The 72,089-nt window shown below is 38.6% G+C and overlaps 1 protein-coding gene across 5 annotated transcripts; it reads left to right on the top strand.

Moving 5' to 3' along the window:
* The first annotated feature begins 17,381 nt into the window (after positions 1–17,381).
* On the top strand, positions 17,382–40,865 carry SLC35B3 (solute carrier family 35 member B3). 5 transcript variants are annotated; one of them, XM_067751964.1, is made up of 10 exons: positions 17,382–17,513; positions 21,031–21,324; positions 24,310–24,431; positions 27,969–28,123; positions 29,408–29,515; positions 32,723–32,820; positions 34,850–34,942; positions 35,342–35,453; positions 38,371–38,440; positions 40,267–40,865. In XM_067751964.1, the coding sequence occupies exons 2-10, from the start codon at positions 21,124–21,126 to the stop codon at positions 40,415–40,417; spliced, it is 1,110 nt and encodes a 369-aa protein (XP_067608065.1). In that variant the 5' UTR covers positions 17,382–17,513; positions 21,031–21,123; the 3' UTR covers positions 40,418–40,865. The 5 variants fall into 5 exon arrangements, with proteins under 5 accessions (XP_067608065.1, XP_067608064.1, XP_067608063.1 ...); XM_067751963.1 differs by having other exon boundaries at positions 17,398–17,590; XM_067751961.1 differs by lacking the exon at positions 17,382–17,513 and adding an exon at positions 17,903–18,042.
* The last annotated feature ends 31,224 nt before the right edge of the window (positions 40,866–72,089 follow it).

Genomic DNA, 72,089 nt, shown 5'->3' with positions numbered 1-72,089 from the left:
GACGCGGGTTCGTGCCCCGGTCCGGGAAGATCCCACATGCCGCAGAGCGGCTGGGCCCTTGAGCCATGGCCGCTGAGCCTGCGTGTCCGGAGCCTGTGCTCCGCAACGGGAGAGGCCCCAACAGTGAGAGGCCCGCGTACCGCAAAAAAAAAAAAAAGTGAATTTGAAAAGCTCTGATCCTTTTTGCTTTTTCATTATCATTTCAGAAATGATTGACTGTATATCAAAACTGGACCTTCCAAGCTATTACATTTCACCATCTGGTTAACCTTGCCAGGAAAGCACTAGAAAACAAACCTCACACATCAGAATTTCATCCACTCTGCAGAGTTATCCTGATCATAAAGAGTTGCCCAAAACTGAGATGAATTATTATGGAGACTAGAAGAGGGCTACATTAACTGAATGTGATTGAATTCAGCTAGAACTGCACCTACAACAAACCCTAAGGTATAATACTGCTGGTACATGTGCAGAACAGAAGTGCTGGCTGTTCAGCTCATGTTCACCCAAACAGCATAATATTATATATCCAGACACAAGGACATTCAGAGTTTCTGAGTTTTTAACAATAATTGTGCTTGATTCACAAGGACATCTCAATGTTCTATAAGACCTTTCATATATTTCTCCAATGTTTCTGGACCAAATCAGATCTGATGCAAAAATTATCATGATCCTAAAATTATGACAAAATCATTGACCCATAAGTAACAGAAAAAACTCATGGAAATTGTAGAAGTGAACTGAGATTTAGGGCAAGAACCCAAAGGACTATGCAAACAACAGTCATAGGAAATATACAATCCAGACTGAGAATTTATAAAATGGTCCCAGAAGATGTTACTGGAATTAAGTGGAAGATAGTACCCACCATACCTATACCCTTTTCATCTTTGCCTGTATTACGTGCAGGAAAGAAGTGGTCTTACAAGTGAAAGGTGGCACAAAGAAATTATTTGTGGTCTAAAATATTTGGGGGTAAAACACAAAGAAGGTAAGGTGCAAATGTGATAATAAATACTGACGATGTTTACTTTGGAGAATGTAATTATCGTGGCTGTGGCTTCGACTTTTGGTAGTCCAGAAACTACCTTGTCATTTCCCTACACACAATATGAAATTAAGTTTGGTGCTCTGCCTACAAGAGTACTCCATGTCACTCCTATTACAGCTTTGCGTTTTATTCCCACAGAATGCCAAGAACTTCCAAAACGCATTACCATGCAAATGTCTTGGGTGACTTTACCACACATTTATATTGCAAGGTAATCAATAAATTATTATTTCAATATTTATTGGAATCTCAGAATAAGAAAGAAGATAGATTATACAAATCCATCTTCTGTGATTAATGGACGTTCCAGCAGAAGGCATACACTGATGGAGTAGGTCAGTATGCAGACTATATTACTGAATATTTCAACCTGGGTTGTAAATATAGTATCTGTTTCTCTTAGGGACTGTCACACTGAGTGCAGTATAAAAGGCAATAAATTTCAACAGATTAATTAACTCTTTGGTTACTGGGGCTGTGTGTCACCTATCCTGGCACCTAATAAAAATTCCTTTAATGCCAAGCCATAAAGAAGGGCCTCTTTGGAAATGAGTTATTAACAGCATTTCGTGAATAGATGGAGAAATTGTAGCCAAGCCATTTAAGTGTCATAAAGTACGGCAAAGGCTGCTGGAGGCCTCTGAGGGACGCCAGGCAATACCATAACAATCAAATCTGAGATGGAAGAGGGATTGAGCTGTCCGCTCAGAATTTTTATATTGTCAAAGAGCAGCGAGGAAATAATGTGATCAAGAAGTGAATTAACCTTGTGTGTGAAAGAAAGGGGATGATCTGATGGAAAAGGCAGTAAAGTAAAAATCACTCCATAATGCCCACATCGCAGGCGAGTCATGAGGGGCTCCTAATGTCTGCAGGCTGTCAGAGAGCTGATCCAGACCTCTAAGCACCATAAACCCATTCCCTGCATTAGCCTGTAATTGGAATACATTTATTCATGCTTTTTTAGTTCTTCGGGGTCCCCGTGTTGTATCCCCACCGAGCATTAATTCCCATAAATGTTCTATCTTTGCAGACTCCTGCAAGCCGCTAGACATTCTAGGGTGGGAATTAACATTCAGCAAGGGAGGAAGAAAGTGCTGTGCACGTAGTACAAGATTTGAATCCATCTCCCATTTTGTACTATGTTGTTTAATTTAGCACCTTGACTGCCTCCCCCCAAATATCCTTTGGATGCTTTTGATGAATGTCTAGTCATCATGTTTTGTCAAGTTTTATATTTCAAGGCAAGAGTTCCTACAAGAAGAAAATAATAAAGACTAACCAATTGATTTTAATGATGCTAGGATAACGATCTTTCAAAATGTAAATTTCACTTTTTTATTTGAGGTTGCATCTTAAAAATGATACTTTTCTATGCATAACCCCCATATCATGTAAAAATAATAAAATTTAAATCAATATTTTTTTCCTGATAACAGTACCTTTAGCCTAAATCACTTAGTAGAACCAAACCCAGCAAATACTATCAAGTAGGTGCCTAGCATACAGAGCATCTACCATAGACGAAGCACTGCTTTAAATGCTTTATGTACATTAACTAAGGTGACCTTGATGACAACCCTATGAGGTGGGTACTTTTACTACTATCTCCATTTTATAAAAATTAGGAAGGTGGAGCACAGAGAGGTTAAGTAAATTCCTCAAGGTCACACAGCTGATTTGAAACCACAGAAATCTGGCTCTAGCAGTCTGGATTTTTAGCCACTTTGCAAATTGTTTCTCCGAGAAATAGTTAATAGATCCAACATACTGCTTAAATTACTCTCCCTAAACAATGGATATTTTATTTGTACTCTAATAATTAAAGTTACATAGGAATGTGCATAAATGTGTGCACTGTTCTCGGGGATTTTACACCTTGGGCGGTCCCTCATTTCTCCTGTATTGTCAATCATCCTCTTCTTCTATGAGGGAAAGTTCCCATTAGCATAGAGATGTGCTCTGGTGTCTTCTGACTTTAGCCTCCATCTCCTGATCCTACATCCCCTTATAGCTACCCTTACCGCCTCAGGGCCAAACTCCAAGGAGTTGTATTTGCATGCTGTCTCTAATCACTCAGGCCCCATGAATCCTTTGTCCTCTTATGAATCCACCTCCTTCCTCAGCATCCTGTGCTAAACCCAAAGGTCACTTATACATCTTCATTTAGTTCAACCTTTTGGCAAAAAGGACACAGTTAACCACTCCCTCCTTGAAATGTGCTGCCTTTGCGGCTTCCAGGATGCCATCTTCTGCCTGCCCTCCTCTCCCCTACTTACCCGGGTTTCCCTTCACTGGCTCCTCTTGCACCCAGATCTGAGATGTTGAGGTTCTTCAGATTTGGCTGTGGCCCTGCTGTCACCTCTCATCCACTCCCCTGTGCTCAAGTCATCAACTACATGGATTCAAAAACCATCTTTCTGCTGATGACGCTTACATTTTTGTCTCTTTTTGCTCCAAATGTAAATAGCCAACTGCTCCCTGACGTCTCAGTGTGTATGTCTTAAAGACATCTCAGATTTAACATATACAGAATGGAACTCTTGATTTTCCCCACATGACCTAAAAAAGAAAAAACAAAAACAAAAAAAAAAACAGTACCGTCCAGCTAGTGGCTTAAGCCAGAAATCGAGGTGTCATCCAAAGCCCCTGCCATCTCATCTGCCAGATACTGGTTTATGTGTGATATTTTATTCAGTTCTGGCCACCAACTGTGAGGGAGAGATATTCCTTATCTGTAGAAACACACACAGGAGGAAATGCCTCTCTCGTCCGGGTAATGACTGAAAACTGCTGCCACAATTTTGTGGTTCTGTGAGGGGACATCGCCGACATGGTACAGAGGGCAGAACAGAAAGTGCCCAGCACCTGGGGATGTGACTGCACCACAGAACTGACCAAGCCCCACCTGTGCACTTCTTAGTAAGGGCGCCAATAAACTCTTCACTGTAAGATGCTTTTCACTGGGTCTTACGTTATTTGAAGCCAAAAGCAATCTGCCTGACACATCCCTTTCCTATCAGTTATCTGCACAACAAATTATCTCACACATCCCTTTTCTATCAGTTATCTGCACAACAAATTATCTCAAAACTTAGCGGTTCAGAACAGCAACAAATGTGGTATGTCTTAAAGTTTCTGGGGGTCACGAACTCCGAAGTGGATTAGCTGGGTGGTCCTGGTTTGGGGTCTCTCAGGAGGCGGTGGATACTATGTTGACTGCGGCTGAGTCAACTGGAGGCTTGACGGGGCAGGTGGACCCACTTCCAAAATGGCTCATTCTCATGGGTCCTTCACAGGCACAGCCTGGCGCTTGCTCGTGGGCAGGGGAGGGGGGGTCTCAGTTCCCTCCCACAAGGGATTCTCCACAGGCTGCTAGCTCATGACATGGCAGCTGACCTCTCTCCAAATGATCGATCCAAGGGAGAGCAAACCAAGTGGAAGCTATTTTTTTTTTTACGACCATGCCTCAGAAGTCACAGAGCATCACCTCTGCCACGTTCCATTCATTAGAAGAGAATCACGAAGTCCAGCCCAGATTTAAGGGACGGAAATTAGTCTCCATCTTAGGAAAAGATGCGCAGACATATTTTAAAACCATCACATGCATCTTTTCTCACTGCATTCTAATGCCAGTGATCTTTCAGCTTCTAGAATTTGAAGTCCTTTCCACCTCAGAGCTCTAGCACATATGACCACGATTACCTGGATCGTTCCTCCTTTGAATTTCTCTCCTTCAGGCTGGTCCTCCCTCAACACCTTTCTGAAGTTGCTTCCCCACCCCATCCATTTCTGTCTTGGCCCCTTGTTTCTTTCCTTCATCACAATTTATTGTTACTTGATTTTACTTTTTTGTTGGTCTATATTCACCCCTTGGAAATACGTTTCATCTTTTTTTTGTCCACGCAGCATGGGGGACCTTAGTTCCCTGACCAAGGATCAAACCCGTGCCCCCTTCAGTGGAAGCGTGAAGTCTTAACCACGGGACCGCCAGGGAAGTGGTTACCATTACATCCCCAGCATCTAACAAAGTCTGTCAGGTAGCAGGCACTCAAAAACAGAGCGAATGAATGAATGAGAAAAACTTGGGCATGCGTCCACAAAATGGTTTTGAACAGTGGCATCTGCACAACCATTCAGGGGAAGATATCTAAGATGATAAGGAGTTCAGGAAGTTCGATATGCAGAGAGATATTATAGCTATCTTTAGCTATAATAAAGCTAAAGATTATATTCTTTTGAATATTCAAAGGACTATCCTTGGGAAAAAAGATTAAATTTTTTCTTTCTGATTCATGGAGTAGAATTAGAATGAATAGGTATAAACTATGGGAAAACAGAGTTTAGTTCAATAAAAGGAAGACTTTTCTAATGATTAGAGTTACCTAAAAAAAAATGAAACCCATTGATCTGTAAGAGAGTAAGCTTCCTATCATTTAAACATATGCTCTAAGACCACCTGCCTTCAATGTCAGAGAAGAAATTCAGATATTGGCGACCAATTGGACCAGAGGACTCTAAGCTCCCTTTGTACATTCTAGGACTCTATAATATAAGCCTTAACAAAATATACATTAAAAACTTTCCTACTAAAAAAATTTTTGAGATGTAATAATGAGATAAACATCCATAAGAAAAGATTTCTCTCTACACTCTCATGCTCTTGGAGATTTTGATTACACAGAAAATGAAATTAAAAAATTCTTTTTTACGATTACAAAAGGAGTGTGTTTATTTTCAAAATCTAAATCCTGTCATATATTGATGAAATATTGATTTCAGAGCTAAAGAGGTTTTAATTGAATGTTTCACCATGAGGCATATTTTCTAATATCCTTTGTTTCTGGAAATAATAAACTATATTAGCTACAGTTTTTACTTCTGCATTTACTTAATCTTTTAAACATCACATAAGGGAAAAAAATATTCTTCAGAAAATAACATAAATAGCCTTCAAAATGTGAATGGATAAACAAGCTGTGGTACATTCATACACTAGAATATGATTCAGCAATAAAAAGAAATGAGTTATCAAGCCATGAAAAGATCTGAAAGAACTTTAAATGCATATTGCTAAAGACAATAAGTCAATCTGAAAAGGCTACATATTGTATGATTCCAACTATACAACTTCTGGAAAAAATAAAACAATGAAGACAGTAGAAGATCAGTGGTTGCCAGGGGTTCGTGGGGGAGAGAGGGAAGGATGAATAGATAGGTAGGTGGAGCACAGGGGATCTTTAGGGCAGTGAAACTGCTATGTTAGGCGCTTTAAATGGTGGATACAGGATATGTCTTTATACATTTGTCCAAGTCCACAGACACCAAGAGTGAATCCTAATGCAAACTATGGACTTTAGTTAATGATAATGTATCCATATTGGTTCATCAATTGTAATAACTATACCACTCTAATACAAATGTTAATATAGGGGAAACTGGGTGGGGCATATGGGAACTCTTTGTACATCTGCAAAAGTGGATAATAAGAGACTGTGATAATTTGGTGTAACCCATATGGTATTAAGCATTAAGGTATGTAAAGACAGAGAATGGGGAGGAGAATGAAAACAATAATGAGGTTAAAACGTATATCCAAAATTTGAAGGATTATAGAATTTGTAAAAAAAAAATTGTAGAAGAGGATACAATCCAGCCTAGTGAAACCAAATGACTGAAGGTTCAGAAAGAGAAACACTATTAGGGAGCGTATTGCCACTAATAATGAGTATTATAAATATTCATGTAAGATAGCCTTAGCTGAGCTTATGATTTACTGAAATATTCAACACATATTTGCTTGGGTAAAACACTGTGATAATTAGACATCAACCCTGCTCTCAAGAAGCTTGCTGGAAACTGAGAATTACATGATTTCATAAAATAAAAAACAGAATAGGAAACTGATCTGGAAATATATTAAGATACCGCTAACATTGGCTGTCTTAGGAGAGGGGAAACTAAACTAAATGAGACCAGGGGTATGTGATCAACTTTTCATCACATATGCATCTGCAACTTCTGAATTTTTAACTATGTGGATATATTTCATAATCATAAAGAAGATTAAAACTTAAAGAAGACAGTAAAATTAAAATTATATAAATATTAAAATAAAGAATCCCGAAATACCAGAATAAAACATGTCTGGGGCATTTTCTCTGACCAGTAGTCTGAAGCATAGCCTATTAATTAAGCACAAAAGAAAAGGAAACAATTCAAGTTGAGTTCAATCCTCAAATTGCTGACTTTCTTCCGAGGTTCAGATCCAGATGAAGACCCACCCCTACATTTACATGAAAGCGGAGGACTAAAATAATCCTTTTGTTTGAGTCTCAAAATCACATTCCTATATTAAATATCACTACCTCTAAATTTGCATACCTTTAGATATTTCAACCATCCAGAACTACATTGTGCATGTATGTTCTCATTGGAGCTTTCAAGAAAATTTAAAAGTATGGCATCGCTGCCCATTTTAGCAATATCAGTAACTAATGTGCTCCAAGATCTAAAGAGATTAATACTCAGAAATCCATTTTTAAAGGTAAGACAAAATAACCTTCAGACTGTACTCTTTTGTGAACAGCCATAAAAAATGTTTCTTCCGTTGTTGAGGTTCATAATGTGATTGAATGACTCTGAAATATTCCAATTATTCTTAATAAGTCACAAACCAATGAATAACACACCTCAGATGTTCAAGGCAAACCCAGTCAATCTGGGAACTTGTAATCTGGTATAATCCCAATGGTAGCTTTGGCAATCATTCACTCAACTAAATTTATTACAGACCATTTGTATTAAATAACTGTACCAACTATCAAGTTACAAACAGAATTGAGTTATTCAAGATACTCTATTCCAACTCCCTCACATACAAATCTGTTCGTTCAGCTCATATGCGTTAAGTGCCCCCTAAACAGAAAGTACTACATAAGACAGTAAAGATAAACAGAAAACATGGTCACTGCCTTCCTAGAGCTCACAGACCAGTAAAAGGAGAGAGAGAGAGAGAAGCATGGCAACTGGAAAACACTGTGATTAGTGTTCTAATAGAAGCAAACAGAAGTGAGTATAAAAACTGTGGTAGCACACGAGATGGGATTGTTAACCTACTCAGCAAGGGGACAATGGTGAGGGCTCTTGGGAAGGATGCTACTTCTCAGTTATAGAGCGTGACAGTGGCAGAGCCTTGCTAGAATTCAGATCTCTGGATTTCCAGGCAGTATTCATTTTGCTACCCTTGTTCCCTAACAACTTGATCAAAGGTCATCAATACTGTAGCTATAGCACACAAGTACATGAGGGAGTAATTTAAGCAATGTTTTAAAGCCGTGTCTTGCTAACAATCACCTACTACACAGAGTGAAAACGGATCTTTTAAACAACTCTAACCTTGTACCAAAAGCATTTAACACTCACACACAGGTAGAGCATGATATATATGTGTGTGTACATGTAGTTTCACATAGAAGTTAATAAAAACACACAGCTAGTAAGAAGTGTTATTTCCAAACCACAAGTCCAATTCAGTCTATTTACAATCACTTTGGTACTGAAAGTTTGTTAACTAACCAGCTGTCAGACTGTATTGCTACAAAACTCTTTATCCCAGCAGGACACTTAAATTAGAAGCGAGGATGAATCTTTTCCATATTGGCATCTCTTATTCAACAGAATGTGTTTCAGAGGGATTACCTGGCTTAATGCAGCTAATTCAATACAAAACTGAGTTTGCTACTCAGACTGTCCAAATACCCTAGCCTCCTCAAATGTGTGCAAAGCAGTTAAAACCTCTGATGTTATGTTTGATAAGAATTAAGGTACTCCAGCACACCAAATGTTAATTCCCAACGGGTAGCAAAAGACCAAATTTGGCAATGTAATAGATAACTCTCACTATTTCCGATAACTGGAAATTCTGTGTCAATCCACTGGCTTTTAAGGAATGACGACACTGTACTTCCCTCCCAGAACCAATAGCAATAATAATGGATAATAATCAGTGGGTATTACCCCCAAACCATTTTAATGAGAAGATGCAGCTTGCATACAACTCTTGGTATTCTCAAAACTCTTTTGAATAATGACCTTTAATATAATATGAGAATGCCACTTTATTTTTTTAAATGGCTTTAAGATAATTTGAGTCTTATTTGCAGGGTAATGTGCACTACATCTCCCCAGAATCGGGTGTTCTTCACCGAGGTTATATTCAGTAGCGTGCCCTTGGAAACAGAGCCTGTGTCTCATGTTTAAGTGCATGTGGTGTCAGCTATTCCCTGGTCCCTATATTGCCACACATGTGAATGGAATTTCTCCTGTTATCGCATAAGCCTGAAAAATACACTGTTTTTATTCCATTCTTCCTAGCAAACTTAAGACAAAAAATTAGGGGGGAAAGGTAAGGGAAAACACCATCTTCTACATGATAGCATGCCAAAGAGGAATAAATCAAAATGCTACAATTTTTCTCCAAGTAGTTGGTCCCCAGCCTTTTTCCCCTGATGAATCCAGTATACTATTGTTACAAGATGTTTTAAGTAATATTTCTCTTTCCATTTTAGTCCTATTGCAGATAATTTAAATGTCTAAGTGAATGAAAGCTAGCCATTCTACTTCAAAAAGAATTTACATTGCAGTTAAGACCTAAATCACATTAAAATAATCACACACAGTATAAACAGAGTAACAGAGCCTTTGTTTGAATTAGATAATCAAATAAATGGATATATATATCTCCAAAGAAATGAGAAGCTTATTTTATGAAAGGCTGTTGTGATGAAATTAAACTAAAGGCAGCTGAATCATGGTCACATATTATAGAGTTGTAATGAAAACTGATTAAGAGAATTTCAGAGGTGGGGAGGGATTTGCTAAGAGGGTATTGGGGAAAGAGACTTTCTAAATCCAACAGTTCTATTAGCAATTTATGGACTTGATTATACCTTCAAACTGAACACTAACCCAGTAAGAACTCCAGTAGAAAGACTCTAAAATTTTGTGATATGGGGTAATCAGGGTGGCAACCATCAGCATAATAGACATGATCCAAAGAACCAGCAATTCATGGTAAACATAGCTGAGTAACACATTTGTCATAAGAAAAGACAAAATCTCATTCTTAAGACTAATTCAAAGAACAGAGAAAATCCTTCACATTAAACCACATCCTTGATTTATTGGTCATTGATTACAATATTTCAGTTTCAGGGCTTTAGCTTTTAAGCTGAAAGAAGTAATTTCCTTAAAACTTATATACAATATCTTAAAAGATTAAAGAAAACAGCCATATCATTTACCTATCCAGGTTTTATTTAACTGTATTTATTCAACTGTAGAAACTTCTCTAGAGTACAGAGAAAACAGAAATAGGTAAAAACCTACCTTTCTGTCATGAATTGGTCCAATATTAGTTACAAAGAGAAATAGAACAGAACAAATTTCCTCCTGGTTCTTTAATTCTTTGTTTCTTTGAAATGCAAAAGTACAATGTATTTAGAAAGCAGTTTCTATGTCAAGTAATGAATATTATTTTACATATTAAGTATATCTATATATTATGCTATTAATTTCTTGGAAGAGTTTCATTATGCATTTTGCAAGTGATTTGAGATTTTTACCTACTTTCTAGTATTAAATATAACACATTGCCTCAACTGCAATTTTAACTAACCAAATATTAGAGTGACTTCCACAAATCAGGCTAATATTGTAATAAAAGCTTGCACCTTATCAGAAGTCAGTAAAAAAAAAATCTAAAAAACAAACAATAATGTATCTTATGGTCAAATGAAAGCTTCGATACTAACTATAAATTTTTAATTTATTTAATTGTATCAATGGATCAAAACTTATCATTTGCATAAAAGCATCTTGGGCAAAATTTCCTGACAGAGAATTCCTTTTAATATTTCTCCCCTTAGAATAGGTAAAAGACTGATTTGCCAGGCACTAGGTTCTGCTAAGTGGTGACTGTTTTATTCCAAAGATGCAGAGTAGCCATCTAACCACTGCTGCAAGGTTGTCTCCTAAGACATCAATGTGAGAGGTCCTGAAGATGTACAGTGTGGTGCCCTGGCTAAGGACACACCCAAAAGTATGTCTCTGGAGGGCCATTTCTATTGATTTCATTTGAAAATACAAGCAATCAATTTTATTGAGGAATTTAAGTTTAGCTTGCTTTAAAATAATATACTTGTAACTGTTAAATGGTCACAATCTATGTCCTGAAGACATATGAACAATAAGAACAAAACTCCACAAGAATAATGTTCACCTTTGGTAGGTCCTAAGCAGCAGACTTCTCATTGGAAACAATGCAAGCAGAAAGATCCTCTGCTGAAACATCTTTAAAGTATTGAATGGAAAACATCTATCATCCTAAAATTCAAAATCTAACAAAAATAACTTGCAAAAACAAAGGCGAACTAAAAATTTCATCAAAAAAGTAAAAATTAACTCAAAATGGGATCACAGATCTAAATGTAGAACCTAAACTATGAAACTTCTCAAGGAAAACAGAAGAAAAATCTTTGTGACTTCGGGTTAGGCAAAGATTAATCAGATATGACACAAAAAGCATATCTACCAAAAAAATTATAAATTGAACCACATTAAAATTAAGAACTTCTACTCTATAAAAGATGCTGTAAAGAAAATGATAAAGGAAACCTCAACATGGAACCTCAACATATGTTCAGGAACATATTTCAAAATCTCATTTCTGATCAAAGGATTTGCATGTATATATAGATATATATAACTGTAACTATATATAAATATAAAACTATATATATATATATATATATATATATATATATATATATATATAAAACTCCCAAAATGAATAGTAAGAAAACAAGCAAACCAATTTTTTTAATGGGCAAAATATTTGAGCAGACACTTCACCAAGAAATACAGAAGATATACAGGATGATATAGGATGCCAATAAGCATATGAAAAGATGTTTGATATCACTAATCATTAGGAAATTGCAAATTAAAACCACAGTGAGATAATACTACACACCTACTAAAATGGCTAAAATTCAAAAGAGTGACCACACCAAGTGTTCGCAAGGATGGGGAGCAACCAGAATTCTTACGTGTTGCTGGTGGGAACATGAGATGGGACAACTACTTTGCAACAGTTTAGCAGTTTCTTAAAAATTTAAATACACACCTACTATATGACCCAACCATTCCACTTCTAGATATTTAACCAAGAGAAATGAAACCTCTGTCTACACAAAGACTTGTACATGAAGGCTCAAAAGCAGCTTGATGAATAACAGCCAAACCTGGAAACAACCCGAACAGTCCACGAACAAGTGGAATGATAAAGTGTACACTGCATGCAACTGAATATTACTTAGCAGTAAAAAGGAATTAACTATTGATAAACACAACAACATGGGTGGACAGCAAAATAATTAATCTCAGTGGGAAAAGGCAGACAAAAAAAGCATATAAGATAGGTTTCCACTTATTTAAAATTCTTAAAATTTCAGACTAATGGATAGTGATATAAAGCAAATTAATGGTTGCTTGCAGAAAGGGTAGCAGCAGCGTTGGGTCTGGGGGACAGAATATAAACGGACAGGAGGAACCTTTGGAGGTACTAGGTATGCTCATTACCTTGATTTTGGAGATGTTTGTATGTATCTACATACATCAAAACATCAAATTGTGCACCTTAAGAACATGCAGATTGTCAATTATTCTTCAATAAAGTTGTCAAAAAGTATACCATCAATCAAATTGGTCATGGTTCTGAATGCTCGTATTCTTGCTTTATAACTGTAAATTATTTTGACTTTATTTGTCCTTATTGATTTCATTGCTGTGTGTCTATTTTAACCCTACTGCATGCAGTAATGGATATTTTTGCAACAGTATGTTTAGGCTAAATTTTAAAAACAGTAACATGAGTCTATGCATGCACTGCAATTCCAATATTAATCATTCATATCCACAGTTAAATATTGATATGGGGGTTTTCTAGCTCTCATGGTGAGCCCTGAGTTGACAGCTAGCTGACCATGAAAGTTTAAAAAAAAAAAAAGCCAGGAAAATCCCCCAGCCTTATAAGTACAATTGTCCCTTTCCCATTCAAGTGCCACAGCAACCACGAAGATGAATGATTCATCTTCATATTCAATCCACCACAGGTAGGAAGCGCCTTAGTAGCCCTGATGCCATAGCACACCAGGAGGTATCCCTGTCGCCACCTGACTGCTGAGCGACCCAGTTCCAGAGAACTGAGATGCTGCATTTGAGACTTTCTTCTTACACCAACCTTCGTAGCTTGGTTTTCCCCCAAAGCTTAACCTAAGACAACTACTTGTGTGCAGCCAGGTCATTTGGGAGGTGATCCTAGTAAGAAGCAGTAAGGGAATGGGGAGAAAGAGATAGAAGATGATACCAGAGTGTGTTATTGAAGTTGCTGCTGTGGGCAACCAGAACTCAGTTTCACCAGGACCTCTGAAGAAGCATGGAGAATGGTCTTACAAAACTATCTTGTTACAGGCTGAAAGACAAGAACCTTTACCCATTGGCTACTGTCTCCTGATTGAAAGCTGACCCAGGAGTGTTAACTCACCAACACTTCAAAGCTGTGCATGGTGTGAGCTGAGAGAGCTACTGCTGGCCTCGGGTAGGCAAAGTCAGAAGCGCCTCGGGGCAGAAAGCAGAGCAGCCTGGCAAAACGCAGAGGAGAGAAGCTGTCAGAGAGAAGAGTGGAAGCTTGCGTGAAACTGTCCCCCCAGTGAGTCAGAAACTAGAAAGGATGCTGAGCATATCAGTCAGGACACCAAAGGCTTTTGACACAACAGGACTATGAATTTCTTAGAAGTTATAACCAATTCATAGCTGCACATCTTTAATTTTGTTTGGCAACAAGGGTTATCACAGGGGGAAATGGGCAGCAATGTACCAGTATTGGTTAAATGCCTCCTCTATAACAAGTACTTCTCCAGATCATCTCTCATACAGCTCGTATGTGACCTGTAAAATAATGTCACTGACTGTATTACTTCGCCAGGACTGCCACAACAAAATACCAGATTGGGTGGCTTAAACAACAGAACTTATTTCCTCACAATTCCAGAGGCTAGAAGTTCGAGACCAAGGTGTTGGCTGTGTCTTCACATGGTCTCCCCTCTGTACATGTCTGTATCCACATTTCCTCTTTTTATGGGGCCACAAATCAGATTGGATTAGAGTCCACTCTCGTTATTTCATTTTAACTTAATTACCTCTTTAATGAGCCTATCTTCAAATACAGTCACATCCTAGGGCACTGGAGGCTAGAACTCAACATATGAATTTTGTGGGAGACACAACATTGTCCATTACATTGACCTTTATATTAAAAAATATTTATAATATTTAATTAAAGTACTACTCATTTGATTTAATACAAAGTTTACCCTGGATTACTAAAGAGCAATTCCCATAATAAATGAACTCTTTGAGTATCAAAAGACAATAGTCATGCTAATCTTTATGATTAGGTTTATGAAAATTACTGATGACTAGTACCCACTTATATATTTATATATATAATTTATTTTATTTCTTGTTTTATATATATATGTATATATGTAGTGGTTTAAAACATTATGGCAGGGCTTCCCTGGCGGCGCAGTGGTTGAGAGTCCGCCTGCCGATACAGGGGACACGGGTTCGTGCCCCAGTCCGGGAAGATCCCACATGCCGCAGAGCGGCTGGGCCCGTGAGCCATGGCCACTGAGCCTGCGCGTCCGGAGCCTGTGCTCCGCAAACGGGAGAGGCCACAACAGTGAGAGGCCCACATACCGCAAAAAAAAAAAAAAAAAAAAATTATGGCAAAGAATTAAATAAACATAACTTTATAATGAAGCACTGTCATAGTTGAAATTGGGATAGTTTTAGAAAGTGAAACTATTCGATTTTCTTCTTTCTTCATACATAATACCTTTGGACTTGCAACAGGAACTGCAGGGACATTTAATCCAGCTGGTTCTTTGTGCCCTATTATTTTCTTTGTCCTTCATGTATATGAGAAAACTTAAAATGCATGTGTCACTTGTGCTTTATTTAAACATTTAATTCTCTGCTATTTTCGATATTTTCTTTTTCATGGTTTAAAACAAATTCCAACTATTCTCTAAATATATTTCCCGGTCAGTCTGGAATTGACAGTATCTGATGGATACAATCTAAGAAGGATGGGATTTGCTGGTAAAGAGGGAAAGATAAACTAGCCTTGATGAGGCAAAGTGAATTTTCAGAGATGTGCTATTAGCAGTTTCCTATTTTGGTTATACTTTTAGAGGTCAGCATCTAGAACTACTGTAGATTTGATTACTGCCTTGTCTAGTGTCTCTGTTTACTTTGGTTGACTCTGCTCGGACTACCCTTCCCCCACACTTTCCCCCTTTCCAAACAGCCCCCACCCACCCAGTGTGAATCCTCATCATCACTTAAATTCCATCGTCTAAAGGAAGCTTTCACAGACCACTCCAGGCAACATGTGACTTCTTCTGAATTTCCTTATTACTATCCTAACACTCATTTGGCACTTATTCATTCACCAAGTATTTACTGAGTGCTGACTGTGTACTGGAGCGCTCTGTTCTAGATGACGGCAGTACCGCTGTGAATAAATGAGACAAAAGTCCTGCTCTCATGGGACATTCCAGTAGAGCCAAAGAGGTAAGGGAGACACAGATAACAAATGTGTGGAATGTGTGTGTGTGTGTGTGTGTGTCTGTGTGTGTCTGTGTGTGTGTGTGTGTGTCTGTGTGTGTGTGTAGGGTTAGCTCTCCTAGATGGACAGTCTGGGAAGAACTGTCAGGTCAAGTTACATTTGAGCAGCTACGGAGGAAAGTGACAGGGCACGTTCCGTGGGTACCTGGGAGGGCAGTGGTCCCCGCAGAAGGAACAGTAGGTCCTGAGTGTTCTGCTTGGTGTGCTTGGACAGGGTCTGATGAACTCTGAACAGCAGCTGTAGATGTGGTTTATCCAGACTGAGCTCTTTCTTAGAAGCCATGGTGAGGCTTTTGAATTGTAATCTGAGTAAAATGGTAAAGGGTTCTGAGCAGAGGAATGGTATGTACTGGCAGGTTCTAAAAGGATCATTCCAGCTGCTGAAAGGAATTGGAAAGTAGAGAAATAAAGGGGAAGTAGAAAGGCGGGCCAGAAGACTGCCGTAATTATCCAGGTACAAGGGGATGATACCTTAGAACTCCTCTTGTACTGTAAGTTGTTTTATGCTAACATTTACCTTTTCCTGTGTACCTGTAACTCCTTGAGGGCAGAGAGCTTCTATTTCTAATTTATGGATTACGGGCATGACCCATGTTGTATAAATGTCTAGCAGTAGCATTAAATCCACGTTACCCAGGTAACAGCATGGCATCATTGGAAGGCTACCATTTACTATTTCTTTAGGAAGTTTAAATTCTCTAAGCCGTAGTCAACATTTGAAAAATTCGACCTAACAAGGATTAAATGAAAATGCCCAACCAGACCCACCATTTACAATAGGAGATGCCTGGTGTGCTTCCAATTCATTCCTTTCCCAGGAATCCAAAGCATATGCTCTCAAAAAGCTTCCTTCCTTATAGTAATCTTTGTCTTCCATATCATTTTAGCGTTACCCCCAAATCAATTCATCACCGATCCCATCCCGGTTTGTACATCACTGCATCTCAGTGATTGTAGATGCAGCCCTAACTGTAGGGTAAATGTTTAGTTTGGGAGCTGGTAGAGCCGTGGGATTTACGTTCTGAGTAGTAAGTGGCACTGTCCAAACGTTCATGAAAAGGACCGGGGATGCTGTAGCCACAAGCTGAATTATTACGTCAGAAGCAACCCAAGCGTTACTTGGGTTCACCTTCCCCGGAAAGCAGGTAAAACATAGAAGCAGAGAAAAGTACTGTGACTTTACCCCATCTCATTTGGATCAAGCAGAGGGAACCCCAACGGTGTCTATACTCGGGTTCAACGTTCTCCACTGGGCCTCCTCAAATTCCAGCGCACGGCCACTGGACGGGAAGGCGCCACCTGCGTGGGCGCCCACGGGGACCGGGGGACCGGGCCCTGCAACCTGGGGGGCTGCACAGGCTCGAGGAGCACGCTTCGGAAGATGAGACCACTCCACCCGACAGGCGCTCACCGCCCCGACGCGGCGTTTAGCGCGCGTAGTAGCTCACTCCCGGCACCGCTGGCCCACCTCGTCGGCTCCTTTCCAGCGCCCCGGAGCTGAAGGCGCCTGCGCGAGACGTGACCGCGCCCCCTCCGCCAGAGGCCGGAGGCCGGCGAGGGGGCGGGGCCGCGCGAGTGCGCACGCGCCGACGGACACATAGGCGGAAGTGGCGCGCGGGCGCCGGGGTTACGAGCACCTGGCGAGGCCTCGGCGGCTGCGGTGGAACGTGCAGGAGTGGGCGAGGAGGAGAAGCAGGAGGTGATGGCGACGGACCTGGGGAGGGGGAGACGCTCCGTCTGGCTGAGGCGCCCCCTGGGCTGGGGTCCCCCTTTCAGGTGACACACTGGCTCGGGAGTGGACGTGCCCCCCCGGGCCTTTCGCCGTGTTTGTGACGCAGACCCCCCCCCCCGCCCCAGCCCCCGGAGAACCTTGATACCGCCCATCTTCATCCTAAGGAGAGAGCGGGAGAGGATGAGGTCGGGAGGCAGGGCGCGGGTGACTTCCTTTCACAAAGAACGGAAACCTGCTGGCACGGTTTCCAGGGAGGAGCATCTGCTTGTCCTCGCCCTTCCGCCCTGCGGCTGGCGAGAGCTCGCTCAGGCCGGTACTTGCAGGCTTGCAAGCCTGAGACCACCTCTGGGAGGGTCTGGTAGGCTATCCCCAGGGCCTCTGGACAACTGTCAGTCGCCTGGGTCCCCCACAACAGCGTTTTCAGTGAAGAACTACGTCTGGGATCTGCGTTCAGCTGGGTACTGTATGGTGCTCCGCTGTCCATTTGCAGTGCAAGGTGATTGTTATCATCGGGTTAAGTTCTTGTCGTGAACTTCCACTGGTAGTTCTTCAAATTCCTCCAGTCTTTGCAGCTTAACTCTCTTGCCCACCGTTTTATTTTCTTAAAGAAATGTTGGAAGAAGGTGGAAGGATTTGGCGTTCTAACATTTTTTTTTTTTAATGTTGGGCATATGCATTTCTTCTACAGTAGGATATCAGACGTCAAGAACTGTTTTGGGGATGAATGTTTTCTTACTGGGTTGGTTTGGGACTTGGAAGAGGGAGATGCAGCCTTTGAAAATAATTTAGATAGGTGTTATTTGTAATACTTAATTTCTTAATATACCTGTAAAGTCCTAATTTTAGTTTTCTCCCTTAGGAAAAAAAAAATGATCTTCAAAAATTAGCACACAGTTTCTTGAACTTTGTGCAATGAAGTGTGTTCAAAGAAATGGGAAGGAATCTTGTTTTTCTGTGTTTTATAATTATACGCCACTGGTCATGATTAATATTCAGATTCCAGTTAACCTAGCTATATTGGCAACATTCTTTTAATTGTAATGCGGAGTGTGGCAAAATACAGAACCGAGTTTTTTTTTTTCAAGGTGCTCACATCGTAGTGACATATTTTCCTTATGTTCTACCTTTTTGTAGTGGGAGACTTTTCTTCAAAAGGTTGGGAAAGAATAGGTTAAGAAATTAAATTTTACTTCAGTTGGTATTTTAAATCAACATTGTCACCAGTCATTTATTTTTAAATTTCAATATGTGCTAGAAATGCTACTTTGTTATTGCATTTTAGCAATTATCTGTAACTTCAAGTAATTAAACGTCTGTGTTGACTTTAGGAAGAGACCTTAGGCAGTGATTCACACCTGTGGGGTTTTTTTAAGTTTCAAGGGTTACATGAACTTGTAAATTAAAGCAAAATGTTAATCGTTTAATTTGAAAGCTAATTTTAATTCTGTGCTTGATTTCTTTTTATTTTTTCCTACATCACAAGGACATTAGACCAGTTTCTTTAGATGATGGTTGGTATCAGTCATTAATGCCTGAAATAGAAGGGATATGGCAGACATTCAGGATCACAGTTATTGGCTATCAGAGCTCAGAGTCTTTCTTCACCAGTCACATGATCTGACGAGTGATGTTCTGATTAATAAAACTTCATTCTAAATGCAGGGGAGGGAGAGGAAGCTTAAAAACCTACATGGGGCCAGATTTATTAGAATGTACACCCATTTGTACACCCATTTATTAGTACACCCACGCCTACACGTATGGAAAATAGTTGCTAACCTTTTTATTTCTTCTACATTCAAACAACATTTAGGTAAGGTCTTTTAAGGCATGCTTTATAAAGAAAGTCATATCCCAAGGGGATCCTACAGGGTGACTTAAAAAGTCTTAACGGAGATGACACTGATCAAACGTAGCATGGGCAACAAGAACAATGTGTAAAAGAAGAAATGGGCAAAGGAAAGGAAATACAGTAAAACTTCTTGAAATTACACGTTTTCTATTTAGAAATATGGCAGGTATCATGTACAACAAATGTTCTTTGATGCCTGTGTATTATTGTTAGTTACAAGTTGTAGGCAGAGCCTTGACCCCAATTTTAAATTACAGAAGGAGACCCACTTAATCTCTGTAAATCAGCAAACTAGAAGCGATCATGAAGAGGTGACTCTAATTCTTGCCATTTTAAATCACCATATGGCAGTTTTGGGGTTTTTTTTAAAGATTTTCAGAGAGTTCACTGTCAAAATTATTCTTATCCTCTTCTCTCAACTAGAGTGTAAATTTTAATTCCCACTGGGATTGTAACAGACATTCTTTTCTAGGAAGATAAGTTTTTCTTAATAAATTCTGTTTGTCATGATTCTGCACTTTCCTCAACTTTTACATGAATTTACTTTTCAGTTTCTATTAATCCAAAGAGAAATTGATAGTCATCTATGGAGTCTTCATGATTGTTTTTCACAGACTAACAAAAAATGATGTTTTTTTCAGCTTTTTACAAACCCAAGAGCTTTATTTCTTTTTTCTAAACAGCTTTATTGAGGTATAATTGATATATACAAAAAATGCACATGTTTAATAGATACAATTTGATGAGTCTGGGCATATACATACACCTGTGATACCATCTCCATAGACAAGGTAATAAACATCTGTCGTTAAACAAAAAAAAAAAAAAAAAAAATCTGTCACCACCAGGAGTGTCCTTGTGTCCCCTTTGTGTGTGTGTAGTTAAGAATGCTTTACATGAGATCTACCCTCTTAACAAATGTTTAAGTGCATAGCGCAGACACTGTGTCATAGGGCCTCTACAACAGATGGTCTCTAGAACTTATTCACCTGGTATAACTGAAACTTTATACCCATGGAACAACTACCAAAGACTTCTTTAAATTGCAGAGATTTTTCTCCAAAGGAAAAAAATGTTTTCTTTTAGCCTAAGAGATGCTGTTGCTAAAACATAGTATCCTTTCTATAATCTTGGTTAAATCTAGCTTTTTGCACAACTTACAGATGTTTGACTTTATTTTAAAATGTTATTAGCAAATAAATTTTACAATTGTCTTGGTAGCTGTAGGAGTTTGGGCTGTTCTTTACTCTTTTCTGCAATTAAAGATGGACTTTAATGTTGAAGACATTATGCGTAAACTATTGTGGGCTTTAAAAATTATATCCTCACTGCAAATGGAAACATAATAAAGGCACGTTTACTTTGATGAAATAAATACAAGGTTAGCTTTTAGTTTGTTGCTCTGGAAATAAGAATGGTGTATATTTAATTTAGTCGTGTTTGGAGACTAAGCATATTGTTTCGGTGGATGGGAAGCTTGAATAGGAGAATTAATATATTACTATCCAGAGTATTATATATTACTATCTTACCTGTGTAATTTTCCAATTGTGACTTGAGATATTATTTGGAGCATAGCACTTTACTTGATGGTCTAAATGTTTTGCTTTAATTGTTTATTTCCTTCTGTAGGGCTTGGCTCAGCAGGCAAAAGAAAGACTGAACAAAGGGGAGGAAACCAACAAAGATAACTTTGGAAGCACTGAATGCTGCAACATAAGAAAAATGGATCTCAAGTTCAACAGCTCCAGGAAATATATTTCTATCACTGTCCCGTCCAAAACCCAAGCAATGTCACCACACATCAAGTCGATAGATGATATTGTAGTGCTTGGCATAAATCTCAGCAGATTTAACAAACTTACTCAATTTTTCATATGTGTTGCTGGAGTTTTGGTATTTTACCTAATTTATGGATATATACAGGTAAAAAATTAGTCATTTGTTTATAATGTGTTAATTATTTATAACAAATGAGCTCAACTTGGGCACTACTAATAGTTTTGTCCAAGATACTTTCTTTTATAAGATAGCAAGTTTATTCACAAATTTGAGTTTCTTAGTATAGTAGTAGGAAAGAGCTACTTACTTACGATTAAATTGACTGAAAACAGGGATCCAAATTTTAGAGTGAAATATTTTACATGGGGGAAGGGAAGCAAGAGACAATCTTAAAAAATTAAAATTATGAAAAAATACGAAGTGTTATGTTTTGCAAAATGTAGGTAATTGCGACCATGTGGGGTTTTTTTAATATATAAATTTATTTTTGTTTATTTATTTATTTTTGGCCGCGTTGGGTCTTCATTGCTCCACATGGGCTTCCTCTAGTTGCAGCGAGCGGGGGCTACTCTTCGTTGCGGTGCGCAGTCTTCTCATTGTGGTGGCTTCTCTTGTGGCAGAGCATGAGCTCCAGGCGCACAGGCTTCAGTAGTTGCACACAGGCTCAGTAGCTGTGGCTCGTGGGCTCTAGAGCGCAGGCTCAGTTGTTGTGGCACATGGGCTTAGTTGCTCCGCAGCATGTGGGATCTTCCCAGACCAGGGCTCGAACCCGTGTCCCCTGCATTGGCAGGCGGATCCTCAACCACTGCGCCACCAGGGAAGCCCCACCGTGTGCTTTTTAAAAGAAAATGGTTGAAGTATTGATTGGTATTTTGGAACATAATTCTTACATGAAATTGAATGATAGCACAAAAGCCACATTCTAGTTCACTCTTGATTCCTGGAGCTCATTAAGAGGTCATTTTGCAAAAGTGTATCAGGATGTTTTCTATTTTTCCAAGGGTGTCTCTTCAATCCTATAATACTTGAATCATCCTTTTCTTGAAGCACCTGTTGTGTTCTCATTCTTGTTGGTTTCCTCTTCTAATTCAACTTTGCCAGAACCTTATTTTTCTGTGATTTTGCCTATGCAAAACATTTCTAACATTGCCAGTTTGTCTTGTATTTGCATTGTTTTATGGGATAGTTGTAAACACTTGACCAGGAAATTCCTGACCTTCAAAGACAAGAGCTGGATGGATGAGGACCCAAGCTAGTGTAAACAGAATGTGTGCATGGGGACCATTAATTACCAATTGTAAACTCATCAGTGGGTATTTTCAGCTGTTACCAACTTTGCTTTTCTATGCAACCCCCTAACATGAGAAAATCTTTATAGTTGAAGAAAAGGAAAGTGATGTGTTTTCTGAAAACATAGATAATATCTCTGATATTATTTATAATCAGAGTGATCTTAAAAATTGTTGAATGCTTTTCCTTTGTTTTATAGAGATGAAATATAAAACTAAGTATAAAGGAGAAGACAGAATTGTGACTATTCCTTAGCTTCTGAAAATGCTATAGGGTGCCTTAGTGTAAAACAACATGAATTTAAAAATCTTAATATTTATAATTGACTTTTGTACTAGAAGATGATATAAGAATTCAGATACTACAATGAAGAACAATACAAAATAGTAACTTTTATCAAATGTTAGGATCTCTTATTGAGAAATTTTTTCTTTTGTCCTTCGAAATACCATTGTTACCAAATAGCTTGGGAGCAAAGTTAGCCATTTTAATGGAATATGAATTAGAAATTTACAAATTTCATTAAATTTTTTCTATTTGATAAATGATCAGAGATTTTAATTTACAACTAATACGTGCAAAGTTTCTTTTAAAATAAGATAAACCGATTATAATTGTAACATCACTTTGGTGAGAACTGGCATTGCTACTAATTGGATATTAAAATAGTTTAAAGAAAATGGGGTTTTGTAGTAAATTTAGCAATATAGAAAGTGAAATATTTACCTGAATGCCAGGGTATTAATAAAGCTATTTTTATGTTTTATAGTTTATGAACCAGAAATGTCCTAAATAACTTACAGACTTACTTGAACGTGAAATCTAAATTTGTGGAATTACACAGCATCCTAAATGTACAAACTCAGTTCAGGATCTTTTTAGAGGCTGTGTTTAGTTTTTCTTCGAACATAAGTTTATCCATCAATTTTATCTTTTTAAAATTTATTTCAAATACAGCTGAAATATATCTATTTGGTGGATAGTTTGATGCATTCAGTTAAGCCAGATAGCTTTATTAGAATACTTCTTGATGAGATTAAGAATGGCTTTTTAGGGCTTCCCTGGTGGTGCAGTGGTTGAGAGTCCGCCTGCCGATGCAGGGGACACGGCTTCGTGTCCCGGTCCGGGAAGATCCCACGTGCCGCGGAGCGGCTGGGCCCGTGAGCCATGGCTGCTGAGCCTGCGCGTACGGAGCCTGCGCGTACGGAGCCTGTGCTCCGCAACGGGAGAGGCCGCAACACTGAGAGGCCCTCGTACCGCAAAAAAAAAAAAAAAAAAGAATGGCTTTTTAACAATTAACAAAAACTGTTTTCATGATATAACATTTTTAAGATGAGTAACCATTTCTCTATAAGGAGAAGTTTTATGTAGTCTGTGGCACAAGAATTCTAAAAAATAGCATTAATTATCGATTTGAACTGATTATCTTAATATTGGAAAACAGGCCTGAGATAATAGACTTCTAATGAAATATGCTTTTATAAGAGTCCATGAGTCCTTGGATCAGCTGCCTTCCTCATTGTTCTGGGCGACTCTTTTAATTTTGGTCTTTTTAAAAAAAGAAAAAAGCATAGGAGGGGGTTGCTTCCTAGTTCTTCCTCCCCTGCTTTCTGTTTTGCTGATTGTCACACCTGGATATCTACTGTCACTTCTTTGGAAAGGCCTCCTAACTTCTCTAATTTTACCTCTCAGAAGCCTTACAGTTTGGATGTTTTTTTGTGCATTTTGTTGTTGGGGGTGAAGCTTGGTTTCTATTAAAATGCTGTGCTTATAGGAATGTGCTGTGAGGTAATTGGTCTGCCCCTGGGACTTAAACAGTGTTCATGTCTCTCTTGACAGGAATTAATATTTTCAGTGGAGGGTTTTAAGCCCTATGGCTGGTACCTTACTTTAGTGCAGTTTGCACTTTACTCCATATTTGGCCTAATAGAGCTTCAGCTTATTCAGGACAAAAGGAGAAGGTATGTGGTTTATTTGTTTTTATTTTTTGGCGGTTAAGTACACGAGTAGTAGTTCATTTTTATTGTTTTATTTTTTGCGCACATGGAATATGTTATACATGAAATATACATTTCCCATTAATAAAACATTTAATACCCAAGAATTTTTATCAGTATTATCAACTTATTAAAAATATTAAATGTGGTATTTCCATTATACATTGAAAAAAGTGTAATGTTATCAGATTTTAAAATGTTTAGGGCATTTGTTGGCGGTCCAGTGGTTAGGACTCTGGACTTCCACTGTCAGGGGCCGGGTTCGATCCCTGGTGGGGGAACTAAGATCCCACATGCCACGCAGCGCAGCCAAAAAAAAAAAAATGTTGTTTAGACTCAGTAATAAGATAGATCTTCTTAAAATAGGAGAAAGTATTCAGTTGTACATATATGTTTTTATAATGGAAATAGGTGTGATTACTGAAAAATGTATGATGGTACTATATAAGAATGGTGATATGAAATATCAATACCTATTTTTATAGTGGCTTTTGAAATGCATAGTTAATGTTTTGTTTTGTGGGATATATTCCACTTAACATCCTCACGTTTGTAATGGCCAGCAGTAGGAATTGCATTCTTGACCATTAGAGAAATTTTATTATGTTCCTTTTTGTCAAAACTAAAAGAGTTTATATAGACAGTAGTTTTTAAATTAACAACCACCTAGGTTTGAGAAATATCTTGAAATATTGTTAATGGCATATTGAGCAATATGCAATTAAAACCTAGACTCATATCAGAAGGTGGTTGGCAATTTGAATATAACATTTTCTTGGTAAATTTAAGTGTGGTTATCCTGTCATATCAGACCCTAATATGTGAATATTTCATGTATATATTGAACAGTTTAAATGTAATAAGCTAAAATGTTGACATTCTTCATTGATATAAATGTTTAATCCTTCGGTGAAAATAAAAATTTTTCATAGCTACTTTTTTTTCTTAAATGTTTCTGATGTTTGTATGAAAATAACTATAAAATTTTAAATATTTAAATCAGTAACACCAGTATTTCTTCATGCATCTAATTTTACCTCTCAACCTCTCTATTGCCAATAAATTATTATAGCAGCAATGTTAAAAACGTTTGAATCTGAGGAGATCTTCTTTATTATTTTCATGTTCTGAAACTCTACAAGACTTAGCTTAGCCATAGGTGGTAGAATAGAAAGTAATTAAATGTGTCTGTCAGGACTAATATATATGGAAGCCTGACTTCCATATATATTCATTATGTATTGCAAACTGCTGGACCTCTGATTTGCTTCTAAAATAAAAGAACCCAATGCTGTATTTATTAAATGAAAAAAACACAAAGATGATGCATCTCCTGTTAAATTTTAAAAAGATACAACTCCCTCTCAACTACCAAAAGATGGGGAGTGAGCCTCCAGTCATGTTTTTCCCAACCACATAACCATAACATATTTAAAGTCATTTGTGTTTGATTGAAACATGAGTGAAGGAATTAGGTAGAAGAATTTATAGACCTATAATAAATGTAATTAGAAGTTGAAAACTTTTCATTCCAAGGCACATTAAAAACTTTTTTAGAAAAAGTATAAGTGTATTACAATGAAAATATGCCCAATCCCCTATTTCTGAATTTATTTGAGTGTATATATATCTGAATTTATTTAAGTGACACTGCTCTTTAGACCTTTAATAAGTCAAATTCTTTGCTTAGGTTTTTCTCTCTTCCTATATTTATATGAATATCCATGTACTTGAAGAGTACAGAATTTGGGGTCAGAAAACATGGATTTGAGTCATGTTACTGCCCCCTATTCTGTCAATACCTCAGGGAAGTTTCTTAAATTCTCTCTGTTTCATTTTGAGGATGAAATATGGTTATGTGTGATATAACCCATCATAGACTAGGATACCCTAAATATACTCCAAAGTATATATTTCACCAAAGATCATCTTGTAACTTCAGTGTTAATCACTGTATGTGAGTTTTTAATAAAGGAGATCTGTACCAAATTGAAAAGCTAAGGGGCTTATCAAAGTTACGACTTTCCCATCATATCTAAAGTAGTAAGCAATTGGGGTATTCAAATAGAAACAGTGAGAGTCCCAGAGGCAAGATGATGAAATCTAACCTCATTTCACCAGTGAGAAAGCAGACCTGGAGGAGAGCTGGGATTTCCATGAGCTCGTGCCCCAGGCTGCACTCAGAGTTGGAACCTTTTGAATTTAGGTTTCCTGAGTTCCAGGCTGGTTTTCTTTCTTCCTTTACTGTGTTGCTTTTTTAATCTTGTGATTCTTCTGACCCAAATTTTTATTTTCTGGCCACTGTTTGCAATTTATGGATGAGGAAATTTGCCTCTTCTGACTTTTATCATTACCTGGAGAAGTGGTGCTGTCCTCCTTCACTGATACCCCACTGAGAGTTAAACCCCACGGACAGCATAAAAACCAGTGTCTGTGTACACTGATGCATAACGGGCATGCCCAGTTATTTCCACATGGATTTTAAATGATGACCACTGTGTTAGTAAAGTGTAAGCAAAGGTCTCAAAATTGAAACGTAAGTGGAAATGATGCATTTTAATTGAACTTATCTAGTAAATTATTTTGCCTTATATCTAGCTGTATAAAAAATGTGGAATTTTGTCACCTTGATTTAAACATGAACACAAATCCCAAAATGGAAACTAGATCTAAAAATGCAACATAATTTAATTATATGAATAGTGCACCAATGTACAAGATTATTGTCTTAGACTATTAAGTATCTTGTGAGCATATGCTCACAAGACCAGCTCAGAATTATGAAGATACCAAATTAATCTCCTTTAGGAAATCCAGTTAGAGCCCAAGGTAGAAAAATTTGGGATCGTGAGGAGAGTCAGATTCCTCATCTGAAAGTTGATTGTTTTAACATTTTATAGAATTACAGCATTAGAGATGAATCATAAGACATTATGGTAATAAAAACCATGTCTGGAGTTTTAAACCACCTTGTTCTTTTTCTAGAGAAATTCTGCTCAGGTTATTCTAGCAGAATGGATAGATGTATTTTTCCTAATGCTAGATGGAATGTTAGGAAACAACAACAATTTAGAAGTTAATTAACTAAGGTGCCTTTTCCCATTATAGAAGCCAATTTTTTTTAAATCAATTCTTTTTTTCTAAATTTAGTCAAGATGGTTTTTATATGTAGCTATAACTACTGTTAAAAAACCCTAAATGTAATAGCATTTATACTTTAAGTAAGAATCTAAGTAACTCTCTAATGTACTACTTTTTCAGACAGTTGAGAGTTCTCACTTACAATTGATTAAATAAAGGTAAATTGTTACTTTCACCAACATTCTTTTATACAAGTTAACACTGTTGTAACTTTAAGAATAGTGATATTTTACCGATATTTATAGAAATATTAAACAGAAATTAGAAGGGTAATTAGAAATTTACACATTGTAAACACATTCTCTTACAGTAGTATGAATTGGGTCCCAAAATGAAGATTTTAAAAATTGTCTTTTACAGAATACCAGGAAAAACCTACATGATAATAGCTTTTCTAACTGTGGGTACTATGGGGTTATCAAACACTTCCTTGGGCTACCTGAATTATCCTACCCAAGTCATCTTCAAGTGCTGCAAATTGATTCCTGTTATGCTAGGAGGAGTTTTAATTCAAGGTATAGTAATGATATATTTTCATACTGTTTGAAATTAATAGGATATGTTATGGCATCTAGCATTAGGAAAAACATTAAACTTCAATTAATATCTTTAATGAACAGTCTAGATATTGTAACACTTCTGAGTGATATCTCATTAAAAAAAAAAGCTATTATAAAAACACCGATACTTCTGTGATATACCTCAGGATCTGAAATCAGTAATTTGGAGATGGGGAAAAATAAAAATAGTATTTTGTTTTATTCTTTTAATCTGGAACCTACTACATTTCCAGAAATATTGTATTTACATATTGAAGGCCTAGCTCAGAAGTACCTGGAAAGCTCTTTTTTTCAGTTCTTTTCATTTTTCTACTCTCCAGGGCTCTGCTCTCCACCTCCATTATACAAATGGAAGATTCCCATGTTGAAGTAAAGCTTAAGCTGAGCAAGTGTTTGTTAACCAGCTCTGCTGACTGTTGACTCCCTAGGATCCCAACTAAATTACAAGCTATGTGAAAATAGGAGTAAAAGGGGAGGCAGTGATAGCGACAAGCAGTGGAACAAGTTTTTGTTTTGTTCATCTGACTGTCATGAGGAATATTCATGTTTTGATAATCACCAAAGTTCTTATAAAGCCTGACTTCATTTTATGCATTATAAGCCTTCCCAAAAGAGCCTTTTAAAATGAAAATGTGTATGTCAACTACTTCACATATAATTTCAGGATAACTGTTCACACAGGAGAAAACAATGATCCTAATTTCCTATTAAAAATCACATTTCACGTCGTAACTGATTTGGCCTGTATAATATCTCCTTAACAGTCCTTCCAAAAAGTTACGCTATGTGATTTCATTATTTAAACTTGGATGTGCTAAAATAAGGTAATCCTCACCAACCTAGAAGTTATCTGACTATAGTATTTGCAAACATATACAGCCTGAATGACTACTCTGGTTTCTTGGTAAACTTACGAAGTATAAGAAAATTCATAGCCTTATGTTATACATAAAGTAAAAGAGGCACTAGTTTCCACAAACTTTTTAAATGTTCATATTTGCTCACTATCGTAAGAAGGATCTCGTATCTAACTTATAAGGACATTTTGGTGCTCACGGGGTAATTTTGATTTTCAAAGCCCTTCTGTGACTGTCTCATGCCTTGACCTAAGCGCTCGTGATCATTTTTGACATTGGATATAAAAGGCAGTCCCTGCTCTACTTGTTTAAACACATAGATCTAAAACTGTGCTGAGTGGGTAATTGCATAATCAGGTTGACTTACATTTATTTTGCACAGGAAAGCATTACAATGTTGCTGATGTGTCTGCTGCCTTATGCATGAGCCTCGGCCTGATATGGTTTACCCTGGCCGACAGCACGGTTGCACCAAATTTCAACCTGACAGGTAGGAATTTACTTGTATTCCTAGATTTTGTAGGTGTTTCGGTTTAGAGTAAGAATTTTTACAGTTTCATGAGGGTTTTAAATGATGGTGTGGCATCTGTGATTCTCATATCTAACATAAAGCTTTTGGACTTTCCATATAAGATGTAGTAAAAATATCACAACTCTGGAAACATAACAGTTGTTTTTAGTACTCTTGTATAGTATTTTGACATGACAAGAGGCTGTGTGCCTAGATAGAATCTCCCATTATCAAGTACATGACAGACCAATTTCTTATGAGCTGAATTGGAAATATACACATGAGTTATAGGAGGATCACAGTAGTTATTGTTATTCTCATTTTCTTAAAAAAATGAAACTTGCAAACTTACTTTTCATTGTTTTAGCTTAAAAAAAGAAAATTATGCTGTTCTTTAATGTTGAACTGTGTAATATAAATGTGGTCATAACCTTAAAGTGCATAAAGCTTCCACCATAAACACTTTTCCTCATGGTGTGCCACGTGGAATTTTGTAAATTAAATTTAGATCTTTCACGAGGAGAATAGGTATTAAGGTATGTTTAGAAATAAATAAGAATAAAAATAGTGTTGGAATCTCATTTTTAGTCTAAAGACCTTACAGAGAGATTGCTTATTATATATACAGTATTGTCATTCTTAAACTATTGAGTGTCACTCATAAGATTATTTTAGTTTCATCCCATTTCCTAGCCTGATACCTGACAAAAATATTTCTTTCAAAGGAACTCTGAGAGAACAGGGAGAAAAACAAAGCAAAACAAAATAACAACAAAAAGAGCAGCATATGTAATATATATATACATATATCAGCAGTACAAACTATAATTATTTGTGAGAAAAAAAAGTACGAAGTAATGAAGAAAATCATTTACGTCAACTTTGCTGTTCTTTCTAAGAATCAAAATGTTCCTGACCAGTTGTTAGTCTATGTTTCTTACTAACCTGGTTAATCATGCTAAGTTAATGGATTCAGATCAGCATCTTAGAGCAGCCCTTTAAACCAGCCTTTTACAGACGATGCTGATAGAACCTATTAGGTCTGTTCTTTCAGCTTTGATCATCCAGAGTACGAGTGATCCTTACTTCAGTGAGAAAGCTTAGAGTTGCAGATGTTTCTAACATGGTTTAGGTTTTTCAGGAACACTTCGTTTTCGTGTCAGCAACTGCAAAAGGAAAATTATATTTGAAAACTGAGGGGAAAAGCTGTTTTAGAGGAGTGCTTCACCGTAAAACAAAGATAATGATAATAGCTTGCCTCACACAAAGGTAGTGGAAGGATAGAATGAGGTGCTGGAATAATGAACGTGAAAGCACTTGGCACGTGGTGGGGTGAGGGTGATGACAGTGACGGAGACAGCAGGTTTTGGTGGTCTGTAACTTCTCAGTATAACTCAAGTGCTCACCCTTTCTGAGTTCCATGGGGATGTTTTTTAAGGGCATGAGAACCTAACGATTCCTCATCATTGAGAATAATTGATGAGCACTTATCACAGTCCCTGATCTATGAGTGTATTGTCTGAAGGAGATTAAATTAGCTATTAAGATGGTTACTTAAGGCAGACATAAATAAAACTTCGGATGTATGAAGTGAATATATCAGAATTTACTTATTCAAATAAATGTCCTCCTTTAAAATATTGAGGTAATTCAGATGCAATTCAGGTATTTTCATGCTGTTGCCATTGTTCAGAACAGTTCAGAACAGTTTTGGGATGTCTTTGAATAGCCTTTTAGGTATTGGGACGTTGTTTTCCAAGTCTTGGATAATAGCATGTCTTTTTCTTTCGAGGACAGATTTGATATTTGAAACAAGGAAAAGAGCATTCAGAATCAAGTTTGGTGAATAAAAATGTATATTTAGGTAATAAATACCAAAGCTAGATGATAAAAAGTCAAATTGAAGAATAAGTATGAAAACTTGAAAATTCTCAATTAAGTGCATACACATGTACATTTATTTTTCTGCTACCCATTTTTTTTTCCATGGTACGTGGGCCTCTCACTGCTGTGGCCTCTCCCGTTGCGGAGCACAGGCTCCGGACACGCAGGTTCAGCGGCCATGGCTCACGGGCCCAGCCGCTTCGCGGCATGTGGGATCTTCCCGGACCAGGGCACGAACCCGCCTCCCCTGCATCGGCAGGCGGACTCCCAACCAGTGCGCCACCAGGGAAGCCCTCTGCTACCTTTGATTGCTTATATAGTTTTTAAAAATAGAGAAAACTTCAAATCCTACCAGACTCACAGATATAACCAAGGTTGCGGTTTTTTGTTTGTTTTTTTGTTTTTCTTTGGTAAAGCACCATGACTGGTGGCCAGTGTCCTATATACTTGCAGGTAGTAGCGTGCTTCTCAGGTACACATGCACATTTGTATGAGTGTGTTGAATTCCAGATTTGTTCATCTCAGTTGTATGTGTTATTTTAATTATACAATAATTAAATGTTACTTAAGTTATTCAAAAATGAGTTTGAAGAGAGAATTCTTTCTGTGAAAACTAAGTTAATTTTAAACACTTTGACAAGTCAATAAAATCACTGTTGAATTAAGTGTGGGTAAAAATTGGGGGGAAGCATAAAAATATGAAAGGACTGTATACCCTGATTGTTTCACAAGTTCCTAAGCTTTCGGTGCACTTTTTAAAAACAACTTGGAAATCATAGAGACTGTGTGTTCTGAATGCAGCTTGCACAAAGGCAAGTGCAGAATTTTGGTACAGACCCATACTCAAAGAAGAGGCCTTAACAGCTGCATTATGTTTATGTGTTTTAAATTAAATATTTTAATAATATGGGTACTATTTTTACGCTTTCCCTCTTCCTTTGATTGTTTGAATTAACTGACTAGATCTAAGAATCTCTTCTGTATTTGTTTAATACAGTGTTTCTTTCAAACATATAATCTGCTTAAAAGCAGAAATATTATTTGACATGATTGTGAAACACAACAAGGTGACAGCATTAATGCAATTTATTAGTATTAGTTGGGGTTTTTTTGTTTGTTTTTTTTTTAATAACATCACCTACATGCCTGTTACAACTGGTTGTGGATAAAAATACTCAACTTTGCTGAGCAAATGTGATTTAAGGTCTGATTTTGGTTTTTTAGCCCAATTAAATTTCTGATAAGTCTTGATTATCGTTCATATGTGTAAATGAGGTTACTTTTTCTTCTGCCTTCTTGAAGGTGTGATCCTCATCTCCCTGGCACTATGTGCAGATGCTGTCATTGGAAATGTCCAAGAGAAGGCTATGAAACTTCATAATGCTTCTAATTCGGAAATGGTAAATACTCTAGTGCTTTTTCTTCACATCAGACAGACTCAAAAATGACGATATACTTAATTTTATGACATAATTATGGTATTGAAGACTGGCATTGCAATTTTAAACTAGTTTATCATCATTATTTTCATAAAAGTAGTACGTTCAAATATTATAGGAAGGTAAAAAGTAAAATACCATTATCACTGCTGATACCTTATTGCAAGCATTTGATAAATTTTTTCCTCTTTGATTTATGGAGTTTGGGCGTGTTAAAAAAAATGCTTTGTTACATCATTTTTCTTCTCTCTTTGTATTTGGTATTATTTTCCATTTAGAAGTTTGTAATTTACATGTAGTTTAGCTTATCTTTTCCTTCATGACTTCTAGCTATGTATTATGATTGAAAAGGGCTTTTCCAACTCTAACATTTAAGAATGTTATGCCCATTGCCTACTAGTTTTATAATTTCCTTATTTATTAAATTTTTGATCCAACCAAAACTTTAAAAAAATTTTCTTCCGTATGGCTATCCACTTTGCCCAACATCATTTATTGAATAATTCACTTTTCTAATTTTTATTTTAAATACCTTCTTTTATCCTATCTTATTCTAATGCAGGGTTCACAGTTTTATTCTTTCAAGCTTATTTCTGCACCAGAACCATATAATGACAGCAGCTTTATCACCATACATTTACCATCTGTTAGGACTAGCCACCTTTGTTCCTTTTGTTTTTCAGAATGTTACTACCAGTAGTTATTCTTGGGTGTTCCTATCCCCAAATAAACTAGAAACCCATTGCTATTGTGATTGGTATGGCATTGAATTATAAATTAATTTAGGGAGAATGGCATCTATACACTTGATTCTTTCAGTCCAAGAATAAGGTATGACTTTCCTTTTATTCAAGCGTTACTTTTAAATGTCCCTTAGATTTTAAAGTTTTCTTTGTATAACTCCAGTTATTTTTCATTGAAGTTATTGTTAGGTGTTTCATCTTTTTGCCGTTATTACTGCAAATAATGCCTTTTCTTCCAATATATCTCCTAGCTGGTTGGTGTTTGTATATAGGAAGGTTGTTATGCTGTGTTTGCATTAGTTTTGTAGCCCATCACCTTGCTAGACAGACAGAGCACACAGCAGTAAGGATATGTAGGACTGGTTATTTAGTCAACAGAGTGGGGCATCTTTACAGTGTCCCTAAGAGCATAGGAACTTTACTCTTGGTCAGGAGTTTTCTTGATCATCATCACCACTCTCCCTAGATAAGATAACGATCAGAGAATTAAGGAATTGTAAGTAGGTAGAAAGAATGTAATACAGTGGTTAAGATGTAGGCTCTGGACTAAGATAGCCTTTGTTCTCTACTAGCTCTCCTGTTTGAGGAAAGTGACTTAATATCGCTAAGTTTTAGTTTTTCCATCCGCACATTGGGGCATGATGATTAAGAGTGCCTGTCTCTTAGGTTGGTTGTGAGAAATAAATGGAATAATCCATATAGAGCGTTATTAGCACAGTACCTGACACATAGCAAGTATTTAAGTTTGATGATGACACTGATTCTGCTTATAAGGAGTGTAATAGAAAGATTGGTAGGAAAATTGGGAAATTAAGCAATAGGTATGTCATATACTGCTTATTTTCATTGTATTTTAATGTACTTGCAAACTTAATGTTTGGGTTTTTTCATGTCTAATAAGTAGTTTTAGAGTATCTTTGTTTTGTGTATGTTTTTAGGACCCCCAACATTAAAATCTGGTTTGAATTCAGTAATTAAACGAGGCAAAAAATGAATAATTAGGTAACCATTTATGAAAGGATTAGTACTGCTGTGTTATGTTGTACCTAAAATAATGTGTAAACTTATAAACAGAATCAACCATCATTTCCAGAAAATTAGGCCATATTGAAACAATACTGTGACTTTTAAAATGGTTTCCTCTACAGATTTAATGAAATAAAGAAATTGAGCCATATATTGAAAACCTTCATTTTACACCTTTGGTTAAATAGCACTTTTTTCCACTCTGTTTTTCTTTACTCTAGGTTTTGTATTCGTATTCAATCGGTTTTGTGTACATTTTATTGGGATTGACATGCACTAGTGGATTAGGCCCTGCAGTCACATTTTGTTCAAAGGTAAACACTAATCACATTTTTAAAAATAAACATCTTCCATTAATTAGTTTCCTCTGTATTTCTAATTCCCCTTGTCCAAAAAGACTGTTTTATGTAATTTGATAACTCCTTTAATACAATATATGTAAATCAGAAATTATTTCAGAAATGAAATAATTTATATTTAAATTTTTTATCCTCGCTCTTTCCTATAAGTTAATTTTTAAACTATTCATAACGTAGAAGTTGGGGATTTTTCATTTCATCCTCATTTTTCCATTAAATCAGAATCTCTGCTTGACTGCATTGTTGAATGGCTTATTATTGCTCAGAAGGTTGATTAAAATCTGTAGTTTTCTTTCATTTGTAATACCTCAGGGTTTGTTTTGCATTTTTCTAACAGGCTTTTTATATTTGCAGGATCCAGTTCGGACCTATGGTTATGCTTTCCTTTTTTCCCTCACTGGGTATTTTGGAATCTCTTTTGTTCTGGCTTTGATTAAAATTTTTGGTGCACTTTTTGCTGTAACAGGTAAGAACGATATACTTGCTTAGATTATGAAATAAGCATTTAAATTTTCTTTGATATTCTTTTTCACAAGGTAAGGGCAGCATCTGCTCTTCATTAAAAAGAAAATTGTCGGGAATTCCCTGGTGGTCCAGTGGTTAGGACTCGGTGCTTTCACTGCCGGGACCCGAGTTCAGTCCCTGGTCGGGAACTAAGATCACTGAAGCCGCACAGCACAGCCAAAAAGAAATTTTTTTTGAAAGAAAGAAAGAATATTGTCACATTTCACCAATTTATTCCTTGGCTTGTGGTATTTCTTTAAAATTCTAAAGAAAATGATGTTTGATCTGAATTTCTTATTTGAAGGTTTAATTTTTTTTTTTGCGGTACGCAGGCCTCTCACTGCTGTGGCCTCTCCCGTTGCGGAGCACAGGCTCCGGACGCGCAGGCTCAGCGGCCATGGTTCACGGGCCCAGCCGCTCCACGGCATGTGGGATCTTCCCAGACCGGCGCACGAACCCGTGTCCCCTGCATGGGCAGGCGGACTCTCAACCACTGCGCCACCAGGGAAGCCCTGAAGGTTTAATTTTAAAATCAGATATATGCATTTATCTAGATAGTAACTTTAAGTACATTAAAAGATGTTTTTATTAAAAAGTATGATGGGATGCATACCTTCCAGGAAAAATACTGTATTTAATCACTTTTAATTTATAATGGAAAATTACAGTTTTGTTACACTTAAAACATGACAGGTATATTTTAAGCAAAGGTTTTGGGGCCTTTCGTTTGTACACTTTCTAGAACCTCAACCAGATGAGCTTCCCTTTTCACTAATAATTATTATGCACGTGCTCTGTGCAAGGACTTTGCTTGGCATGTCAGAGAAATGGAGGTTGTTACTTGCTTTGCTTTGGAGGAGTGAGGGGAGCAGGTGCAGGGCTGCAGGTGAGGCCCAGTGAGGGGAGCAGATGACTCCAATTGCTGCCTCATACTGTTTGCCAAAAGAATGGTCCACATGACAAATGCTCTCAGTATCCCCCATCTGGAGAGAGCCCTGGGTGAAACCCATCAGGATGGGAAGCCGTGTGACCTGCCATGAGGAACGCTAGGCTGGGGTGTGAGAGAAGGTGCAGCCCAGTCCCAGCCCTGACGTTTAATGATACGAGACCTGGAGAGTAAGTCTCTCCTCTTCCCTGGGCCTCGTTTCTCTCTTTTGTGAAGAGATTGGGTTGGACAAGATCATCTCTGTCAGAGATCTGTAGAATTTACATCCATAAGGCGTTTACACCTTACTCATTTACCTGATTTTGATTTTTCACGGTTTTAGAGGGATATTTATTTTAATACCACAGAGGAAATGAAACAAATGAATAAATGCCCCCTCTGTAAAAGTATATTTCTTCCTAACTGTTCTCTTTATTTGCTCACATATGACTCTGCTTTTTAAAGTTTATGTCCCTAATGGTAAGTAGAGGGAATTTAATTGTAGATTGGGCCATATCAGCAACCTTCCAAGTCAGCTTATGCTGTCAAGAAAGATCGCAAATGCATACACTTAGCTTGGGTTTCAGTTTTGTTTGTAAGATAGTAGCTGTTCAAAAAGAGTCTGATATCAGTCTGTATGTGTTGATGAGCCCTGTGATTGGTATAAAGAAATGTGAGATGCAATCCTTGTGTTGAAGGTGCAGGCAGGTGTCTTTCTCTCTCACGCGAAACAAATCCAGAGATGGTAATATAACAGCTAACATGTCCATAGCCCTTATTATGTACCAGGTACCATTTTAGCTATTTTACATATATTATTCATCTTAACCTCACAATGATCCTATAAAGTAGGTGCTGTTATTGTTCCATTTTACAAATGGGTAAACGGAGGCACAGGGTGGTTAAGTGGCTTGCCAAGTGATCAGCCAGCTAGTAAGTTGCAAAATCAGTATTTCAACTGAGGCCGTCTAGCTCCAGACCTGTCCTCTTAACCGTATGCCATGTGCCTCCCAAGCTGGCATGGTAGCTCCAGCTCCTTAGGAATCCAGTCCCTCTTTCTGCTCTGCCATCCTCGTCCTCATTCCAGACGGGGTAGGTGGAGAGAAGATGAAAGACACATCCTTCTCTTTATGGAAAGTTCCTACAAATCACACTCCTAGAGACAGCACTTCTGCTCACACTTCGTTGTCCAAACTTAGTCCCGTGACCACACCTGACTGTAGGAGAGGCTGGGAAGGTATCCCAGTTAAAAGTAGGGGTCTTTTTACTAAAGTAGTAGGAAAAATAGATTTGGGGAATCAGGCTCTGACAGCTTCCAAAGCAGCTTCTTCATCTGGTATTCATTCATTAATTCACACTTTGAAGATTAAGTGCCAGGAACTACAGAGTCTGTGGAAATGAGGACAAGGAACTGAGTAAAGCACACAGTCTAGTGGTGGAAAGGTGTACCGGAGCCACGTGCAGAGTTCCTCTCTGCACCTGGGTGAGACGAGGGAGGAAAGCTTCAGGCCATAATCCTTGAAGGACTGTACAGAGGACTGGAAAGATGTCGCATGGTCTTACCCATAGATGCCCACCACTAGGATGTCCAATCGGAATCCAATCGCATCTTCCTTGGAAAAGTCCTTTCTTTCCTGTCAGACTAAGTATGTCTCCCTAAAGGATGACGTGCCTCCGTAGCCTCATGGCCTCCATCAAGCACTTATTACAGTTGTACTTTAAATGTAACTCTATTATTTAATGTCTGTAACCCTGCTAGCCTATAAATTCCATGGTAGCAGAAGCAGTGACTTTCTGTTTGATTTTCTTCTTTTTTCGCTTTCCTTTGTTTCCTTGGCACCTCACGTAGATCTTGGCACACAGTAGGCTCTGTAAATATTTGTTAAATAAATTATTTCCGAAATATCACCAAGACAATAGGCGCATTCTAAAACCACCCTTTTTCTCCCTACAGTGACAACAGGGAGAAAAGGAATGACCATTGTACTTTCATTTATATTCTTTGCCAAACCATTCACGTTTCAGTAAGTACTTTTTACTTCGACAAGTTTCTCTACCTTTAGATACTTTTGTTTCACGTCTACTCTTAAACAGCCTTAACTTCTTTGTAAAGAATCCTTTTCATCTTGACCCAGATTTATTGATGTGTCTTCTGTTTCAGAAATGTATGTAATTATTTTGAAGAAATCATTTTGTATACTTAAATTGCCTAACCAGTCCCAATGCACATGCGACCCTGTTTCCCGTATAAATGAATGTGAGTGATGTGGTGAGATTAAGGGACTCCCCTTGCCCTGGTGCAAATATATAAATTTTATATATATACATATATGGTTTTTAAAATTGTTAAGTTTATTTGCTGTCTTTTCCCACAAAGGATTTGAGTTAGAGTTGTACCCTAATGGTTTTCTTAGTTTGTGGTTTTCGGTGGAAGCATTGACTGTTTTCTTTACTGTCTAGTATGTATTTGAAATTAGCATCATTTCAACTTATATTCGTTGGTAATTGAGAAGATTCAGACTTAGAAATTATCAATGTACAGTCATCCCTTGGAATCCATGGGGTGCCAGTTCCAGGACCCGCACATATACCAAAATCCAAGGATGCTCAAGTCCCTTTCAGTCAGCTCTTTATGTCTGCGGGTTCCACATCTGCACACAGAGGGCTGACTGTATATTTATTGAAAAAATCCACGTGTAACTGGACCTGTGCAATTCAAACCTGCGTTGTTCAGGGGTCAGCTGTATGAGCTTAAAGGTAACCACAAATAAACTTTCAGCAATGTATAGTCGGTCTTCTGTATCCATGGGTTCTGCATCTGCAGATTGAATCAACCAACTACAGAGCAAAAATATTCAGAAAAAAAATTCCAGGAAGTTCCATAAAGTAAAATTTGAAGTCCAACTCCTACCAAAAGCCTCAGGAGTATGTTTAAAGCCCTGGATATGTAAACCTGCCAATGGCCTTCTTAGGAATTCAATTCAGCAGTCCAGCTAGCTGGGGTATAATACAGAGAGATAAAAAGGGACGCATCCTGAGAAAGTAGGAGAATTGGCATTGATTACTACAATGACTACCTGGTACCTGTTTACATGACATCTACATGTGTTAAGTATTGTAATAATTTAGAGATGATTTAAAGTAGACACAAAGTTGTGCATAGGTTATATGCAAATACTGTGCCATAAATAAAGGACTTGAGCATCCAGTGATTTTGGAAAACTCTGTTTGTTTTCTATAAATTAGTTTCTCTTTCTGCAGGGGCTAAGTAGGCCATTGGCAGGTTTACATATCCAGTGCTTTAAACATACTCCTGAGACTTTTGGTAGGAGTTGGACTTCAAATTTGCTATTATCCTCAAAGAAATGAACTACATTTAGTATCTTGTAAAGTGCTTTTCCTACATATATACTTAACATTAAAAATATAGAATTCTGGGCTTCCCTGGTGGTGCAGTGGTTGAGAGTCCGCCTGCCGATGCAGGGGACACGGATTCGTGCCCCGTTCCGGGAAGATCCCACGTGCCGCGAAGTGGCTGGGCCTGTGAGCCATGGCCATTGAGCCTGTGCGTCCAGAGCCTGTGCTCCGCAACGGGAGAGGCCACAGCCGTGAGAGGCCCGCGTACCGCAAAAAAAAAAAAAAAAAAAAAAAAAATAGAATTCTGTCTAGTGTGATCTAAATATTATTTGTAAAATAAAACAAATACTGTTTTATTTAGTGCTCTTAGTATAGGTACCCAATAGCAAAATTTTATTTCACTGAGGAATTTTTGTGATGTCATCAAATTCTGTGGTTAATGACAAATTGTGACTCTGACATTAATCTTTTTTCCTTATTTTTTTTCTCTTAGGTATGTATGGTCTGGTTTGTTAGTTGTCCTTGGTATATTTCTCAATGTTTACAGCAAAAATATGGACAAAATAAGACTCCCATCGCTGTATGATGTGATAAACAAAACAGTGGAAGTGAGGAGGTCGGGGACGTTGGCACAGACTGTCTAGGCAGTGATTCGCTTTATAACGTAGAATTAATTCATCAATCAATTAACTTTCCAAAGGGACTTTTATAAAAACCAGAGGCTCTGAAGGCATGCTGTCATTTGTGGATGGATTACATGTGAAGTCACCCTTTCTTCAGAATCTTTGTTGGACTGTTTAACTTCCAAAGCAATCAAAAGAGCCGCACCCGGCACACCTTAGAATAAAACGTCAAGATGAAGGACTGTGACGCTTACAATCTGTTGAGAATGTCACTGGAAATGGACCATGTTGCAAGAAAAATTGGATATCATTATGACATATCAAAGAAGTTGATATGTAAACGCAGATTGTTTTCTTTTTTCCGTTCCATTTTGGTGGTGTTATTTAAATTGATTCTCTGTTGTAAGAGTGAACTGATGGTTTAAGTCTAGAGAGAATAACTTCATTATAAATAAAAATTATTCTCTGATTTTTTTCTTTAAAAGAATGTGATGGAATTGGGGTAGTGAAGGTTGGATTTTGTTACGAAGATGGGAAGTACAGTGTACATAAACTTTAAAACTTAGGCTTTTCTCTGATCATTTAAAAGTATTTATTAGAGAAAATGTGCTTTACATTTTCTGTGGAATATAGGCAATAGAGTAAAAATAGTCATCATCCTGTATCCTGTAAGTATGTATCACAAGCCAGATTTCCTATTATCCATCAAAGGTGCTAAAAGATTTCATGATTTGGATTTTTAAATTGAAGGGAGGGACTTCCCTGGTGGTCCAGTGGTTAAGACTTCACCTTCCAATGCAGGGTGTGCAGGTTCAATCCCTGGTCAGGGAGCTAAGATCCCACATGCCTCGTGGCCAGAAAACCAAAACATAAAACAGAAGCAATAGAGTAACAAATTCAATGAAGACTTTAAAAATGGTCCACATCAAAAAAATCTTAAAAAGTAAAATAAAAATAAATTGAAGGGAAAATAATTGATGTCTTAAATTACTATAAAATAATAAAATTATCATAGTGTTTCTTAAAAATGAAATTTAATTTGACAGCTTGAAGATGAAATTGGATAAATTAAAAAACAAGTAGATTTAGCAAATTCACACAATATGTTGCTTGCACAGTTGGGTTTTTTTGTTGTTTTGGTTTTTTTTTTTTTTTGCGGTACACAGGCCTCTCACTGTTGTGGCCTCTCCCGTTGCAGAGCACAGGCTCCGGACGCGCAGGCTCAGCGGCCATGGCTCACGGGCCCAGCCGCTCCGCGGCATGTGGGATCCTCCCGGACCGGGGCACGAACCCATGTCCCCCGCATCGGTAGGTGGACTCTCAACCACTGTGCCACCAGGGAAGCCCGCTTGCACAGTTCTAACTCTAAATTCAGAAAGATTTTGGCCCTGATTTTTTAGCAGTAAGTTTTGGAATTGCTTCCACTGTATTAAAAAAAATCCTATTAATCTTCATTTTCAGTGTAAATGTTGGTTAAAACAGCTTAATATCCATGCTCTTAGTAATATCACATATTTTGTGAGTATAGTATACTTGGAATATGTAATCTCATTCTTAAAATTCCACTGTATTCTGATGGTGACCTAAACCTGTTTTGTGCATATGTGGGTGCAGCAGAGCCCATGATAATTTAAGGATCTAGCCCAAGAAATTCTGCCTGGTCTTCATGTGTCATATGTTAAATTAAATACTGTGGGTGTTTTTACCCCCAAATGATAATCATTTTTAAAGTTTTCATATTTTAAAGTGAAAGGAATGTTAATTTGCACTTCATACTACTGCCTTAAACTCTAAGACAGTAAGGATTTGTGCTGTTTAAAAAAAAGTTAGTTTTCCTGAATCCTTGATAAAATATAAATTTAACTTATCAAGTCATCTTTTTATCCCCATACTTTTCTAATGTTTTTGCCTGTTACCAGCTCCGCATCCCACCTACGCCATCCCCAATTTTAAACAATTTAGCACTGTTTAAAAATCAGTTTGTCAGGGATTCCCTGGTGGCGCAGTGGTTGAGAGTCCGCCTGCCAATGCAGGGGACACGGGTTCGTGCCCCAGTCCGGGAGGATCCCACATGCCGCGGAGCGGCTTGGCCAGTGAGCCATGGTCGCTGAGCCTGCGCGTCCAGAGCCTGTGCTCCGCAACGGGAGAGGCCACAGCTGTGAGAGACCCCCATGTACCGCAAAAAAAAGAAAAAAAAAATCAGTTTGTCAGGCTAACCCTTTACACTCCATTTCCCTTGTTGACCTGCCATCAGAAGGAGGTAAACTTCATCTCACTTATTTGTATCCATGGAATAGTAGTAGTCTAAAATACAGAATAATTTCTGTAGTGAAGGAAATCAACATTGGGATGTGTACTTTGTGCCAGATTTAAAATATGACCTTTCATGAATATGTCATCCCAGCAACCAAAAAAAGTAATAATAAGGGAATTTAAAATATTAATTGCAGGAGTTCCCTGGTGGTCCAGTGGTTAGGACTCTGCGCTTTCACTGCCGAGGGCCCGGATTCAATCCCTGGAACAGTGCAACAAAATAACAATAGCAGAAGAATGTAGCCAACTCTTTGTGGATCACTGTGTCAAGATCTGACCTAGAGGTAAGCCAGCCTGGCCAGAATCCTCAGCAAGGCATGTTGTATAGTAAAGAATTTGGCCAACCTTTGTCCTCGATTTCTGGAGGGAGCTTCTAGTCCTTGGAGTTTCCCATGATAGGAATCGTTAGTCTTGGTGGTTCCAGGGTCGGGGCTGGCCTTGCTGGAAAGTCTCACCGTGTGACTATAGGATTAGGGTTTTGAGCCTCAGGATATCGGCCCAACCTTTGGGGAAGGTAAGGGGTTTGGAGATAAGACTGAGTTCAATCGCAAGATCAGTGATTCAGTCAATCATGGCTACATAGTGAGACCCAATATAACCTCCGGAGACCAAGGTTTGGGATTGCTTCCCTGATTGTAGGTACCCACGGATGTGCCAGGAGGGTGATGCTCCTTGCCCCACAGGTCTCTTCTTTTGTCTGTTCCTGATTTGTATCCTTTATGATAAAACTCTAGTGGAATGTATAACGCTTTCCTAAGTTCTATGAGTTGTTCTAGCGAAGTATGGAACCTGAGGGGAAAGTGGTAACGCCCCCAAATTTGTAACCAGTTGGTGGCCTGGGAGCCTCGGAGCTTGCAGCTGGTTCTGAAGTGAGAGCAGGCTTGTGGGGACTGTGCCCATAATGTGTGACATTTGACCAACTCCAAATAGGATTGCACTGCAGGCTTTAGGCTTAACTAATGTTTTTATCTTTTAGCATTCTCTGAACTGTTATCTAAATCTCTTAATTTCCTAAAGTGATTTTTGTCTTTAACCCACTATATATTCTAGGTTCTTCCTTGGTCAATGAGTGCAGAATTCTAGTAAAATTTGACCAGCATAATAAACCAACAATATGGCTTAGCATAATGAAAATATTTATGCATCCCAGTGTCACATTTGCTCTTTAAACGACACGGTTATCAAATCATCAGGCAAAGCAGAGTGATGCTTAGAACTTTTTGTGTGCTTCCGTCCTAATTAAGCAAATGACAGTTTGTTTCCACTATGTGTTTGGGCAAAAATGTTTCATGTGCACATATTCTGCTTTTCATGTGTGCCTATTGAATGTCCTTGTACTTGCCCATTGAACCAACCTTTTTAACAAATACTGTAACATCACTGACTTGACTGCTCTATTTTTATTTTAACAGCATTTGTTCATTCACTCTCACTGCATCAGATGTGAGCCAGGCATTATACTAGATGCTTAAGATGCACAAAAGAATCAAATACAACCCTCACTCTAAAGGAACACCCACTCTAGAGAGGATTTGCCATGATCTCTACACAAAAATACATGAACTCTGTTGATTTCCTTCCAGTCATTGGAGTATCTTATTAGCCTTAAGTTTTCAAAATTATAGTTCCCCACAATGGTAGTGCTTCTAAAACCTGAATGTGCAGGTGAATCACCTGAGGATCTTCTTTAAAAATAGGATTTTAATTCAGTAGGATTGGTTTGGGGCCTGAGATTGCACCAACGAGACGCTGACGCTTCTGGTCCATGGACCACACTTCAGTGTGGAGGTCTTAGCTACAAACTCCGGATGTTTCCAATAACAGGGCATCTTAAAATATTTGAATACTTTTCACGTGATTGCCTTCATTTGCTTTCAAACTTAACCATTCTGTGTGGCCTGACCCTATTTAACTTCTCTGAGTCTCTTTGTTCAAACTGAACAGAAATCTTACCATGTTGCAGAGTTGCTGGCATAAGTGAATTCTTTAATCATTGCAGATGTATGAAAGATTTAATATTCATTACTTTCTCCATAAATATTACTTTTTTTTAAATCTTCACAAAAGTAAGATAAACCCATAATTTCCTATCAGTCATGGTCTGTTGTTTTAATTTCATGGCATGTAGTTAGAATACTTTTTATGCTATTTTCTGGTGACATTATGAAGAAAACGTTCACTTCAGTGATTTACTGCTGCTTCTGAGTGAACTGTGTATTACAGGGGTTTTGGGAAGTAGGGCTTAACACTTAAGGGATTCTTCTGAGACTTTAATCACAAAATGTGTTTTATTAAATATCTTAATCCTATGATACCCCCCAAATTTTCTAAAACATAATTAGACCATTTTAATCAGTTTGACATGATTGATAAGATTTAAAATAGATGAAATATGTAAAACGTGGATAATTATTCACAATAGATAATGATAGAATGAGACCTTGGAGTCTAATTGTTATAGATTTCCTTGCAGGTCTCGCTGCCCTTTTTTTTTTCTCCTAATGCCAGTTACAGTGAAAGGAATGAAAAGCAGATCAATTCAAGTGTATATTGTGTTTCATTTCTGACTAAACAGAATATGAACATTTGGGGATTGACTTTTTGTATGTTCTGAAAATGACCATTAATACATATCTTAATTGTGTAGGATATGTTATTGTATATGTGTCCAGAGAAGACTCATAAAAGCAAGTAATCATTTTTCTCTAGTTTCTACCTACATTTTACTTGATAGAATGTTTCTCTGCAATCTCTCTGCTAAACAGCACAAAATCATAAAATCTCGGACTGTTTTGATGTTGACACCTGTCATTAAATCAAAGAAGTCAATTGAAATGTCTTAAGAATGTTTGATCTAGGAATTCCCTGTCAGTCCAGTGGTTAGGAGTCCATGCTTTCACTGCAGGGGGCACGGGTTCCTTCCCTAGTCAGGGAACTAAGATCCCTCATGCCATGCAATGCCACCAAAAGAAAGAAAGAAAGAAAAATTGTTTAATGTTTGATAGAATAGATGGGTCAAGCCTAGGGGGAATTTATTATAAAATGCCTACAAACACATCCGTAGTCAAAGCCAGACAGGTAACCATCTTTATACAGCTAGGAATCATTGTTGGATTCAGGAAAATTGGGGAACCAGAAGAGTGCCAACCTCAGCGGGCGGTGATAGGCCTAGTCTACCATTACGGGACTTGTACGGATGAAAAGACACACAGGCTGAGAGTCACACACTGAATAAGGCGATTTATTCTTTTAAATGTCCCAGGTATTTCGTAAATTCTGAAAATCAATCTTATTAGCATATGTTTATTTGTTCACTCAGTTCTTTTTTTTAACATCTTTATATGTTTATAAGCTGTTTATATGTTTATATCTTGGAGTATAATTGCTTTACAATGGTGTGTTACTTTCTGCTGTATAACAAAGTGAATCAGCTATACATATACATATGTCCCCATATCCCCGCCCTCTTGCGTCTCTCTCCCACCCTCCCTATCCCACCCCTCTAGATGGTCACAAAGCACGGAGCTGATCTCCCTGTGCTATGCGGCTGCTTCCCACTAGCTAGCTATTTGACATTTGGTAGTGTATATATGTCCATGCCACTCTCTCACCTCACCCCAACTTACCCTTCCCCCTCCCGTTCAATTCTTAACAGCTTGGCTTTCTCAAAAAACTGAGGCATGAGTAGTAATTTTTTTCTTAATTCAGAGGGATTATCTCTACAAACTTTCTGAAATGGTCCGTTTGATTTTTTTCTTTCTTCTCTGGGACTCCTTTAGATGTTGGCCATCCTCCTCCTGTCTCGTGTATCCCTGGGCTATTCTTTCATGGTTTGCATCTCTTTACTGTTTTCTGGGAGAGTTTCTCGGTCTGACCTTTCAACACATTCTTCATCTCTTCAACCTGCTATTTATTCCATTCATTGTGGTGAGGCTTTTTGTTTTGTTTTGTTTTTTGTTTTAAAGAAGACGTTGGGGGTAGGAGTTTATTAATTAATTTATTTATTTTTGCTGTGTTGGGTCTTCGTTTCTGTGCGAGGGCTCTCTCTAGTTGCGGCAAGCAGGGGCCACTCTTTTTCGCGGTGCGTGGGCCTCTCACTATCGCGGCCTCTCTTGTGGCCGAGCACAGGCTCCAGACACGCGGGCTCAGTAGTTGTGGCTCACGGGCCTAGTTGCTCCGCGGCATGTGGGATCCTCCCAGACCAGGGCTTGAACTTTGGCAGGCGGATTCTCAACCACTGTGCCACTAGGGAAACCCTGTGGTGAAGCTTTTGAAAACATAGTTCAACAACTATATTTTTGTGCCTACGAGATATTGGCAACCATGTGGAGGAAGGCTCTCATACGCCACTGACAGAGATGTAAGTTGACAAAGCCACTCCAGAAAGCTATTTGGCATGACCAAATTTGCATATAGGCACACCAGTGACCGGAAGTTCCACCCACAGGCACGTACAACTGAAATACGTGCACACGAATATAAAAAGACACAAGAATATTCAGGGCAGCATCGCCCACAGAAGCCAAAACTGAATGCCATGTGGATACAGGAGTCACCTACAGTAGAATGGGTAGGAAAAATTGTGGTATATGTATATAATGGAATGAAAGTGAGAGACCACCACTCACAGCCACAAGAATAAATTTCACATTCAGAATGTTGCATGAAAGGACATAGAGACAAAAGAATATAAACTGTATGATTCCACTTCTACAAAATTCAAAAAAACAAGGGCAAAACAAAACTGTAATGTCTAGGGATGCATGCTTTGATGGTAAAATTGTCAAGAAAAGCAGAGAAATGATAATATAAAAGAAAACTGAATTTGGGGGGCAAGGGAAGGAGGAAGGATTGCAGGAGGGGCTTATACGGCACTTGGCAATGTTCTGTCGCCCTGTGTGGTGATTACACTGTATGCCCTTTGAAATAAAGCAGTGAGCTGTATATTTTTATTTGGTACACTTTCTGTATGAATAGTACATTTCAGGATGAAACAGTTTTCTGAAAGAGGAAATGGGAGGGGAGGACAGAAAACATGTTCTTTGGAAGATGACTCAACAGATCTCTAAAAAATGGGGACTCTTAGACCAAACTATAATGCTTTGTCTTAAGTCTTGTTTTCCTCTTCCAGGAAAAGATCCATTTCTTCATTTTGGACTGCATCAGACACTTTTAATAAAATATGAAATTTTCTTCTAACAGTGCCTTCTCTTTATTGGAGTATCTTTAGCAAGCTAAGGGTGCATGCAGAAAGCATGGTCCTTTGCTTAATGATAGTAGCAACTGATTAAATGGATATAACACACACATGCCTACCTACATACACCCATTTATTTTTTAAACCCTTCTTCAAAGACACCGTATTTGACTGTAGGACTGTATTCAGTCATTAGATGCTTTTTCATCACATGTTGCATTAAGTGTTTTCCATTCAGAAGATAGATCTAACACACTAGCCTTATCATTCTTCATTTTGCAATTTAAGTGTAAAATCCTGCCAGTGTTTCCATTCATTAAAGCAGTCTCAGAAAATAAGCACTAATTTCCCCTTGAAGTGGCCATTTCGGTTTTTTTCTTTCTTTCTTCCTTCCTTCCTTCCTTCCTTTCTTCTTTCTTCCTTCCTTCCTTCCTTTCTTTCTTTCTTCCTTCCTTTTTCTTTCTTTCTTTCTTTCTTCCTTCCTTCCTTCCTTCCTTCCTTCCTTCCTTTCTTCTTTCTTCCTTCCTTCCTTCCTTCCTTCCTTTCTTTCTTTCTTCCTTCCTTTCTCTTTCTTTCTTTCTTTCTTTCTTCCTTCCTTTCTTCTTTCTTCCTTCCTTCCTTCCTTTCTTTCTTCCTTCCTTCCTTTCTTTCTTTCTTTCTCTTCCTTCCTTCCTTCCTTCCTTTCTTCTTTCTTCCTTCCTTCCTTCCTTCCTTTCTTTCTTCCTTCCTTCCTTTCTTCTTCCTTCCTTCCTTCCTTCCTTCCTTCCTTCCTTCCTTCCTTCCTTCCTTTCTTTCTCTCCATTACCACTGTAATGAAGGGGCCAGTATTATGGTAGGAAGTGATTTCAAAGGCAGCAACTTCTTACTATGAATCGTATACTTTACCCACCACCCCGCCCCATGGGAGTTGGCCATAGTTATATAAAATGCATGTGCAAACTCCATCTCTGCTGAGACTAAAATAGTCTTTGAATAGCAAATCATACTATCAGCACAAAGAGTAAACTTTCAAGCATTTCACTAAAGCAAAGAAGAGGAACGCCACTATATATTCACTGTAGGGTCATTTCTGATCACTCTATTACTCTTAGAAACAGATTTTCAAACTCTTAAAACACAGCTATATTATAACACATCTGATAGAGATAACTAGTATCAAAGGACATATGAGAACAGACACTTAGAAAACTATAAAGCACTATAAAAGTATTAATTTTTTTAAGCTTTCATCTGGCCATGCTCTTCCACACCATCAGTCACACAATTCACTCTGCTTCTACATGGGCTCCTCTTTTTGTTTCCCGTAAAACTGAGGCTTAGCAAAACTATCTTGCTTTCATCAGTTAAACGGGAATTTCTCTTTTAACTTTGATCTTATCCCATGTGGACTCCTGATCTATGAGGAAAAATTATTTTCCATCAAATGGCTAGAATGTGGTCAAGTGACACTATTGCTGGTTGCAATTTGGTGACAGACAAGAGAAATCCGTGTCCCTCTTGGGTACTTCTGGGTTTATCTGGACGCTCATTTATCCCCAAGGACCTTTCTTCCACCTATAGCTTGAGTTGACCCACGACGTATTCACTCTAGGTTAATGGGAGTAGGAAATGCAACCTGGTCCTTGAAAAAAACTCTGCAACTAACTGAATAAATTCAATCGTGACCATTTCCTAACTATGCAAAATAACTTAAATTTCATGAACATATTCTTTCTTCATTTTAAGAAAAACAAAGAGATCTGCCTAAAAATGTGATGAAATCTCTGGCTCAAAATGTAATGTTGGGGCAAAACTACAGTGATGGTAAAAAGAGTGGTTGCCAGGGGTTGAGGAGGAGAAGAGGGCAAGGAAAGATGGAGAGGCGAAGCACAGATGAAACTATTCTGTTTGAAACTGTCATGGTGGATCTATACATTATACTTTAGTCAAAATCCATGGAAGATCCATACCAAAGAGTGAGGCTTAAGGTAAATTGTGGACTACAGTTAATAACAATGTATTAATATTGGAACATTAATTGTAATAAGTGTACCACACTAGTGAAAGATTTGTATTTGGTTGTTCCCTTGTCGCTGAGTTCTAAGAGTTCCTCATATATCCTGGATACACGTTCTTTATCAGATACATATTTTGCAAATATTTTCTCCCAGTGTGTCACTTGCCTTCATTTTCTCAACAATGTTCTTCAAAAAGCAGAAGCTTTTAATTTTGATGAAACCTAACTTACCATTTTTTTCTTTTGTAGATCATGTTTTTTTATCATTTCCTATAAATCTTTGTCTTACCCAAGATCACAAAAATTTTTCTTCTATGTTTTCTTCTAGTTTTATAGCTTTAGATTTTACATTTAGGTCTAGTTATCCTTTTTGAGTTAATGTTTGCATATAATATGAGGTATGGGTCAAAGTTCATTGTTTTGCATGTGGATATTCCATTGTTCCAGCACAATTTATTGGAAGGAAGTTCTCTTCTCCACTAAACTGTCTTTGCACTTTTTTTCAGAAATCAGTTGACTATATATGCATGAGTCTAATTTTGGACTCTCTATTCTATTCCATCCATCTATATGTCTATCTTTTTGTCAATATTATACTGTCTTGATTACAATAATTTTAAAATAAGTCTTAAAATCAGGTAGTATGAGTCCTGCTTTTGTTCTGCTTTTCAAAAATTGTTTAGGCTAATCTAGTTCCTTTGTCTTTTCATGTACATTTTAGAATCAACTGGTCAATTTCTTTTTTAAACACAGATGCATACAGAGGTTGAATTATAATGCTGTACACCTGAAACATATTTTAAAAAATTGCTGCTAGATTTCTATTGGGATTGAGTAGAAACTATAGAACAGTTTAGGAGAATTGACATCTTAACAATATTAAATTTTCCAATCCATGAATATTGTATTTATCTACATTTATTTAGGTCTTCTTTGATTTCTTTCATGAGTATTTTTAACTGTCAGAATATATATCTTGCATATGTCAGTAGATTTTTACCCAAGTATTTCATGTTTTGGGTGCTCTTGTAAACTGTATTTTTTGAAATTTCAACTTCCGATTGTTTAATGTAGATATCTAAAAATAAAATTGGTTTTCCTATATTGATTGGTGTTCTATTTTCAATGACCAGTTTCTCCCTGAACATTGTATATAATGTAGAACACTGGTCCTCAAAACTGGCTGAGCCTCAGAATCGCCTACAGAACTGTAAATACACAGATTCCCAGACCACATGTCCCCAAAGTTCTTACTCTAGTTCTGGGATGAACCTAAGAATTTATGTTTACAAAGCTTCCCTGGGTAATTCTGATCTTGGAGAGGTTTGGGAATCATCATAAAGCATTTGTGGATATAAATGATTTCATAGATAAGGCAGACATGACAGGAGCATAATTCATTTCCCATACTGACACTACTAACCTATGCTCATTGGGCATCTTCAGTTGGATTTCCAGTGATAGATTTGCAGTGATAAGTCTTTTCTGAAATCAAACCACTTCTTTTTAACCAGTGGCATGCATCCGTTGGAAACTGTGCCACATTACTAACTGGGGTTAGAAGCTCATTAAAATTTAGTCTATGGCCATGCTTGGCCAGATTAGCACAATATAGCTAACTATTTGAACAACCTATATACAATTGCTTTGGTGGGGGAAGCAAATAAGGGGACACTGGCTGAAAAAGTAATAAAATGTGGTTAAATTCTAGAATGGTTTGCCAAGATAAAGTATGATGATAAAGGGGTTGTTGAGTACAAGGGCTACAAAGTCATATTTAAGTAGTTTGTCAAGAGGGTGGGAATGGCTGTATTAACAGGGCATTGAGATATCTCTTAGAAGAACCCAAAAGCAGGAAATGCAAACTGGCCTCCCGGGGAACCTGGAGAAGGATAAAGAAAGCCAGCAGGATCCTCGGCAGTTCCTCTTCTCCTTCCATCCACACAGCTGTTTCTGTCTTGTTTTCTTCCTGCACAGCAGCTTTCTCAGCTCCTTCTCAACCAAAAAAATCCTTCAAGGAGATCCACACCCTACATCTACATGACTCCAGAAGTCAAATCAATGCCCAACCAAGCAGTTCTCAGGTCAGATTACGAGACTGGCTTCAATTAGATGATGTGACCATCTCTTAATATTGACTGATGGTGGCTTTGGGAAAGGATCCTCTGAGAAAGAGATTGAGTAAGGCATGCAATTTGATTAACATCTGCCATATATGGAATCTCCTAAGAAGTACGAACGATGGCCATAGAGTGATATAAAGTGTTTCTACCATGTCATGTCATGCTGTGATGATATGTCCCATAGAAATATAGCTATTTTGAATTTTCTAATAAACAAAGAACAGCCTTTGCTAAATAAAACTAATTTTCTTTACTGTTTACTCTTGTAAAGAAAACTCTTTCTTTACTCTTTCTTTACTCTTGTAAAGAAAACATTCTGTTCTCAACACACAGAGTTGAAATTTAGTCTATTTTCTAACCTGAACATTGCAGAGACAGTACTGGGGTAATTAAAATTAAATTACTTTCAAATAAATGAGTTGACTACATAACAAGGTCACGGAAATAAGGCCATTTACTTGAATACTATGCTATTTTTTTTTTCTTCTTTTTCATTGCTTCTCAGATTACAGTGGTTTCCAGATTATATCTCGGAGTTCAGTCAAGTTGGGCATGAGGCTTGGCATTCATTACAGAGCTACTTCCATCTCTGTAAGTAATGTAAGGGGAAGGAAGGTTTTTACATGTCACATAGCAAGTGTTCTAGAAATGTTGGACCCAGCATACACACTGTCCAGAATTAAGTCTTAGGTAATAGCAACCAGGCTGTTAGGGGTAGAATAGGGTCCTATCAAGATCTACACCTCACTTTATAGAAGAGGAGGTTGAGGGCTCCGGGGATTATAACGTTGCCTACGGTCTTGCTCTGAGGTACTGGCAGGACTGGTTGGGGCAGAATACTGATTTTTGAGTCCCAGCTGAGCTACCTTTTGTGAAACCACATCTTTCCACTTAAAAGCTCTGAGCAGGAAAAAAATAACAACAGTAAGCTTTTAGGGATTCTGTGAGAACTGTTCCACATGTAGATGTATTTTTTATGTATTTGTGGGAGCCTGTGAGCTCACATCCTTCTATTCTGCCATCTTGACCTTCAACAGTAGGCTTTTTAAAACCAAGGTTGTTGTTCTCCCCAAAGAAACAAACCTGAACAAGGTTCCTTCAGCTCTTATTCTACTGCTGAGTCCCACATCTATCTCACTATGTTCCTCTCCTCCAGCAGCTGGGTGCCCAGCCTAGACTCCTTATCCACTGCTTTTATTAGAATGTGACTTTAATCTTCAAAGAATTATGTCAGTGTTGCTGGTATTCTTATAAATGCATCTAGACTTTACAAATGATACCTGGCATAATGACTCACATAACTAAAAATATTTCTATATAAATACATAAGGCACTAGAAAAAGAAACCATCTTAGTAAGAATTTTAATAACTTAACTTATGATTTAGCTCTTCCCAGAGTTGACACTGATAAGTGTTATTGACTGAATTGTGCTCCTTACAAAATTCATACACTGAAGTCTTAACCCCAATGTGACTGTATTTGGAGACAGTGAAACTGCTAGATGGCATTTTGGGGGGCTCTGAAGAGCTCCGGTTCTTTATGTCTCAGCACAGAAAGAATTCAGTGAGAGGCAAAGTGATAGATAAGAAGTGATTTATTAGAATAGGATGCTTGTGAGGCTTACAAGTGGGTAGGCGATCATTGCACTGCCCTGAGTACTTAGTGGGTTGCATTTTTATAATCAAAGGAAAAGAGGGGAGAGGGAGAAGACCACCTTCTTCCTCGTTCTTCAAGCCTTCCATCATTAACTCCTCCTACATGTCAGGTGGGGGAGTTTTTGACCCTATATGACTCATCTGTACTGTCAGGGAGCTATGGAAAAATTATTTCAGGTCTCAATATAATGAGGGCCTTTCACTTTGAAATGTCACCTTTCCCTAAATTATTGTTTTTATGTGTGCACAGAGCATGTCCTAGGGGTCGTTAACTTGTTGACATCACTGGGCAGGATGTAGGCCTTATTTTTCCACTATTGTTTTGTTGTCTTGAGGCATGACTTGTGCCTCCATTGCATGTTTTTTTTTTAATTTCTTTATTATTATTTTTAACATCTTTATTGGAGTATAATTGCTCTACACTGGTATGTTAGTTTCTGCTTTATAACAGATGAATCAGCTATACATATATCCCCATATCTCCTCCCTCTTGTGTCTCCCTCCCCCCCTCCCTATCCCACCCCTCTAGGTGGTCACAAAGCCCTGAGCTGATCTCCCTGTGCTATGTGGCTGCTTCCCACTAGCTATCGATTTTACATTTGGTAGTGTATATATGTCCATGCCACTCTCTCACTTCATCCCAGCTTACCCCTCCCCCTCCCCATGTCCTCAAGTCCATTCTCTACGTCATCACATGGTTTTGTTGCTAAGCAAGTTAGCTTAGTTGTGTTGTTAGGCAAGCCTGTCTGGCTTTGATGCTAAACGACTTGCTCTGCTTCATAAGTCAAGCACGCCGACATTGTTTCAGGATTTTTCCCTTTACTTTCTTGAGTGATCATTAACTTACTTCAGTCTCCCAAATCCCCCTAAATTTCATGCTCTAGCTATTGTACAATCCCCTAGTGGGGTTTCTGGAATAACTGTTTGATTATCCTACTCTATCCCTATCAACAGGGCATATAACGAAGTAGTTAAGGTTAAATAAGGTCACCAGGGTGGAGCCCTAATCCGACAGGACTGGTATCCTTATAAGAAGAGAAAGAGACACCATCTCAATCTCTCTCTCTACACATACACAGAGGAAAGGCCATGTGAGGATAAGTGAGAGGACAGCCATCAGCAACCCAGGAAGAGTGGTCTCACCAGAAACCAACCTTGGCATCTTGATCTTGGATTCCAGCCCTCAGAACTGTGAGAAAATAAATGTCTCTAGGTTAAGCCACCAGTCTGTGGTATTTTGTTGTGGTCCAAGCTGACCAATACAATAAACAAGGCTGTAGACTATGTTGCAGATGATAAAATGTTTTCTGAACTCCTATGCGAGGTATCTCTAATGAAAGAGTAACATAAGCATATCTCTAGAACTTATTCTAGTATATATTTTTTAAAGTTTATTTTCAATTTCCAAGGTTAGCACTTCAAAACCTTCTGAGAATGTAATATAGTTGTGCGGCTCCTTTCTACTATAAAACTTTTGTCAGATTTTTTTAGCATGTTTTACTTTTTTTATTTTATATTTATTTCAGATGTATCATTTACCAACACTATTCCATTGGATCACCTTTCATATTATTTTTCCAGCAGTTTGGGAATTTCATCAAATATTGTGACCTTCAATCTTCTTTTCCTAAAATCTAGGTACTGTGTTTTAGAAAACCCTATTTTTTCATTATATAAAAATTTTAGGCAGTTTAATTTCTTTTTTATCTTGCTCCTTGGAAATGAGCTTTTATGTCTGTTGCATAAGCCTATTAGATTAAAGAGATACTACCTGCCTCATCTTTCCTTATATCCAGACCCCACTCCTAAATTATAGGAGGAGCCATACTGAGGATACTTATTTACTTACTCCTGAAAGATACAAAATCTCTAAATCACAGTACATTCCCTTCTCAGCAATAAATCCTGAAGTCCTACAAAAAGTTGCCATTAGTTGTATTATCCATCCCCAGGGCATTTGTGTGGGAAAGCTGTTAAGGGCATTTTACAGGCTGGTAAATTGAATAGCAAGATTGTGTGAATTTATTTTCAGTATCATGCTGAAGGATCACCGTGAAATATTCCACTCTTAGTCTCTCTTGTACATTTCCATTTTCCATTACCTGACTGTTAAAAGATGATGCCAATATACTTGATTGATTGAGATCAAGGAAGAAAGACAATGTCCACCAACTTTTCATAGTTCTAACAGGAAAACGTGCTCCAAAAGATCTTTGAATCTACAAATAGGGATTAAAAATACAGGAAAATGTACCAGTTATGATGTTCACATTCACTTTAGCACATGTTATTTTATACAGGACATTTAAACACATCAGAAATTAGGACAAAACATGATTTAAGAAAGACTGGCATTCATTGCGATTCTGAAGGGCACAACGTTAATTCTCCATGTCATCATTAGGGGATGTTAGCTACATCGGACAGTAGGACTTTGATTGCCCCCGTTCACACAACCTGGTCTGATTATTTTGACTGCGTGTTATCATGTGTATCAAAGTCATGTCAAACGGGTTTCCCAGAAATAAACGCCAGAACAAAAACATGAATCTGCAGTGACCACGTTAACTCCTGGCTCGAGTCCTGACTTCCTGTGAAAGACAGTAAAATCCTCCATTAATTTCCCTTTCCAAACTCTTCTTTTTTTTTTTAAACCTCCACAGAATCCTGTGCTGTAATCAGGCCTTGCTCCTTCTTCTTTATGTCCTATGAATATGGCATTTGTTCCAGGCTGCTCTCAGAGTAAAGTCTTTACTATAAAGGATTCTTTACTATAATTTCCCTGGTTCTCCAGCCTCATCGCTTACTGTTCTGGCACACACACCCCCTCTAGCCAAACTGAGACATGGGACGAGCTCTCTCTTCTCTCTTTCCTCTTGCTCTCACGGAAGGATTCCATCTGCCTGGAATGTTCTTCCTCTGGCTAATTCCTTCTTGTCTTAATATTCCTCTTGGGCATTAGCAATGCTGGGAAACTTTTCTGTTGCCTCTTTGTTACTTCTGTACAGCCATAAAAGGTTCCTAATACTCATTGGTTGATTTGCCTGAATGGGGAATAAAACACTCTGGAAAAAGGGTAGAGGGTCAACTCCTTCAAAAGAATAATGATCTGTACAAGGCCACGGTACCTTTTCAAAATAAAAGAATTCCCTTTGTTTAATATAATCACTATTATCATCATTAGTGTTTTTTATTATTATTTTTTTTTATTTACCAAATACAACACATCTATCCTGAAGCCAAGAAAAGCAATAATACTAGTGACATGCTTTGAGTGCTTTTATTAGTCAGAACCCTGGTCTATTACATGCCCAAGTCTTTAATATGCATGAAACAATATTCTCTGATGCAACAGAAGATTAAAGAAATACATTAAAGCATTCATTCTGAATGAAAATACATGGACAAGGTAATTCCCAAGACTCAGAGCAACTACAGTGGGGAATATAAGCTGAAGTAAGTCATTTCTCCCCCAGAGGAACTCTGTGGAGATTGCTTTCAATTTTTGGTTTTAAATCTAAGAAGTTATGGCATAGAGAGTTGAAAAATAAGGTTTCTGACTTGTTCACATACATGTTCTGGTGAGTGTTTTTTTGTTTGTTTTTTAGGGGGGAGGATTATTCGTTGATAATTTCACCACAGGACCTATTTGTGGTTAAAGTGCCGGGAGCCTCCTATGTGCCCTTCTAGGCTACTAGCTGCTTAGGGGCTTTTCTGAACCTCAGTTTTTTAATCTTTCAAATAGGAACAATAAAATCTTCTTTGCTTACCCCAAAGCAAAGAAGGTTGTGGGGTGGAGTGGGGCTGGGAGATCAGATATAAGGAGTTAGACATTTTCAAAGCAAATCCAAAGGCAAGACATTAAGATTCACTTGTTCCCACAGTTTGGGATCCCCAAAAATGAATTTACAAACATCTGTATTAAATCATGAGACTAGTGCCAATATATGCCTAATGCAGGCTTACAGCAAAACCTGCTTTGCTTATCTACAGGGTGAGGAATTATTGTTGGGCTACCTAACACACTTGGCGGGAAGTATGAAGCCCTGAATTGTATTCTTCTTACAACCAATCAATCAATAAATATATATTCATTAGGTGGTATTCACAGGCAAATAGAATGGGCACTGTATGCAGTTTTCCCAGTCTCCAGGATCAGAATATATGTTCAAAGACATATGGCATGTATGTTAATTAAAAATCCACCCAATGTAGTTGTACAGGGGTGGGGAAGCGGGGTGGATCAGGAATCTGGAGGAGAGACTGCTTGAGATGAAACCAGAAAAGATAGTGGATTCGTTTCCTAAGGTTTCCCTAACAAAGACCACAGGCTGGGTGGCTTAAAGCACAGAAATTTATTTCCTTATGGTTCTCGAGGCTGAAAGTCCGAGATCAAAGTGTCGGCAGAGTGAGTTCTACTGAGGTCTCTCTCCTGGGCTTGTAGAGGCTGCCTTCTCCCTGTGTCCTCATGTAGTCGTCCTTCTGTGTGTGTCTGTGTCCTGATCTCCTCTTCTTGTATGGACCCCAGTCATATGGGTTTAGGACCCACCTTGAAGACCTCGTGTTAACTTAATCACTTCTTTAAAGGCCCGTCTCTAAATAGAGCCACTTTCTGAGGCACTGGGGTTAGCAATTCAACATATGAATTTTAGGGGGACAAAATTTAGGCTCTAACAAGTATAATTCAGATACTAGAGGGAAGGGAGGGAAGGCATTCCATGCAGGGAGAAGGTTCAGATGCAGAAAGGTGCAGGGGCAGTGAGTACACCAGCATCATACAACTCAAATCAATGATATGCTTCACGAGCGCCAGGATGCATTGTTTTATTTAATCTTCACAGTAGACATGAGAGAGAGAGATGATTCTTTGCAAATTAGAAAACAGAGATTTAAGTGACTTGCTGCTTACCTCGCTCCTCAAACTTAGTGTACTTGGGGATCTTATTCAAGAGCAGATTCTTATTCATCAGGTCTGGAGCAGAGCCTGAGAATCAGCATTTCTCACAAACTCTCAGTGATGTTGAGGCGAGTGGTCTGTGACTACACTCAAACTAGCAAGGGTGCAGGAGACAGAGGGCAGAGTAGGAGGAGGGAGGTCGTATTTTAACAGTTGGAACTTGACCTTACGGTATTGAATCTGCTGTCTCAGATCATGAGTTAGATTAAGTATCACCTTGCCAAAAAATCATACGTAGTGATCCTTTCCCAGTTTAGAAAAAAATTAAGATTTTTGAATTAGGTGGGATATTCTCCATTAAAATTTTTCTCCCAGAAAATTTTCTTTAAACACTTAACATTTAACTAAAATGAAAATACAAGCAGCAGGAAACTTCCAGAAAAAGAATTTGAAAGTAGCCAATCATGCTTAGTTTGACAGCATGTTCTTAAAATAGATGTTTGCTCATGTCTGTGATTTTGATATTATCTGCAATAGAAAATCTGCCTCCTACAAGTATTATTCTTAGTGTGTTTAATGGAATTAAATACATCATGACTCTACGGTGCTCTTTAAACCCTATGGTGCTCCCAGACCCCTAGCTGAATAAGCTGGGAGTGACTCCGTAGGAGAAGAAGGGCCACTGAGGGCTAGAGACCAGGGAGTGGCTTGATGAGAGCAGTGTCTGGGGAGACTGACTATGGAAACTTCTGCAAGATGGGTGAGAGGGAAAGAGATAGATAGCAAATGAATGCAGTTATGAAGCTATGAGCAAGGGTGGTGATAGAAAGGACAGGATGGAGGCTGCACTGTCCGGATTGGGGGCCTGAAATCAGCTGGAAAATATGACAGGTCTTATGTTTTGAAGGCATGAATGGAGTGCCAACTGGTCATGCTTTTCAAGAGACTTCAATTAAGAACCTGACACCGGGGGAAATTGCCTCATAAGATTTTAAGGTGTATTAACAATTCATGGTTAGCATTAGCCTGGGAAATAAATATAGTGGAAATATCCTTATAAGTAATTGTAAAGATGCTTTCTAAGTACCCATTTCCCTAAGATAGGCTCCATAGAAAAAGGAGTCGGAAGGATTCAGAAGAGGTATCCATGATCAATTAAATGTTAGACACGATAGCCCCTCTTTAGAGATGTGCAATGCTCATTTGTTTATTAAAAGCTCTGAAAATCCCACTATTAACAAATACACTAAAATCCCTGTCGAGCTTTAACACAGCATTTCCTTAATTGATCACATGACTCTTTTTTTGATAAACACTCCACTAACATCCGGCTCAGGTAGTGTTTCAAGAAGCATATCGTAGAAAACACTGTTCTAAATCAACTAGCTGAACAAATACTTTTGTTCTTTGTCGTTTGTAAACTCTTATATCATCCCTCCACTTAATGATTTGGAAAGAAAATTCACCCTTTTGTAATATTTGTATTAAGACATGAGACCCAAACTCTGGGTCCCGAATTCTCATGCTGGAAATGCATCGCCATGATGAACTTCTAAATGGTCAGTCATTTATTATTTAACACACGGCTATTGAATATTCACTTCTGGGGGAGGCACTGTCCTAGGGCTTTGGTGGCATCTACTAAAGTATAGTCTTGGTGTTCAAAATCTCTAAAAGGGAGAAAAGAAGACTGTAAGTAAGTACAACCAGGAAACCGAGAGAGGAAAGAAGAAAGATGATGTGGTTTTGGAAAGGGTTAGATCACAGACAGTCAAGAGAATCAGAAAAAACATCAGGTGAGATTTGAATGGGACGGTTTGACAGATAGAGATCGTGGGTGGCAGGGGGGAGGGTAAGGTAATCATATAACATCATTCAAACCTAAACACTTTCGAAAGTGAAAGAAGGTAGACTGATAATTACTCCAGGGAAATAGGCAGAAGCTGGTCAGTCTAGTTTAGGGGGAAGAAATGAGTCAGACCGTCTATTTACAGAGACCCCTGGGGAGGACAGAGAATAGTGAATGGTCTAACCAGACCAGGAGGACATTGGGCTGGTGATCTAGTCCCCAGCGACCTCTCAATTTCGTCTTCTACCCCTCCATCTCCAGCCTGGGCAGTGTCCCCCTCACACCACACAAGCCCTTCTCAGGATCCTTGCACTCGAGTCTCTCAGATGTCCACATGGCTAGTGCCTTTACGTCACTGATAGCCAAACAAAACATCCTTGCTGTGCCCGTCTGAGTATGACAGTTTGTCACTGACATGAGTGATGACCTCTGATTTGTGCTTTAAAGCGACCACTGTTGACTGCTGTGTGGGGAGTGGACAGGCTGGGTAGAAGCAGAGATCTGGGAGGAGGGCAGTGCCCTTGTCCAGGTAAAGAAATAAAAGATTGACTCTAAGAAGCTTGGTTTAGCAGCCACGCAAGAAACCAAGAGTGAGACCAGTGGGGGGATTGGCTCATTTAGACAAGAGGGATTGAAACCTGAATTAGGACTGTGAGAGTGACAACAGCAAATGAAGGATGGAAGTGACATGCTTGGTATCTGACTGTACTTGGAAGAACAGAGAAAGCCAGGTACCTTTGATGAGTGTGTGAGAAGTGTTTTGAAGATGACAAAATCCATCAGACTGGGTTGTGAGGTCGTTTTCTGTGATGTGAACCACATTTCAAGACAACTGGAGAATGGTGAAGGAGAGTCAGCGAGCACGGACTGTTTTTTCAAGAAACAGACAAATAGTCGTGATAGCTTGAAGGAGAAGCCGAAGTTAAAGAAAAGATATTCAAATGTGGGGATAACTGGTTTGCTTGAAGCCTGAAGGAAAGCTGTTTATGGAAAGTAGTGACGAATTCCTGTAACAGGACCCAGAAAATGGGGGCCGCCCCAGTGTTGTCCCCATGTCACAAATCTAAACCTATATCCTGCACTTCCTGGAAACGCCTGGCAAGGAGACCTAACACACACCGATCACAGTCCTCCAGCTCGGCCTCAGCCAGCTCACCTGACCCTAAAACACAGGATCTGCTCTCCTTGTAAGGAAATCCCCGGCCTCCTAGCCAATCACGCCTTGTTTCCACGTTGCCTCTTCTAATGCTGTATAAACCTAGCTCTTGCCCACATCCCTCAGGAGGAGAGCCCCGTGCCTGTGAGGCACTGTACTCCCCCAGTCCATGCATGGTTCTCCCTTGAGGAAAGGACCTCAAACTCGTTACTAGATCGTTTTAGTTTTGTCATTTGACAGAAGTAACTTGAAGAAGCCGGAGAGACAAGTGATGGAACGAAGTCTTGGGGAGAGTGGGAACCAGACCAACGCCAGTGGTTGTGGGTTCCTTCTGGAGAGGCTCCTTCCTCTGAGACAGGAGGGCAAGAAGAAAAGAAAGGAACTATAAGCCACACTGGAGATAGAGAGGGTTGGGGTTAATGAGATCCACACAATCTCAAAGAATTGACAGGCAAGGTGATTTGGAGAGAGGGCAGGGTGGGAGAGTACCTCGGAACTCGAAGTGAATGGAGTCCATCAGTGATAGGCACCAGGGTGAACTCTGAAGCTACAAAGATAGAAATACACACAGTCTCCATCTTCAGGAAGCTTACGATCTAGCCAAAGTCTGAGCCCAGCATGTTCCCAGGTCTTCAATGGTTGACCCAAGAATTCGGTGCAGTCTAGATAAAAGCCATCCGCAAAACAGAGTGTGCAAGGGTAGCATTTGTAAGTCACTGGACAGCAAAGCTGGACTTCAGGGCACATGGACCAAATAGATGGTATTTTTTAGATGGTATTTTATTAGATATTAAAGGCAAATTAAATTTATTGATTTGCATTGCAACTCATCACAGCTTTTTTTGTTTTTGTTTTTGTTTTTTGCGGTACACGGGCCTCTCACTGTTGTGGCCTCTCCCGTTGCAGAGCACAGGCTCCGGATGCGCGGGCTCAGTGGCCATGGCTCACGGGCCCAGCCGCTCCACGGCATGTGGGATCTTCCCGGACCGGGGCACGAACCCATGTCCCCTGCATCGGCAGGCGGACTCTCAACCACTGCACCACCAGGGAAGCCCCCACAGCTATTTTTTAAATACACTATTTGCATAAGCAATGGTATCTTTGCTATGCCAACCCTCTCCACTGTAAATTATTTCTCTGTGTGTATCCTCACTGTAGAGTAGAAAAGGTAAACTGAAAACATCCCTGGAGTGAGAGTTAAGACTGGCTATAAAATGCCTTCTGACTTCAAAAAAATAGGTATCTGGGCCAAATAAATGGAATTCTGTACAAACATAGTGTTTTCCTAAAAATATCTCGCAAATAGGAGAACCATAAATACAAAGTTTTAAATATGAATAAAAGAGGGAGTGAAAAACATTATGTTAGTCTGTAATGACGAATAATTTCCAGTTAATCAAAGAGCTACTTTCATTTTTTTTTCTCAATGAGGAAACAAATGTGTTAGCCGTTTTTTTAAGAAAGCAGTTTCAGACACCCCACAACTTTGACGATTAAACTACCTCTGTTTTAGGTGAACCCGTTGTGTATAATAACCCAAACCATGAAATGTTCAAGTAGCAACCCTTCTGGTTCTACCCAGACTAAAATAAAACATTATAAATTAAATGCTGGTGAGATAACAAAATGGTTTTTTCATATTCTTAGGTTGAGTTCTGGGGTGTTATTGCCAGTGACTTTAGAATTATATTTTCTGAGGTAGCGAGGTCTAATTTGTGTTTATACCTGGGTTTATACCTGGGTTAAAAATGATAATTGGGGGGCCTTCCCTGGTGGCGCAGTGGTTGAGAGTCTGCCTGCCGATTCAGGGGACATGAGTTCGAGCCCCAATCCGGGAAGATCCCACATGCCGCGGAGCGGCTGAGCCCGTGAGCCATGGCCGCTGAGCCTGTGCATCCGGAGCCTGTGCTCCGCAACGGGAGAGGCCACAACAGTGAGAGGCCCGCGTACCGCGCAAAAAAAAAAAAAGTAATTGGGATGACGATGAGGAGGGGAGGATGGGATGGTGATGGTGGCGACAGCGGCTTCAGAAAGGACAAGGGCTCCAGCATCCCCTGCTCTTTTCTGAGCTGTTGAAGAAGCAGCTCCCCTGTTTGTGTTTTTGCAGTAAGGATCTATCACCCAGTTTGGTCAGTTGCCTTGTCAGTTACACACATATACACACACGCACAGACACACACACACACTCACACACAAACAAATGAGCTCCCCACACTTCATTCATGTCAGAACTCAACAGCTTGAGTAGCACAAATATTCTGCAGTCACTCATGAAAAGAAATTTTTAATAATAAATATCTAACAATTAATGGGCTGGTGGCTGCAGTTGTCTTCAGGGCATACTATCTAATTTCCTTGCAGTGTTTCATATCCTTACTTTTCACGCTGCAACAGTCTATCATTAAAACCAAATGCAGGTTTCTATCACTTTTATTTATTTTCCAAATCAACTTATAAATCAGTGCCAGGCCTTGTTACAGATGAATTCCAATAAATTATCGGCTGTGGACAAATTCTGAATGTTAAACACTTCCTTTTTCTTCTTCCCGCCCTTGGTCTCTGTCTCCGTTCTCTATTGTTTTTCCTCTCTCTGCTCGGAGAAACGATGGCTCTCCACAGCCCTCTAGGCCTCCATACCTCACTGGCTGTGCTTTGGGTACAAGGAACAGAGAGCCCTCAGTACTTAATTATGTGCTACTTAAATAATGCAGAAAGACATTTATTTCTCAGAGGAAAATATCAACATAAGAGACAAGAGCCATTTTACAGTCCTTGGGAAATTTACCTTTTCCTGAATTTCAAAAGTCAAAGCATTCTCGTTAGAAGCCTTTTACATCCTCTCAGCAGCCTGAGATTTGAAGACCTGAGGTCTGTTTTTCACAGATGTCAGTTCGTTAAGCAGCTCACCGACCTTTTCCCAACTGTCCTGTCACCACCTCCGAGCAGCCCTCTGGCGTGCCTGACGGGCTCCCGCCACCTCCCCCAGGAAGGGTTGGGGGCACAGTATCAGTGTTTCTGCTCCCACTGACCTGGGGTCTGCAGAACATACAGAAAACATGAGACACCCTTCCTGTAAGACTAAGGAAGGAAAATTCTAAAGAGACACAGTCTATGATGATAACCCAGGACTGTCACATGCTCTATCACACTCACATTCACAAAGTGTGTCTGAAACACTCACACCTTAGCTGGAAACTGAGAAAAGTGCCTTCCGATTCTTCAACCAGCAAGACCCTTTCACGAGTTCTCCCTCGTTGCACCGTAAGTACCTAGTATGGTGCCCTTCACTTCATGACATAGTGTTGCCATATTTTTGACCACTGATCCATTTTATAGCAGGTAAGGCCAGGTACAGCCTACCAGATATTGTTCATTTGACAAACTCAGGAAAGAACACGGAGCCAAGCATGGAGCCCAAGAACTCGCACAATGGGGGTCAGGTAGAGGACAAGTTGCTGGAGAAGGAAACCGGGAGCTTCAGGCAACAGAAATTCGTAGAGATGTAGTGTCAGCAAACCAAAGGCTTCTTGAAAGTCAAGTAAGATGAAGACAAGGTTTTAATTTAGATTTTGTGAAGAGATCATTCAGAACCTTGAGGAGGGCTATTTTTGTGGGGTGGAAACAGAAATTGTACACAACTTAAAAAATCTTTTATTATGAAAAATTTCAAACCTACAAAAGTAGAGAATAGTAAAATGAGCTCCAATATACCCAGAACCTAGATTCAATAATTATCAAGATTTTGCCACACTTGCTTAATCTACCCTCTTGTCACTGTTTGTGCCTCTTGTTTCTGGAGTATTTTAAAGCAAGTCCCAGACTCATGTCTTTTTACCTTTATTGTGCATCTTTGAAGGTTATCTAGAAGCATAATGCTATTACCACACCAACCAAAAGAATACTAACCCTTTGGTATCATTCAATACTAAGGTCATAAGCAAATTTCCCTAACTGTAGGCAAGTGTGGTCCATAGACCCGCAGCACAGGCATGGCCTGGGGGCTTGTTGGAAAGGAAGCATCTCAGGCCCTATTCCAGACCGACTGAATCAGAACCTGGGTTTCACAGCATCCCCAGGTGGTTTGTATGCCATTAAATTATTTGTGTGTGTCTACAGTGAAAAGGCACTTTCCCCATGCCTGTTCTTTTTGCAAGTCCCACTCCTACACAAGTACACACACACCCAGGCATGCACACACACACACACACACACACACACACACACACACACACACAAATAGCTACTATTACTACTTTTGTTTTTCTTCCCAACATTTCTTTTTGCATATACAGGCAAGTACAAAGATAGGCATATTTCCCACCTTTTCCCACAAATGTTTGCTTATTATTGATTGCTGTTATGAATCTTGCATTTTTAACTTACTAAAATTATTTTTAAAGAATTAAATGCTCCTCTTTTCATGTTTAAGGGTGATTTCCTATGAACCCTGTGTCTCTTCACCATTCTACCGCTCATTCTTTACTCGGATTTGTCAGTGCTGTGGACTAGTTGCTGGGAGGCATTTGCACTCTTTCACCTTAATGACCCGCATCCTGCAATTGTCAGACCGTGGTTAAGCTGAGGGCATCATCAATGACTTTTTTTTTTTTGAAATCAGAAAAGCCAATAGAGTCACTGAGCCTATTCCCACTAGACCCTTGCTTAATCTCAAAAGACTTTTAAAGAACAATTACATTCAAAGGAACATTCTCTGTATTTCATGTCTGCACAAAAGGAAAGTTGACGGTCGTTTTATTGACGGTCGTTTTATTTGACTCCATGTGCCGGATCAGCATACTCTTGGATTTTCCAACCTCTGCACCATTACTCCTGCCATTATCCCTGCTAGAATCACCTACTGCTACCTTTGGAAACCCTTTCCATATGTAAAATCTTAACTCCAATACTACTTTTTCCAAGAAGCCTTCCTGACCATCCAACCAGAAGAGCTTCCCTATCTTCAGAAACTCTATTGTTTTTTTGAATGCCACCTCTTTGACATTTCACACATTCTGCATAATTACCTGTGAGCAGAATATTCTCTTAACTGTGGGCTTCTTGAGGTCAGAGACTGTGTCTTAAAAATCTTTGTATACACTTTCATTCCTACTATGTTACAGAATATGGCATAGGTTCTTGATAAATATTTAAGTGGTTGAGTGAAGCTGTGTAAAGCACTTTATGCATGTAGTCCTGTGCTAAGCTTTACATTACCCACTTCTTTGCTCTCTCCTGCCCTCCTAATTTGTTCTAATCCTCTGCAATCAGACCACACCACTCAGCCCTGAGAGTAGAGCAACCTTTATTCATAAACTTCTTCAATGTTAGATTGTTATCCAAATTAATATTTTGTAAGGATAGGAAACCTTTTTCCCTACGTGTTAAAATATTTTAAAGACCATTATTTCATTTTGCCACTAATATCTCTGTGAGATAGAGACTTTTGAAATCATGCACTACCTCCTTCAGAGACTTGAAATTGCAATGATGATTGATTCATACAGCACCCAAACATGATACAGAAATCTGAAAAGTGAATATATAACTCCCAGAGTTCTTCCAATCTAAGGTTCAGCAATCTTTTGATAGACTTGAACCAGATTCGTCATAATCTGACATTCTTAAAAGTCAGATATAGCCCACAGTTGAGAAAATTGATAAAAATATACACAACATTGGATTTAGCACAAGTATATGTGTTTGTAGACGGCATGAATAAACATGTAAAATAAAGGTTAACAAAAAGTGCTTCAACAAAATTTTTGTCTGTATAGCATAGAATATATATTTTAAATTCCTAGAAATACCTTCAAAATGGGGAGTGGAGAGTATATATATAATTTATAATTTATAAATTATAAATTATATACATTATAAATATATATAATTATATATATTATATATAATATATATATAATTTAATATACAATTAAAATAGAGATGATCATACTAAGTGAGGTAAGCCAGACAGAGAAAGACAAACACCATATGATATCACTTATATGTGGAATCTAAAAAAAAAGATACAAATGAACTTATTTACAGAAACAGAAATAGACTCACAGACATAGAAAACAAACTTATGGTTACCAAAGAAGACGTGAGGGGAGGAAAAAATTAGGAGTTTGGGATTAAAATATATACACTACTATATATAAAATAGATAACCAACAAGGACCTACTGTATAACACAGAGAACTATACCCAATATCTTGTAAGAACCTATAATGGATATATATATATTATATATATATATATTCAGTTATATATATATATTCAGTTATATATATATATTCATATATATATAACAATCACTTTGCTGTTCACCTGAAACTAACACAACATTGTAAATCAACTATATTTCAATAAAAATAGCTCTACAATTTTAGAATTTGCAAGGTATCTCAGGGAAAATTCTAGACATATTTTTTACAATAAAATCTTAGGATTTCAGTGTTCTGTCTACAGAGGGAAAACAAATAAACAAACATTCATGGATGCCATCACACACCTCAGCAGGAGCAATGAACTTCCCATCTATCTCCCCCCTCCCCCTAAAAAGCAATTTAATGCACCACTGGAGGTTGCCTATTAATTGGACTAGAAGTAAAGTAGCCTGTGAGGGTTGGCCGGGGAAAACGCGGTTTGCGTGCACGTGTGTGGGTACATATATATAAGCATTTAGGTATATAATATTTCACCCACAAAATAAACAAGCCACACTCATCATTTTCTAATTACAGAGTTGTTTCATAAACTGTAAATGCTAACATGGGAGAGGTAAATCATAGCAATTTAATTAATAAAACAGTTTAGACACTTAAACCCATATGTGCACCCCTGGGGCACCACATCGATAACAGAAGCTTGCAGGCATATTTTAGAAAGTTTATGCAATCATTTGCAGATCTTGTAGTCAATAATTTTTACAAACTGCAGTAACTCTTTTCTTGCTGTACCCAAGAAGAGAATATTCTGTTGTTCAATGTTCTTTACTTTTTGGATGGTCTCTTGGGGTCCCTAGGAGTGGAGGAGCCCAGGGTTTCTTTCCCTGAATTTGAAGCACTAAATGGGCTCAGAAAACCCCTTTTCCAGCCAAAGAGCAAAATGTGGGAAGTGAGACTCCTGGGAAAGCAGGAGCAGGATCCACTCCCTTTCCTACCATTAAAGGGGAATGTAGAAGATTATAAATGTCAGAGAATGGATTTCAACATTCAAATTTGTATATTTTTAGATCCTCTTTCTCTTTTAACCTTTTAAAATTATGTCTAGAAGACTCCCATCTAGGCCTTCCCTGATGGTGCAGTGGTTAGGAATCCACCTGCCAATGCAGGGGACATGGGTTCAAGTCCTGGTCCGGGAAGATCCCACATGCTGTGGAGCAACTAAGCCCGTGCGCCACAACTACTGAGCCTGCGCTCTAGAGCCCGCGAGCCACGACTGCTGAGTGTGTGTGCAACAACTACTGAGCCCGCGTGCCTAGGGCCCGTGCTCTGCAACAAGAGAAGCCACCGCAATGAGAAGCCCGTGTACCGCAACGAAGAGTAGCCCCCGCTCGCCACAACTAGAGAAAGCCCGTGTGCAGCAACGAAGACCCAACGCAGCCAAAAATAAATAAATAAAATAAATAAATTTATTTAAAAAAAAAAAAGACTCCTATATATTATTGGTACGAATGTAAAATAGTGCAGTCAGTTTGGGAAACAGTTTAGCAGCTTCTTAAAAAGTTAAATATAAATTTACCATACAACCAGCAATTTCACTCCTAGGAATTTCCTGTTTCCTGAGAGAAATGGAAACAACAGTCCACCAAACAGCTTGATCATGAGTGTTCTCTGTGTTATCAGCATCCTCACAGTTTTCTAATTTCCTCACATATACTGGATCTTCTCCTCCCCCCTACTCATCTCCAGTCCTTTGGTCCTGTTGAACTCCCAATCCACCCATCCTTCCATCCTTCCATCCATCAGTCCATCCTAACCTCACTTGGCTCCTGTTTCACTGTGGACCACAGAATTAACCCTTTTAGGATGTGTTCCCCAGTACCCTAAGATACCCCATCCCCTCATCCTTCTGCTGTGCCCTACACAATAGAGGCACTTAATAATTATCTGTTGACTGACTTCCCGTCTTGCCACTACCTACTGGTGGAGAAAGTAATACAACTGTCTTGATTGAATCCATTAAGACATGTTGAAATCTAATGTCAGCTAAGCTTGCTCCAGGATCCTCCCATTCAACTCCAGATGACTTATAGTGACGCTCCAATAAGAGTATAACACTTTCACACTCAATCCTGTCTGGGTTTATAAAATACCAGGCTCCATTCCAGACCAGTTATTAAACCAGAATGTCTTAAGCTCAGGGCCAAGGCATCTGCATGTACAAAATCTCCTCAGGGGATATCCGTGTGCAGCCAAAGTCCAGAAGCTCCCACCCCTGCTCCCATCTTCCTCACCTCAGTTGTGAGAGGAGCAAGATAGGTCCTCCTGTGTTGTTGAGATGACGAAAGACCTCTGGTGTATGTTTCTTCAATTCCCCTTTTCAGTCTCCTGGAATATCTTTTCAGAGCAGGGATAAGCAAATCATTTCTGTCAAGGGCCAGATAGCAAACATTTTAGGCTTTCAGGTCAAGAGGAAATGTCCTCAACTCTTGCAGCAGCTGTGATCACAGTTAAATATTTTATATCTAAAAATGCAAAAAAAACACATTTGGCTTGTGGGCCATACAAAAGCAAGCAGTGGCCGTAGTTGGCGAACCCCTGTTTTAGAGTCACTGATGATCTGGTCGACAAATCCAAGGGATACTTTTTAAATGTTTTATAAACCTTGATCTTTGTGAAGCCCTTGATACCATCAATCACCTTCCCCGTTTCAGGCTTGACTTTGATGTCATTAAACCACCTTGGTTATCCTACCTCTACCCTATTTTTTCTCTGTCCTGTGCACCAGCTCCTATGTTGTGCATGTGTGTGGATGTGCACGTGGGCATATGTGTGTATCCCAAGCTGCTTCCATGGCCATGTTGTGAGTTAAGCTGCAGTCATACTTTATTTTAATCCAGTTCTACCCTCACCACTGGAGCCTGACATAGGCCACCCCAACTGCTCTGCAGAGAGACTGCTCTCCTCAAGCTGTGTGGCTCCTGCAAGGTAGGAAGAACAGTTCTGTCCCTCTCTGCAGCAGGCACTGAAACCCAAGGCTGCCTGACCCAGGGTTCACTGCTCCGCCTAATTGAAACCCAAGGCATAGCGATACAACCATAATTGGTGAGACTAGCAGTGGCATATCATGTTTGCGTAGCACCCCATGCTGCCAAGGTCTGTACTTTATCAAGGTCAGTCGAATGAACAGAACTTACTTCCTAAGGAGGAAAAGCCGACATAAAATGTGTACGGAGAGTATTTGTCAGTTGCCCAATATATTCAAATGCCATATTGCCTCAAACAGTTCAGAGCAGGGACAGCTGTGCGGGGGAAACTACTCTTCCAGCTGGGAACTGAACCTGGGAAAGAACACCGGCCTGATTTTGCAACTACTAAGCATTCTAATGAAGTTGACTTGATTTCCATTTTAACAATATCACGCAAATGTACTACATGGCACTTTTCCAATAACCCCTTCGACATCATTCATTTTGACACCTCCCATTGTTATGAAAAGCAGAATGAATAAAGCAGCATCCCAGGATAGGGCAACGGAGGGGAGCTGGATTTCATTTGATTTTCAAATCAGATAGCCCCGACACGCCCTTTTGTGAGATGCAGGTTTCTCAAGACTGAAACTCTATGACGCACCTTCCCCATCTTTCATGAACCTGAGTCCTGAGCTCTTCCTGCCCACCTGCCGTCAGAGACAGCTGTGCAATAATTAACACTCAGTATCTGACTCATCCATTCTGGAAGCCAAGCAAATACACTTCCTGTACTACCAGAAGCAGGCAATCTTGGAAAAATGGATTGTTTCAGGATACTTAACTTTCCTCTCCTGGACTAACCTGGTCAAGGCTCCTTGCTTCTTGGTCCCATGTCCTGATCAGAAAATGAAGAACTGATTCTGCTTCCCTATTGGCAACACCCACAGTGTTTAAATATGGCACCTAAAGGGTCTGATTATATTTTTTTCCTGTGCAGAAGCTTTTTAGTTTTATATAGTATCACTTGTTCATTTTTTATTGTGTTCTTTAGGGGTCATATCCAAAAAATCATTGCCAAGACCATGTCAAGGAGATTTTTCTTATGTTTTCTTCGAAGAGTTTTATGGTTTCAGGTCTTACATGTAAATCTTTAATCATTTCATGTTAATTTTTGTGAGTGGTGTAAGAGAGAGGTCTAGTTTCATTTTTTTACATGTGAATATCTAATTTTCCCAGCACAATTCATTGAAGAGACTGTCTTTTTTCCACAGGGGATTCCTGGCTCCCTTGTCAAATATTAGTTGACCAAAAACGCTTGGGTTTATTTCTGGGCTCTTGATTTGGTTCCATTGGTCTATTTACCTGTTTT

The sequence above is a fragment of the Pseudorca crassidens genome, chromosome 10 (assembly GCF_039906515.1).
Source record: "Pseudorca crassidens isolate mPseCra1 chromosome 10, mPseCra1.hap1, whole genome shotgun sequence".
Taxonomy (NCBI): Eukaryota; Metazoa; Chordata; class Mammalia; order Artiodactyla; family Delphinidae; genus Pseudorca; species Pseudorca crassidens.
Note: the sequence above shows the minus strand (reverse complement) of the source record. Positions and strands in the feature narration are given on the sequence as shown.

Excerpts from the sequence above, each read along its gene's own strand:
- SLC35B3 (XM_067751964.1), top strand. The coding sequence starts at position 21,124 with ATGGATCTCAAGTTCAACAGCTCCAGGAAATATATTTCTATCACTGTC. Across the intron at positions 28,124-29,407 it reads AGGAGGAGTTTTAATTCAAG|GAAAGCATTACAATGTTGCT; the intron begins GTATAGTAATGA and ends TATTTTGCACAG. Across the intron at positions 34,943-35,341 it reads CAGTCACATTTTGTTCAAAG|GATCCAGTTCGGACCTATGG; the intron begins GTAAACACTAAT and ends TTATATTTGCAG.